The sequence below is a fragment of the Clinocottus analis genome, unplaced genomic scaffold (genome assembly GCF_023055335.1).
Source record: "Clinocottus analis isolate CAN_PGR_092001 unplaced genomic scaffold, fCliAna1.0.p SCAF_1, whole genome shotgun sequence".
Taxonomy (NCBI): Eukaryota; Metazoa; Chordata; class Actinopteri; order Perciformes; family Cottidae; genus Clinocottus; species Clinocottus analis.
In genome coordinates this window covers 21617245-21689333 of record NW_027175820.1, presented here as the reverse complement: position 1 = coordinate 21689333, position 72089 = coordinate 21617245, and the positions used below count along the sequence as shown (strand labels likewise).

General features: G+C 45.5%; 1 protein-coding gene across 3 annotated transcripts; it reads right to left on the bottom strand.

Annotated features, from left to right (window-relative positions):
* Positions 1 to 29619: 29619 nt before the first annotated feature.
* tle3b (TLE family member 3, transcriptional corepressor b) lies at positions 29620 to 60310 on the bottom strand. Of its 3 annotated transcripts, XM_068571097.1 has the most exons (22): positions 59849 to 60310; positions 59039 to 59262; positions 58348 to 58448; positions 58109 to 58172; positions 56303 to 56347; positions 50097 to 50159; positions 49317 to 49421; positions 45294 to 45332; positions 42720 to 42924; positions 41927 to 41943; positions 39173 to 39295; positions 38444 to 38494; positions 37875 to 38030; positions 36899 to 37034; positions 36375 to 36547; positions 35679 to 35755; positions 35304 to 35553; positions 34203 to 34450; positions 33569 to 33716; positions 33324 to 33474; positions 31829 to 31905; positions 29620 to 31094 (listed from the first exon to the last, which is right to left on the bottom strand). In XM_068571097.1, the coding sequence occupies exons 2-22, from the start codon at positions 59060 to 59062 to the stop codon at positions 30987 to 30989; spliced, it is 2361 nt and encodes a 786-aa protein (XP_068427198.1). In that variant the 5' UTR covers positions 59063 to 59262; positions 59849 to 60310; the 3' UTR covers positions 29620 to 30986. The 3 variants fall into 3 exon arrangements, with proteins under 3 accessions (XP_068427198.1, XP_068427207.1, XP_068427215.1); XM_068571106.1 differs by lacking the exon at positions 45294 to 45332; XM_068571114.1 differs by lacking the exon at positions 45294 to 45332 and having other exon boundaries at positions 42720 to 42921.
* Between the last annotated feature and the right edge of the window lie 11779 nt (positions 60311 to 72089).

Below are 72089 nucleotides of genomic sequence, written 5' to 3'. Positions count from 1 at the left end.
CGTCACAAAATGCTCAAATGACTGCACATTATGGCCGTTTTGGCTTTAAATATGATGTTTGTGTGTATGTATACATGTGTGTGTACGTGTATGTATTTGTATGTATATTTATGAGTGTGTCAGCAGATTATTCATCCTTAACAATCGTTCCTCTTTATTTGTCTCTGGACTCCTTTCTCACACAAACACAGCAATGCAGAACCTGTTGAGTATTTGCCCATCAATACAAGCAGATTACCACATTTTTTTGTTGTTGTAAGCTCCTCAAGCTCACATATAAATCATTAATGCACTTCTAAACCACGTGTAAACCCATCAGATGCAGCCACGGAACATATCTGAATCAGTGTGAAAAAGAGAAGGCATCAATTATTCACTTTTCTCCCCATAATAGCGTTTCAATATGTCAGCTGTTTGCTGTTTTTTTTTTTTTTGTTGTTGCATGAAGTGAATTCATTGATCCATTTTTCCTTGATAACTCATTCTCTTTATTCTTTAGAAATGGTGCCGCTGTCACTCGCTTCACCCACTCTTTCTCTCTATCCGCTGGCAGTCTTTTCTCTCTCTCTCTCTCTCTCTCTCTCTCTCTCTCTCTCTCTCTCTCTCTCTCTCTCTCTTTCTCTCCCTCTCTCCTTCTCCAAAAGATCAGAGGAAAAAGATAAAACAGGCATCCCCAACACCAGCATCTTGTCATGCTTTCCCGTTCAGTTTACATCAAAAGCATAAGTGTACTACATCATATTACGGATGATCTCCTACAGATTTTGGATGTGCTTTTTATCTGTGGAGGGGAAAAAAAAAGAAGCACATCCAGAAATGGCAAACACAACACCGCCGAATATATCAAAAAAGCAAACTCAGAAACAGTTTAACTTTATTCTTTGCGGTTTGACACTCGGATGTTGATTGCTCTCGGAGTAAAAACAGGTTCTAGCTCTGATGAAAAAAAAAAGTGTATTTAAATATTGATGTGGAGCCAAGACGGCGTTCGCTGCCAAGGCTTTGTCTTCTTCTCTGCTCCCGGAGGCCGAAGGGGAGCGGCTCACACCTCGGGAGGAAACGTCAGCCTGCGGTCGGAGTTAGCGGCAGAGAGACTCTGTGAATGTGGATAGTCGGGTTTGACGTCTAACCACTGAGGGATTCATCTACTCTTCAGTCTATATGCAGAGCTCTGGCTTTCGCTTGTGTCACCATCCGACCCGTAATCATTATTTACCCAGAAGACTTTCGGAGCAGATACTGAACCGTTAATTGTAGCCGAGGAGGACGTGGTCGCCTCAGGCCGACCTCTCCCTGCAGCGCTCTGCGGACGTTTCACCCCGCTGTGTGTCTGCGCCCTGTCGGTGCCGCTCTGTGTCCGTGTGCAGTTCAGCTCCAGGGGAAGAGGAAGAAAATCCAACGAGGTATAAGTGTTTGTGTTTGTTTCAAAATACAAATATGAACCAGGAAGATAAGTCATGTGACGCGTCACCAAGACATCTAACGGCAACGCGCACTTCTCAACACATTCAAACGTAAGAGTTCAAACTCCTGAGAACAGACTCAAACACAACCGTCTGCACCAGTCGTGCGACAAAAACAACTCAAAGGTCAACTTCACTAGCATGTTGAGCACTTTCACACACACATGATGATGCGGTCGTTGCTGAAATGCATATTTACAAAAACAAGACTGGCGACATGTTGTGTTATACACCACACGGCCAGATTATTTGATATACATTTTATTACTTTTTTATTTAAAAAAATGTGGCAAGATGCTGACCTAATGAGCGTTATTGGATATAATATAATAACAATAATGCAAAAATAATAATAATGAACAAACACATAAAAAAAAAAACATAAAAATCGATCAAATTTGAAAAATAATTACATTTTGATGCTGAGACCTAGATTTATGCTCAAATGAATTATGTGTGTGTGTGTGTGTGTGTGTGTGTGTGTGTGTGTGTGTGTGTGTGTGTGTGTGTGTGTGTATGTGTGTACCAGTATGTAGTCTTTTGAACCAGTTAACAGACGGGGTTTACTGAGACAATAACATGTAATAAAGTTTCTCGTGATGGTCACATGATTTGATGAATTTTCTTCATGTTCCAACTCTAAAAAGAAGGGAAACACTGTTCATTAGTGACACAACAGTTGAAGGAAGAAATATGATAACATGTAAGTCTGACTCATCATCTTCACTTCTGCTACAAAATGCACAACATCCAAGCGAACACAACAGACACCAACACAAACTGAGCAAAGCCCCTCGAGGCAAATTTGTGATTTGTGATATTGGGCTCTATAAATCAAATCGCCTCAACTTGACATGTAAAGCCTGATGTGCTGCTGAATTCCCACAAAGCCTCTTAAACCTTAAGTGTCGGTTTTAACTCGAGCTGAATGGATTGATCCACACTTTCACACCGAAGACCCCGAACAACGTGAACCTGCCGGGTTCCTCGGGCTGAAGACGCCAACGTGCCGCTGAGTGGAAGCCCAACGACCCGGATCGGAAGGATGTCGTTGCATTTTTGTCGCGTTTACGTATCGAAGCTAAAAAGAGACCATTTGAGGAAATCCATTAACCCGTTCCAGCCTCGACGCCTCAGAGAAATCACGAATAACTAGAATACCTTCCACGCCGTCTTCACTACGAGGACGAAAGAGACTCACATTATTAATAGAGACTCACATTATTAATAGAGAGAAGACATTATTAATAGAGAGAAGACACTATTAGTGCTTCAGTGACACTGAATGGCAAACTGTAGACCGCCTGTACTCTGGCTGCTATACAAATAGAGCATTTGCATTATTTCTTTTAAACTACGTGGTAATACATATTATATTTAGAGTTCAATAGATGATCAGTGCTTCTTCTACTTCAAATTGAATTAGTTTCCCTGAAACCACACGTTTCTATAAAAGTAATATCCATAAACACTCGCCTGTTACCTGGTGATGAAGGAAGGCCTCAGAGGGAAGATAAGCTCGACGCTACGCTATTAATCCTGGCCCCGCTTTTTTTTTTCTCTTTTTTTTTCTCCTCCTGTTGTCAAAGCTCCCATGTTTGAACAATGCTGTTGTCTTCTCTGTGTTTGCTCATTTAGGAACAAACATTTGCCCGAGCGCACTGCTGCCGCCGCAAACAAGCTCTCCCAGGAAGTGTTATTAATAGGATAATTAAGCAGACGGTAATGAGCTGGATTATGCCTAATTATGACAAGATTTGTTTTGGCATTCTGTCTTGTGAGGAGCCAGTGAAGTGGTGAAGTCTACCTTGGAGTTCATTACGCTGATGTGAGCGCACCTGAGTGCACAGGACAGGCATCGGGGGCCAGGTAGTGGGGGAGGGAGGAGAGGGGGGGGCAGCGGACAGGCCGCCTCCCTCGTTGGCAGGGCAACAAGGTTTGACACCCCCCCCACCCCCTTTCCGCGGTGCAGCCGGGCCGAGAGAGACGTAGCGCCGCGCGCCAAGTGCTGACCTGCAGCTGTCAGGGAGCTTCCTCAAGGCCGCGAGGAGGCAGGAAGCGTTCAGGAAGCAGTGCGACCTCTTCACACCTCCTCCCCCAAGACACAGACGCTCATATTGATATTATATCTAGAAGGATGTCTGAGAGGTTTTGTGTCTCTCACACACACACGCACGCACGCACACAAACACACAAACACGCACACACACGCACATTCCCAGAATGTCTCCTTGATACAAGTCGCCTGAGTTTAGGAAGATATGTATCTCTCTCACTCACTCACACACAGACACACACAGACACACACACACACACACACACACACTTTCTCACTCACTCTCTCCTACACACTGGCACACACACACTCCATCTCTCTCTCTCACACACGCACACACACACACCATACACACTCCCTCTCTCTTACACACACACACACACCACACACACCACACACACTCCCTCTCTCTTACACACACACACGCACACAACATACGCACACACACACCACACACACACTCCCTCTCTCTTACACACACACCACACACACACACACACACACACACACACACACACACACACACACACACACACACACACACACTCCCTCCCTCTTCACACCCATCTCCACTGCTGACGCTTGTGTTGTTGTGAAATTCATGAACAAAGTTTGAATTGTTATGTTCCAGTTTTTTTAGCGTGTTCGTTATCACCGTGGTAATTAACTCCAGTGAGGACTCTGCAGCAATCAGTGTGTGACATTAACGAGTTGATTATTCTTGTTTTGTTTGCAGGGAATGTAAATACAAAGTAAAAACCCACCGCGCGCTGACGATGAACCGGACTCGATCCTCTTCCTCCTGTGCGTCATACGCGGCGAGTCCGTCACTCTGGAGAAAGATTGACAGCCGCCCATGCACAGCTGTTGTGCGACAGTACGTTGTCCCTCACACCTAAATACCTCCAGCTCCATGTGGATCTGGATAAGCAGCGTGTTAATCTGACAATCTTCCTGATGCACCAGATGTGTTGAAAGCAGCCAGTTGGTTACAGACAACCACTGAGAGAAAGCTCCGCTTGTGAACGTACACTTTTTTTTTTTTTTTTTTACAGTTTACACTCTATTTTTCAGCCATATTTTGGATTAATTCAAAGCAGATGTGTACTGATTACTGAGCTAGGATATCGTTAGCCTTCCCTGCTTTGGGGTTGTCACTTCTTATCAACAGATTGTGGTGAAACGATTAAAAATTCCAAAAGTAACGTTGGACTTCACGGCATGAAGGTAAGTGGTGCCGTGTTGATCACATTTGATTGACAGTGGACCTCCACACGTGGCTTTTATGGCGTTATCACAACTGGAAGCTATATTTCCACATTTGACGTGAGGACGGTCATTCGTTGCGCCACCACAAGTGGTCGAGGTGCAGCGAGGACGGTCTGACTGAACTGTAATCTCTCGGCGTGAGCCCAAACCCCTTCAGGCCTTGTCTTCGTATAAAGCTGCTGAAAAACTGCAGCGACATCACAACAGATCCACCGCAGAGCTCGACGTTGCAAGCGATACACGCGGCGCCAACGTCAATCTTTGTGCGATGGAGTTCTGCCTCCTGAAACACCGGCGCCTGGCAGCAGGATGACGGCGCATCGTCAATCACATTTATTAGAGCCGAGTGTCTTCATCCTTTAGAGAAGGGTTTAGGCTTTATGCGGCGCTTATGAAACGCTGCCCGTGTGGAGGGGAAAAAAGGAGTGTTAATGCATTTGCATTTACAACCCAGACAACACACTCTATCACACGCACACACGCGCGCGCGCTCACACACACGCACACACATCTTCTATTAAAGCGCTCCATTCGCTCCTGCAGCTTTCGATAAGAAAGCTAAGTCTGGGATTTAGAGCTTTAGCTTATCATCATCTTTACGAAGCTTTCTCTGCAAAGTGCAGTAAGCACGGGCCGGCAATCTGCATAGAATTTACAGGGAATGAAGGAGGGAGCGGAGCGAGGTGTCGGAGGGGGACACACACACACACACACACACACACACACACAATAAATACATTTGTCTGAAAAAAACGACGGCTCTGAAACAGGTGGATTTACGTTTATCAGAAATCAAAGCCGGCTCGGTGGGTAAAAGCTGGTACTGCTGAGGAATTTCTGAACTGGCGAGCATGTTGTGTGTCTGTGTGTGTGTCTGAGTGTAGAGGGAGAGGGGGGGGGGTACACATTCATACTGCACACAGTACAGTGTTAATTCTTCAACACACACCCTCGTAGAGCGCTCCGTTCTGTAACGGGGGACTTTTCATTTACTCAGGGTAAAAAAAAAAAAGAAGAAAAAAAAAGATGAGATTATGGAGAAAGCTCATTTCCTGCTAAACTTGGACTCTGGTTTCCCAAATAAAATTGCTTTTATTCTTCACAACATGTGTTCCCGGAGATTAAGGCCCTGTAATCTTGCAAAGGCTTAATAAGACTCAGTATGCGGAGTGCAGGCTGAAACAGAAAATGTGGAACGAGCCTCGCTTAGCTCTGTTCTACCCAATGACTTTAATCCTGTTTATTAAATTATAAAGAACCTTAAAGGATAAAGATAAAGAATATTGAGTCGAGGATTTAAATGATTCAGGGTTATCCCCCCCCGCCGCCCCTCCCCCTCCTGTCTTAGTGCAAGTTATTTGATAGCACTGGATCATGTTTAAAGATGGCAGAAGGCAAGAGCTGTGACAGACTTTGTTTTTTTTTTCTTCCACTCTCCTCCAGAACAAACCAGCATTAATAATGGTGGACTCAACCTTTTGCTGGGTTCTGTTTCTTGGGTATTAAAGTGTTTCCCACGTGCCGGAGTGATCCCGAGTGTCACTGATCCCTGTGACATCGCACAGAGGGTGACGTAAGAAGAGAGGAAGAAGCCGTGCGCGCTGAGACGTTCCTGCGTCGAGCTGAAACGAGGCGGCGCTGACCCGCCGCGCGGCGTCATCCACCGACTTGTTTGCTATATCCTCACGAGATGTATGCGGGAAAAAAAAAACACACACTGTCGCAGCCAGATATAAGCAGATTACCTTTAAGCCGTGGGAGTTAATGGCCAACGAGAGGGAGTCTATGCAAGCTATGTGGACTTGTGAACTTGTCACTGAGAAGTTCTCCTGAGCTACCGGGCTAAGAGGATTGCAGCCCGCTAATCCAAATCAAAAGACATACCATGTGAATTATTACATTCTGAGGCAGATTATTTTACCCTCAGATTAAGGATTCATGCCGGCCAAATCTTCTCATGTCTCGCACGCCCGACGAGGAGAGGAATGCGCACGTTTTGGGGAGGGATCGGCCTCTCCGAGTGTTGTTGTTGCTGTCGCCGATGCGACGCTTTGATCCCCAAAACGTCAGAATGATGCAAGTCGCCTGAGTTTAAGAAGATGTGTCACTTTCACTCACTCACTCGCTCACTCACTCAGTCACTCGCTCACTCACTCACTCACTCACTCACTCAGTCACTCACTCACTCACTCACTCACTCACTCACTCACTCACTCATTTACAAACTCACTCACTCACTCACTCTTTCTGTCTCTTTCTCTCTCTCTCTCTCACTCACTCACTCACTCACTCACTCACTCACAAACTCACTCACTCTTTCTCTCTCTTTCTCTCTCTCTCTCACTCACTCACTCACTCTTTCTCTCTCTTTCTCTCTCTCACTCACTCACTCACTCACTCACTCACTCACTCACTCACTCACTCACTCAGTCAGTCACTTGCTCACTCACGCACTCACTCTCACAAACTCACTCACTCACTCTTTCTCTCCCTTTCTCTCTCTCTCTCTCTCTCTCTCTCTCTCTCTCTCTCTCTCTCTCTCTCTCTCTCTCTTTCTCACTCACACACACACACACTTTCTCACTCACTCTCACAAACTCACTTACTCACTCTTTCTCACTCTCTCTCACACACTTTCTCACTCACTCTCACTTTCACACTCACTCACTCTTTTTCTCTCTCTTTCTCTCTCTCTCTCTCTCTCACTCTCTCTCACTCTCTCTCTCTCTCTCTCTCTCTCTCACTCACACACACACACACATTTGACCACATATTCATAGTTGTATCTAATCCATCTGTAAAAGCGGTTTCAGACTAATCACACAGTGTTTATATTAATAACACACTTCCTCAGCCCGTGGTCCTTTACATCGTGACTAAAGGGCTAACATGTGTTGTAACAAATCGCCGCTGACGTTCCTCATGTCTTCACTTCAGTTGAGTGAAACCGCACACGCTGGTCATCATTTAATCCCCCGCTGTATAATCTGAATAATGCAAAAGAAAATGCTGCTGCTCTGACAACTATGGAGATGTGAGGCAGCATCATAGTCACATGAATGATGCAGCATACAAAAGAAGTGAATATTTCTGGCGCTTGGTGGAGAGGGAAGTAATCCCCCCGGATGATTCATTCTGTCTCTCACTTTGCAGACAAGAGGAGTCGGCAGACGCTTGAGAGAACAGATGCGCTGCAGGAAGAGACGGAGTGCTCTCACCGAACGCTGGATGTCCGTCCGGCGTCCGGACGGAGCGTTGGTCACGTAGAGCGAGCAGCTCGTCGCCTCTTTGCTCCCAGTCGACCCCTCGGCAGCGGCGTCCTGCAATGTGGATGAAAGCGCCGACCGACGTGCAGCCTGTCTGCGAGCGCTCAGTGGCCGAGAGGATTTTGCTGAACCTGCGGCGGCACAATGCGAGGTCCTCCGAGCGTACCGTCCCAAACCTAGCCTTTGTTCACAGGATGTCAGGTCAGCCAGTCTTTACCTAGTGCAGTGGTTCTCAACCTTTTTTTAGCCACGGGATCGGTTTCATGCCAGACGATATTTTTACGGACCGGCCTTCACGGTGTGGGCGATAAACACGACGTTATGTTAATGATACGACCGGCAGGAAGCAATTCTAAAGTGCACGAAGACACAACTCACCATTACGGCGAAGAGGCGGGAGCCCTGAGCCGCTCTCATCTCGGTGTGACGGGAGAAAACGTCACCCGACGTGTGTTTACGTCCCGTCAACTCCGTGGAATTAGACCTTCATGTCCAGCCTACTGCTTGATTTAAACCCGCTTCACAAAGACAGGATGTTGGAAATGGAGGCAGGGTTTCCACAGCTTTTTTTTGTGGTGATCTCAAGGATGCTCTGCCTTGATTTTAATCCAGAACACCAAGTTGAAACGGACTTTTGAGTTTCATTTTTGGGGTAACTATTGCGTAACGTGTCAAGAGGTTAGTCGGAGGTTACGTGCAGACAGATGTATCCGGTCTTTTTTCAAAATAAAAGTTTTTTTTCTTCTTTCATTCATTCTTTCTCTGCGGCCCGGTAGCAAGGGACCTACGGACCGGTGGTTGGAGACCACTGATTTAGTGTGCGCTGCTCTTTTCCTGTTGCTCATAGAGCGCCGCAGAGGCGTCCTCACACATGTTACCGAGCTCTCACAGATTTATGCAGACGCGCACACGAATGCGCTGGCTTGAAGCAGTCTCCAGCAACGAGGTGGAGGTTGAGTGACAGTTCAATTCTTTTCCTTTCTGCGAAAAAAGAAGAAGAAGAAAAAAAAGAAGCCCTGCACTCACACTGAGCCATCATACTTAATATAACAAGAGCAGCGAGTGGAAAAAAAAAAAAAAAAGTAGAGGATATTTTTGAAGATGCCAAAAAAGGGAGAATCAAGGGAAAAAAATGTCTGACCCGGGATTGGAGTAATACCGCTTGATGAATGGAAGTTAAATTGAACGTGATCTTTGTGTGTACCCGAACCACGAGACGCGATGAGAGGACGTGTTATTACGGCTTTAAAAGCAAGTGGTTTTGGGATTTTCTTGTCACCTTGAGATGTAAGGCATACACGCGGCAGAATAACCTCCGCCAAACCCCGGAGAAATACCAAAAGAACTCAGGAGAGGCAAAGTGCTCCGTCTTTGTCAGTTTTAATGCCCGGTTGTATTCGCCATTTGAGTGTGTGTATTTTTTTCTGAAAGTGAAGAGGAATTAAAATGGTGGCTTGAGCCCGTGTTCTTCGCCAAGTGTTCGAGATGAAGTGCTCCCATAGCCATCCCTCGTGGAAATATACAAGACACCTCTTTTTTTCCTCCCGCTTCTGCATGTCAAACACAATTTATGACACATGAGGTCCACTTACAATCTCGACTATTAACGACAGAATCAATTATATCCGTGGGAGTTCTTTGCGACTCTGGAAATAATAAACACCCTGCGTGACCTCGCTGTCAGTCACCTGAGAGTGATTTCCCCACGTGGGTCCACGTCCAACCCGTCAGCTCATATGACTTCATGTCTTCACTTCCTGGTTTGTTTGTAATAAGTCAGTTTCAACCAAATGGACCCGAAATGAAAAGGGTTTCTCCTTTTGGGTAACTGATCAAACTAAACCACCTGCGTTTGACGCATCTGCTATCAGTTAAAAAAAAAAAAAGACAAATTATGTATTGTCCTCGTTGTCTAAAGGAGAACAGATGGTGGATTTCACTAACTGGCAGACGTGAGTAGTATAATAGCAATAAACTAGTTGAATGGCATCAAACGGGTGAATAAATATGATATTCAAATCGAGTCAAACTTCCCTATTTCAACTTCTCTGGCACCTGCTGTTGGGGAAATAAACATGGAGGCGATAAAGACATTGCTCTTTCCCGGCTTATCTTATCGTCTCGGTGCTTTTTCCATGAACACATTCCCACCACACACACACACACACGCACACACACACACACACACACACGCACGTGATCGCTTGCTGCTTCACCTGTTCAACCACAAACTACACGATCAACAGCTCTCCGGCTCTGAGCTGTTGTGTTGGAATCCTCCACAGTCGCACATCCTGAACTCGGTGTTGCCTTTCATGAAGCTAAACAACAACCGATTCAAGCGTCGGCAGGACGCCGTGCTATTTGAGCTTTCCGAACATCATTTGCATCCTCTACTTTAACACCGGCAGTTACAACCGGTCCAACAGTCACTCTCTCTCTCTCTCTCACACACACACACACACACACACACATATATTTGCACACGCCACCCCGACACCAACAAGCACGGACTCGCCTACCATATTATCTAGTGCCGTCTGTTTCTATAAGAGGAACTCAAACATGCTTATCTAAATCCATTGTGTGTGTGTGTGTGTGTGTGTGTGTGTGTGTGTGTGTGTGTGTGTGTGTGTGTGTGTGTGCGTGTGTGTGTGTGTGCGTGCTGTGCCTGTGGGCTGATTCAAGCCCGTTGTTGTTTTTAGACCCCCATGATATGGGATGTTCAGTTATGACGTCATATACTTGTTTGATCACCGACGGGGAAAATGCAAACAAAAAGTGCTTTGAATGCAAAATGAAAAAAAGAAAAAAAAAAAAAAAAGGTGCTGCCGGCTTCTGGCTGCAGAGAGAGCAGGTGACAGATGGCTGCTCGTAGATTTTCACATAAACGGCCACTAAATACAGCAGGATATAGCTGACACTGTTACAGGAACAGACGGGGAGTATTGAAAATAAACATTTCACAGCTACAGGCTCTCTCTCTCTCTCTCTCTCTCTCACACACACACACACACACACACACACACACACACACGCACACAACCCCAGGTTTTGAAAGCACACTGACAAGTGCAGTGTCTCTCCCCGTGAACACAGACCTACACGTCGCCCCCACCAGCAGTCACTCATGTCAGCAATTTTTCTTACTGGATCCATTTTTTTCCTCTTTGGTTTCCATGGTACCCACATAGGCCTGTCAATCACGGACAATTTCCTCAGTGGGTGCTCGCTGGCAGAACTGCTTTCTAACGCTCTGCGCGCTCTGTGTGGATGTGACTGTGTGTGTGTGTGTGTGTGTGTGTGTGTGTGAGTCATATAAGAAAGCTCACAGGCTGTGACCAGAGTCGGTACTAAGGTACGTAGAGACACCGGACTCATCGTGACATCATTGCTGAGGTCAAATAGAATATTGAACACAGGAAATTGATGCATTGCTGCCGTGATTTGATGAACATGTGCATCTCAGGCAGGTCGGCTGGTACGATGGGCAGCAGTAGCTTCAATGTCGGAATAAATCTGAATCAACTCCCTTTATTCCCGCCACCGATACGTGAGCGACGCTCTCGCACAGAGCCGTGCACCGGCCTACACATCTGACTGTGCTTGGTTTGTTATATGTGTATCTATGGCTTATTATTTTAATATACTATATTGCAAAAAGCTTTTGCCTCAAAATCCATTTTCCTTTATTGCGGAAAGTCAAACAGTATTTACGAAGTAGAAAATTCCACACGTGTTAATGTGAAGCTGGTGTTTGAAGACGTGAATGCTTATATTTAAACCAGAGAGGAACGCTGACGTTGAGGATGTTCACACAGCCGTGAGGTTCTTGTTTAAGGGATGTCTGAGTTATTTTAGTCGAGGGTTTGCCTTCACGACAAGCCGTCGCAGAAAGAGTGAGACGGTGGCTTTGACTGACAGGAGTGTCGAGTCAGCATTGTCGCAGAGGCTCCTCACTGCAGTGAGCTGATGCAGGCTGGCATGCAGGCCGGCTTTGACCCGACTGTGCAGGTGTTCAAGGGATGTGAACACAGTGCACAGTGGATCCTGATAATATTTGTTCTCCGGGAAACCGCTGATCATTTTTTTCCTGGTATGTTTAATAGGCCTCGTTTTGAATGACATCACACTTGTTATTAACACACTGTCGCGGTCAGCTAATTAAATCTGAGTTCAATAATAAAAATTGCAATTTGCATCAGAATATATTCCAGTATTAAGGGTAAAAACAACAACATCACATTACAATATGAATACGTTTTAACCTTGAATTAGAATCTGGTGCACCGCCGACATCTTCAGGAGACACACATTCTCTTTATTTGTTTATACTGTATTTTCAATGCCACAGCACAAGAGATGCTTTTCACTTTGAAAGCCTTTTGTGACCTGTTGCCTTTTTGGTAAAGTCTGTGTTCAGTGTGTGAAATAAACCAGCGTTGAACATAGTTTACCTGAGTTAACGGAGACAAAATGCGTCCTCAGTCCTCAGAAGGAGGCTCATGTCAGTTTTACACATTCGTATATCATCACCGTGCAGGTCAGAAGCAGAGACTTTCAAAATGTCCCCTTTTCTATTTGCGTGGTGGTTTGAAACGGGAAACGAACAGCAGTTCAAGTTTGATGTTTTGCTGATGGACCGTCCACCACGTTGCCCTATAAAGACATCACCTGACTCTTTATTGAGTGTGTAAGAAGCAGGACAGGCAGTGTCAGAGTGTCCTCAACACACGTATATAATATACATATGACATAACCTGCGGTTTGAGGTGACGTCTGATCCACCGACGGCTCTGACCAACACGTTGTGCGGCGGCCTCGCTCCGGTCTCTGGCGTCACTCAGTTTAATCATGGCGGCCGTCTGCGCCGCTTAATTACCAGCGCCAGCGTGGCGTCCACAAGGTGCCCGAGGTGAAACCGGCATGGAGCGGTGGTCGCGGGCCAGGCAAAGGGATTTGGCCTCCGACGCGTTCCCTGTTTCATTCCAAAGTCTTTGTTTATGTAAAAACAGTAGTGAGCCCTCTACCCCGAGATAACTCCCTGCTGGGGGGGATGAAGATACACACACACAGCCTGGGAACGGGCTGTGGGCCAGGGCCAGCTCAGTCCAGGGATAAAGAGATTGAGGCACAGAGACAAGAGGCTTGACTACAATCCGTCTAACCTTTGCCAGAAGGTCGGCACTTGTTTGCTCGCAATTTGAATACCGGGGGATGAAAGTGTGTACCGCAAATCCACAATATCATCCAGAATGGATGGAGACAGCTGCAAACAAAAAAAATGAAACTATTCAAAGTTATTCAAACCTGGAGAGATGAGATGAGACGAGAATGGCCAGAATGCTTCAATGCAGAAGAAGAAAGGAGTGAAATTGAGTCGTGTTTTCACTCTCAAATATTTTTTTTTTAATTATAACTGCTCTTTTTTTTACCCTCACTTTAATGAAACTATGTTTGTTCAGTTGTGGTGTAAAGGGCAGCGCAACATCACATAATAAAAAAAAAAAAGGGCATCGATGACAAAGGCAACTGTTTGAGGAATACTTCACGTCACACAATTCTCCTTCTTCTGCACTCTGAACAATAGCTTTGTACTAAAGAAGACGTTGTTAACGTGCTTTTTGGAGTAATTTAGAGCCAAAATACCTGAGTGTGTGTGTGTGTGTGTGTGTGTGTGGACTGTATATCAGGGATACACGTTGAAAGCGTTACTGCTTAAGCGCAGCGGCTGCGTTCAGCACCTTGGACAGTGCCGCGCTGCAGAGCGGCTGCACCAGTTTCTCGTGGCTCTCTTCATCTGAAGAACCAATAAAACCTGAAAGGCAAACTGAAACTATACGTTGTAAATGTTGTGCATGTTGCGTGTCAGAATCGTTGGTATGGAAGCAGCTGTTGCAAACATGTGCTCAACAACTCTTAAGGGAATTGTGCGACAATGTTTTTCTGGCCTATTAGATGGATTATTCATTTGTACCAGCATGAGATTACCAAAAGTGTCACTGACTTCCTCCCTGGTAACCTGTCAATACCAGACAGTGACATGGACTGATTGGTATTGAGGAGTTTATCTTTTTGTGGATATTACATGTCCAAATAATGGATGTAAGTTTGACAGTTGATAGCAACACATTGCTGGTGGTGGCAGATCATCACGCAGTCAATTGATTGATTTGTTCTCCCTTTGGGATAAGAACAAGCATTTGTTCAACCAGGAAGATGGACATTTTCCCTGATTGATTAAAAGTGTATTTTCTTAACTGCAGTTATATCTGTATTACACATGTCACGGCCCAATAAAACATCCTTAAGTCTTAAATTACTGTCATTACTGTACACACATACATACACATACATAGCATAAATGAGTCTGTAAATGGCACATTGAGGTCAGAGACCAACAAAAGTGTCCGCTCACCAACATCACGGTTTGAATAATGAGTGACGGGGCTGCAATGAACTGAACAGATATTGATTGTGCGGAAAAACAAGTCATCAAAACGCCGTGTATGCATTATTTAGTTCTCGACCGCTTTCAACATCGTGGATCCTGACGTACCGTTACTTACACACCAGCCTCCCTTTGGCTAGAAAAGTATATGAGCCCCTAGTGAGAGATACGTCTCTGTGCATCTCTTTAACACGCACCCATGCATTGAAATGATATCAGCAGGTAGATTTACGCAGGCCGTGATAATTCACTTTCATTTCTCTTGCACTTGTGTGTGTGAATGATTAATGAGAGATCCACGATGACTTTTCTGCTTACTGGGGTTTTTGTGGCAGTTGTGAAGGGAAACAAATGAGCCGCATTAGCATCTTTAGAGGATTTAACTAATTGATGTAAACACACTGAAGCCTCGGCCTTCAGTGCTCAATAAAGAACAACGTGCTCCATCTCCATTCTGCTGAGCATTTACATCAAAGCATACACATATCACAAAAGGAGCGAGAGTCAGCAAAGGGCCATAATGGACGCCGTGGCTGCACTGTAGGATGCTGCCGTCACCACTAATATGTCTCAAGCAGAGCTGTACTGCGTCTTAGGAGTCTGATTCAGCAAATACATACGTTTGTTAATTAATATACTGGTATATGTTTGCACCAAAGAGATGTCACTCTGAGTTGTTGTCGTGGGGTTTGGACTTTTTTGGTGTACATTCCTATAACTTTAGTTGATTATTTCCCCCCTAAAGGACCTTTCCCTGACAGCGTTTGTTACATTCACATCTGTTGGCAGTTTGAGTTCGAGGTAAAGTGTATTAAGAGTTTTTCTGTCAAGATAAATAAAGTCGTGCCCTTTTGCAAAACCCTTCGTCAGCCCGCATTGAGTTATTGAGACGACTGTCGGGGCAGAAAGTCCGATCTCTGTCTCTTCGGGATGGATCGGTTTGTAACAGTACAGGAAGAACTAAGAAGAAGTTGTTGCTGTACTTAGTACACTGCAGATGTTGCTGGTAACTGATCCACAATACAGTTTGTCTTTGTTTAATTCACCTAGTAGTTTGTTGAAATGATATAAATTGAAATAAGAGAAGAGGCTAACCCCGTCGGGGTCATCAACAATGCATGTTGTCCACACCAACAACCAACCGGTCACATTTAGTTATAACAAAACCGCCGCAGTGCACATTGGCGCAGGTAGAGGCTGCAGGTAGAGCCACCAGCAGCGCTGTGGCTTGTTCATGATTAAATACCACTGCAAATGTATAAAACAGTGACATCATCAGAGTTTCACTCACCATACACCTCTGTGGGAAAGAGGTCATCAGTAAATCCTGAGATTCTAGCTTCTCGGTTTGAGGCGGGAGCTTGAATGAATGTTTATTTAGAGCCAGCACAATATGTCAGCGGACATTAGCTTGACTGCAGATATACATATCGGCATCCCCATATGATAATAAATAAGAATAATAAACGTATGCTTTTCAAAACAAAGTTACTAAGCGCTTTACATGATTCAACCAGGATTAAATCATTGTTACATCCTCCATATTTATCAGCTTGCCCCCGTTACGTTACATCTTTTTAAAGCTCACGTCTCCCTGTGACTCTGGTCTTGACCCTTTCTTCACCTCCTCATCTCCCACCTGGTTACACTAAACCCAGCCGACGTGGAGCCGACGCTTCGGCCTCCAGTCCTCCGTGTAACAGCGTCTGGTTTGATACCCGAGGGACTCGCAGCACAACTGGACCTCCCCTGCTTCTCACACATGACAAAAGCGAGTCCATGTCGACCCCCTAATCTCCCGATATAATTACAAATACCTCCCCTCTCTGACGCCGAAGTGGTCTTCCAGCAAATACGCGTACCCGGCTGGATGGAGGCGGTCGGTGGCAGGAAGCAGATCGGGAGACCTTTCAAGTGTTTCCTTATCGGAGACTGAAGACACTTGAACGGTGCTGGGGGTCACGCGCACGTCCACCAAAGTACATTCCTTCTCCCAGATCGATTAAAACAGACAAACACAATTCCAACACCCGAAACAAAGGATGAAGAAGGAGGAGAAACAGTTCAAATAAATGCATAATTCCATTCCACGGCACACCGAGACTTTTGACGATGATTGCCGGCGGTGCTGATTGACCGATAAATTCATGCAAATCAAAACCCTTTTTTTTTCCCCGACTACCATTTGAATTGCTGTTTATCTCTCCCACTGGGATGGAGTGATGGAAGGAGGGCTCCCAATCACCCACCCATCCATGCTTGAAGCCTCTGGAGGGAAGAGAGAGAAAAAGAGGGGGAGGCTTAAGTAAACAGAAGAGAACAAATGAGCTCTGTGACGGCTCAGCGAGCACTGCCTCCCTCCTCGCCTGTCTGAATGCCCGTCCTTTGTTGATGGCTGAATAGGGGGCTAAATATCCCTTGAAATCAGAGCCAGAGCCTCCTCTCTGGATGCTACGCGCTGAGGCTAAAGCCTTTCATATGCAAATAGTAACTGGGTTAGGATTGGTTCTACCCCAATGGTTGGCGTGCTATAATGGGCATCCCATTTGGGGTCAGAGGATCAGTAATGGGGCAATATTTGGGCTTCTCATCTGGCTTTTGGAGTCTTTGGGTTTTCAGCGTTGTGTGCTTATTCACGCTGCTCTGACAAGATCTCTCTCCTTCTTCTTCTTCTTTTCTTTTTTCTTTTTTCTTCCTTGAAGCGAGGACACCAGATGGTGCTCCATGAACTGGTGTTTAGCATGGCACAAAGAAGGGTTTGGGGTGGGAGCGATGTTTAGTTACATTGTTCGTTGAAGGATTAGTGTGTGTGTGTGTGTGTGTGTGTGTGTGTGTGTGTGTGTGTGTGTGTGTGTGTGTGTGTGTGTGTGTGTGTGTGTGTAGCTGTGGCTTGGCAACCCATCCATTAGGACCTAAATCACCAACTAATACCCTCTGAATTCCCTAAATGGGTTGGGTCCTCACAGCACAAGCGCACAATCTGGGATGACTTTGGTCTTGACATTGTTGAAAGCCAGCGGTCCTTTACACTGAACACACACACACACACACACACACACACGCTTAAATACACCCTCTTAAAAGCTGCAGTTACACCTACTGTAGCATTGTCAGGTTGTTTTCATAAAGCCAAGCGGTTGGTGATAAATTAAATCTTAGGTCGTCGTTCATGAATGCCACTTGTTGACCTCACAAAATGAGCCTTCACGGAGAGATCGACAGGTCGGGACGATTGTTTCTTCACATTCCTGCTGCACAAACCAACCAATATCTGTTAGCATCTGTTCATCATCATGTTGGTGATGATGTCCGCCCTCCCTTCTTCCACACTGCAACCCAACACTGGTGTTTGTTTCTGATTCCTCAACTCTGGAGAAAATGAGAGAAAAGCAACGTCTTGTGGCTGTAGAAGAAAAACTCTCTATCTGCTTGTGTGTTGACACAAAGACACACAACAATGTCAAACATGTCGGCATACAATCCCTACTACGTTCACTGCCACATGTGTGGACCATCCAGCTGCTGACACTCGGTGCTGCTGCTCTCATAACGTCCCAAAAGCCCCGCCTCCCCCACTTTATCCACCTATGGGGACAATAGCAGCATCTCTGCCCCGCCCTGCTGGGCGGGACCTGGTGCTTCTTCTTTGGGCGGCGTGGAGAAGTCAGAGCGGAGGACGCGGCGTGGGACTGAGTGTCGTAGAAAGTTGTGTTTGTGTGCAGCGCTCCACCTGGACCGACAATCCTCGATCCAAATTCCTCTTCATTCCGCGCACGTTGATTTACTTATTATAAATTATTATTATTATTGTTTGTTTTTTACCTACTTATTTTTATACTTTCATTTTGTATTGTTTTTTTTTTTACATAGTTAGATGTTCATTGTTGTTGTAGTTGTTAAATGTTGTGCACCTTCCGCCAGGACAAATTCCTTGTTCGTGCAAACTCGCTTGATTCTGATCCTGAAATACAAATATGAATTGTATATTTATGAATGAAACCCTTTAGAAGAGATCAAAGAGGAGGATTTGTTACGGGCTTAAACCTGATTATTTTTGCACAAGAAACAAAACATTTTGTATTTAACTTAAAGTTCAAATTTGACTGCTGGACATATTCTACATTGCCATCACACTCTCTTCCACTTGGCTGACTTCATTGACTTCATCCACTACTTCGACACGAGCACGCTGACCCCTCATACGTACGTGTGATGCTCAGGAAAGATGATTCTCCCCGAAGCCAAAGTGATCATCACGTAATCAAACTGTCAGCTGCGTGAACTCACATCTCTTGAGCTGCAGCTGCAAATGTTCTAAAAGCAACACATCCGTCACACGAGGAATAATGAATAAAACAGAAAGAAAAGGAAGCAAAATGATGTCCAACATCCAGCCAGAAATCCTCAATTCAGCCGTCTCTGAAAGAAGAGAAGACACACACAAAAAAAAACATGTTTTTTTCATTTACTGGATTAAAATTGCAGCAATCTGTCAAGACAAGGGTTTTTTTTGTTAATGGGGGGGACGTATAATATCTTCAGATCGGTAGTAGTCATGGGGATAAGAAGACCCTTAAAGTATTCTGCAGCCTTGAAGAATCCTTGACTGACACTCAACAGTTTACTTAAGAGCAGCCAGAACATTAGCTTTTGTCTGAGGCAGAAATGAGGGCAATTACTTGTGCCTCTCGTGTTGCTCGCTGCCTTCTGTCGTCTCCACGCGGGGAAGCTGAAAGGAAGCGAGGAGAGGTTGCGTAAGTACATCTGCGCCTTCCGCCGAGATGTAAAGCAGAGTTCTGTTGTTTGGTCATGGGAGGATAATGGGGGTCGCCAGGTGAAGGTGTTCCTCCCCTGAGACACGGAGACGCTCATCTCTCCGTGGTGCACTTTGTATGAAAGCTTCTCTGCAGTCTGGCGTCGTCTGAATGTAATGCGCGAGGGTGCAACAGAATGTTTTTATGGTTGACATCAATGGGAACTGCACCTGGAACTGGATATCTATAATGGAATATCTGCATGTGTTGAGCGGCACCGCGTGCCGTCAGACTTTCAGTTTGATTTATTTAAGCTTTATTTAAGCACGTCGGTCCCGTTGGAGATACAATGACCTCTTTTCCAAGGGAAGCCTGGCCAGGACAGCAGCATAGAAAGGTTTCAACGGTCACAAGACACACATCGCGTAACACAGGAAGAGTAATTTAAGAGATAAGGCAACAGGACTAAAGCTCCGGATTCGCACCAAAACAAGGTTTGAAGCCGCTCCAACTTTTTTCAAGGTTTCAAGGTTGATGAGCTCCTTTAACTTTAGAGTTTTTTGCAGTGCTTTCCAAGCAGCGAACTTAAAACAGTGCTGACCAAATTCAGAGTGAACTTTTGGGCATATTTCATACTGTCGCCATCGTGTTAGGAACGTAATTTGTCAGTGACGCTATCGGGGCGACTGCCGCTCAGCGGTGGAGTCCTCCTCAGCGTGACCCCCTCAGCGTGACCTCCTCAGCGTGACCTCCTCAGCGTGACCTCCTCAGCGTGACCTCCCGTTAGGGAGCCAAGAGCCGAGTCAAACCCACCAATAGAAACCTCTGGCTCATTCAGCGGCGTAAGCCCCGCCCACTACGTCCAAACTCAACCCATAGCCAAACATTCCAGTTTTATAAGCAAAAAAAAAACCAATTGTGTATTCTTAGTTTCTCTGTTTTTACATGCAAACGAGAAATTTGCCTTTCAAAACATTTGTTTTTGTTTGCGTAATAAAGACACACATATACCTTCAAAGCTTACCTACTAACAAACAATCAAATAATATAAAAATACCTTGAAAGACGCTCAACCATCTTGTGCAGAACAATAAGTCCAGTAGAAATGACCGCGTCCCTCTTAATTAATGTGAGGACTCGTTTCTATAATATTCTTAATATGGAGACTAATTCTCCATAACATAGATGTCTTAACAGTTGCTTGTGTGAATCATTATTATAATCCCAGACGCATGCAACATTTATAAACAAAACATCTCAGCTTGTTGCTATTCCTGATACCTCTTCTTAACTAGAGCTGAGTGGCAGATACAATTGCAATTTATTTGCATGTTGAGTGAAGGGAAAAGGGCTCAGGGACAAAAACGTGTGAACGTGAAACGACACACGCACTTTACTGTTGAATGCAATTGAATTTGTTCTTTGATTTAACTGTAAACGTGCTGTAAATACTGAGTCATCAGTGTCAGGGTTACAAACAGCCTGTTATATATACGCGTCGCTTTAACGCTGTTACAGTTACTACGTCGATACAGTGACGACCGGCTGCACCGACAGCACGAGCAAAACCACACACGCACCAAACGTTGGACGGAAAGTTATTCCACTGCGACGCCAGTGCATGAAATGTGAATGAATTCAATATTTAACATGCATACTGTACGGCTCATTATTATTAATGTACGAGTTGTACTCTAGTTCATCTCACTAATTAAACTACAGCGTCCGATCATCCAGTCACGTCTCTAAACGTCAGCCTTCAGCTGGTTTGTCCTCGCTTACCTCACGGTATTTATATTCTGGGGTTTGTTTTCTTTCTACACACGTTTCAGAACACAATAACCGCAGTGGAGCAAGTTAGCTGCTTTTTTTTTTTTAGCTATAATTAATTAGCATCTATGTGTTTAGAAGACTTATTAACCTTTTGGAAACCGTGCGCGTAAATCCTCCCGCTCCCATTTTATGTCCCAGCATGCCCCATTCAGATAATCTTTTGGCATAAAATACATAATTTTTCCATTTTTGAACTGAACGACACAGTTTTTTGATTGAAACTCCTTCCTCACAGGCCAAGGTTTTATTTTATTGTGATTTTTGTTGCAGATTCCGATTCTTTAGGTCCTAATCTTTCCAAAAAGGTGTCTTATTGACCACTCCAGGTGGCATTTTTGGGAATCTGGCTCATATCATGCTGGATGTTTATAGTCAAAATATCTTTTCAAAGTGTTTTTTTTTTGCAGCTATACATTGTTTTTTTTCAAAGATTTTGCTGAACAAATACATACAACAAACACAAGTATTGGAATGAATTATTTGCGACGACTCAAACACAAGGAAAAGGAGGTTTGGAGCCAACGGGTTTTCAACGGGTTAAGTCCATGAATCCATTTCACTGCATTGCTCTGTACTTTTCCATGGTTTGAAAGAGGCCCTTCACGTCTAATGAAGGAAACCTTGAAGGAAACGGCATGAAAGCTATGTCTTCAACAGTCCACTTTGCGGCAACAGTCGGGAGAAAACCGACCACCTGCGGTCTCAACACGTGAACGTCCTCGCTCACAGCATCACTCAGAAATGTCTGCTGGCAAATATTGCAAACGCAAAGTCCACTTACTGAGCACACCCATGTGATAAATACGCTTTTTTGGCCACATCGTGACGCCAGAATTACCGTCACGCCTGGACCGGGGAAGTGTTGTGATGACAGAAATGTGTCTTATTGTCTCATTAGAACGCCAATGATGTGATGCATGGTTGTGGCAATCACAGAGAAAGGTTTAAAGGTCTGACAAGTGATTTGTGTGTGTTAAGTATTTGAACCCAAACCCACACAGACACACACACACACACACACACATCCTCACACAACCTCTTTTTCAGTCATCCTGAGGACAAAAGCGGTGCAGTGAGGTGAGACTGCAAGAGGAAAAGCATTTATCCGAGCGGAGGAGTGCTGATGACCCTCCCTGCTGGCTCTCTTTCTCCCTCAGGGATAACACAGGAAGCTTTTGTGTCAGCCGGACGGATCGGAGGGGTGGATGAGGGTTTGCCGGGTTAGCGGCAGGCGGACCGCTGTCACACCACACACAGCTTTTTCAGGACACAGGCTGTACTTTTGACATGTGTCTACTGACATTACCCATGATGCCGCACCACCTCCCACCCCCCCCCCCTCCTCTCCCCCGGCTAGGGTTGTCTCCTCGCCTCACGGGGGTAATGGTGTGTGAGACAGGTCGAGAGAGGGAGAGGGAATATGCTGTGTTTGTGTCTGTCTGTGTGTGTGTGTCTGTGTGTGTGTGTGTGTGTGTGACAAAGAGAGAAACTCAGACTGAGAAAAAGGGAAGATAGAGAGAGAAGAAGAGCTCGTCCCTCGACTGTGTTTCAGTGATTATGAATGCATTAATGCACAGATGTATCGGAGCAGCATCATGTCCGTGTGTGAAGGGTCGTTTCCCTCACGTCTCTTTCATTTCTAACGATAATTCAAATGAAATAAGGGTCCCTGCTATAGCTACGAGTCACATCATCGGACCACTTCAAACATCCTGGTTGAACATTTACCTTGAACACGGACGGAAGGCGTCAGTATTTTAGTCGTTCTTCCGTAATACGGAGCGTCAAGAGCGATTAAACCTCAGCTTTCAGGAACCAAACAAACAGAGCATGTCGTAGTTACAACTCGGCCACTGCTAATTACCGTGACTTTTAATACAACCTGAATGCAGCGTGACTCGAGCTCCTTCCTGGTTCGTGTCGCCTCCGCTCGGCCGGGCCGTGCCCCTGACTCTGATGATCACGGGCAGTATCTTGAGGCCAGTAGTGTCCCGTTTGTGCGCTCTCCTTTTTTGACCGCGTGTCTGCCGGCTAGTCAGACAGCAACAGGCTTCTTTGCTAGTTCACAGCTGAGTGGATGACGGTCAGAGTGCCGCTTCTTCTTTGTGTCAGAAGCGTCCGGCTGCAGTTTGTTGAAGCGTCCGATCGTGACGTCTCTGGGCATTCGGGGCACGGCCGACATGTCTGCGCCCGGGGCTTACATGTGTTTTTGTGTGTTTGCGTACACCAACACACCTTTCAGTCAAGCTCTCCGAGTGAATGCTAACTCGAAGCTCAAAATACAAAACCTCAACAGAGGGTTTGTACTCGTCTTCAAAAGTTGTATTTCTGTGTCCTTCATCGCTCACCAGGGCTGGGCCACACAACTCTGTGCAGGTATTTGCGTTAGCTCGAGAGCTAGCAGCTGATTCGCTGATTATTTGCTTGGCTTCGCCGACTAAACACACTTTTTTCTATCGGCACCAGTCAGTGAACGTGTGCTGGTTGGAGTCTCCCTCCTCCGCTCTGCCGCCACACTGAATGGCCGGTTCCCCCGTCGCCTCTCGCTTTGCATAAAGCCCTTAGAAATCCCAGAAACAGGCTCACACTCATTTGCCTGTCACATTAACTTGGCACCTTGCTTTCCTCTGGCTCTTTTAGCCGCTGTGACCCACCCAAACAAATGAGCTGTTCATGCTGCACAAAGCCCCGTCAGGCTTCCGGCTTCATTTCACCTCTCCTCCATGACCTCTCGTGACCTTCCCTTCCTCTGGTGCTTTACTTCAGCGCCGCCACTTCAAAATCACTTCTTATGTTCCAAGTATTGATGGAAGGAACTTACACGGCCTGTTTTTAAAACAGACAACCAATATCATTCATATATTTTTATATATATTTATATATATACATATATATATATATATATATATATATATATATATATATATATATATATATGTGTGTGTGTGTTTTCAACACATCAGAGCCATCCTTGACATTTAAATAGATGCATAATATAATAAAATAAATGGTAAATAATCAAAACTGTAGTATTCAATAGTTTAAATGTGAGTATAAATGCTAACCTTTACACACATGAACATCTACACCACCAAATGTTTATACATAAATACAACCATATCCAGCCACATACACACCCACATAGCTTACCGTATGTTTGTACTTTTACACTGAGGACCGAATAGCTAAATTAAGTACAATTAAATGGAATTAAATGATATATGCGGTAAATATATAAAATAAATAATATTAAAGAGAATTCTAACAATGGATTTGTCATTTGCTGACTCTTGAACACTGCTACAGGAGATATAACGTGTACTGCTGATACTAGTGTGTGAGTTAAAACAAAACCTTTCACACATATTAAACACATTACTGGGAAACCTTTCAGGCACCGCTAATAATTCCTATTACACAATTATATTCATACTATAACTTTTTGACATTTGGGTTACATACTGTTCTAAATGATGACATTCTGACTGTCTGACAAGCAGTATAGCGTTAGCAAACAATTACACAGTTAAACAAACACTGAGAAATATCTATATCTATATCTATATATATATATCTTGTGTTTCAGGACTCATGATGAATGTAAAGGATCTCAAAAGGATCTGCGTTTAATCTGCTGTGGAATAAACGGTGAGATTGACGACAGTGGTGACACAGAACATACATCACATTATGTAAATATAATGTTCACAGTGTGAATGGAACGAGTGTGAATACAAAACATATTCTGTTATAAAACTCAGTCCGAGTCGAACGGGGAAGAAACGGAAACCATCACAAGGAACGTGTGAAATTGACGTGTGTGAACTCTTTGTTTCTCCGAGCTGCTCTCAAGTGGCACTTTTGATCCGTGATCCTAATTATCTCTGAGGACCTCCTCGTTACAGCTCCGGCTGACGCAGGAAAAGGGAAGGAAGTTTATAATTATGTTCAATTAGTGCTCCTTCACATTTTATCTGAGCCTTTCTACGGCGCTAATGACTTATTTGTACCAATTATTTGCTTTGCTGAGCTTGTTAACCCCCGTGTTCACCTTGGCAGTTAAAGCGACTGCTGTGAGGAATGTTTCACGCTTTCCCTTTTCACAGTCCCGCCAAATCAAAGTCTTTGTGTGTGTCTGTGAGCGTTTACCTGCAGTCTGTCACTCATCAATGTCTGTGTATCGCGGATGCGTTTTAACCCGTTGAAAGCTGGCTCCAGACCTCCTTTTCTCCTGCGTTTCAGTCGTCGTAGGAATGCCAAAATTAATTCCGATACTTGTGTTTATTGTATGTGTTTGTTCGGCAAAGTATTGGGAAAAAAATGTATATCTGCAAAAAAAAAAACACTTTTAAAAGATATTTTGATCGTTCAGAATCAGCATGATATGAGCCAGAATCCCCCAAAAAAGCATCTTTGAGCGGTGAAGAAGACACCTTTTTGGAAAGATTAGGACCTAAAGAATCAAAATCTGCAACAACAAACAAGCCCTGGTCTGTTACGAAGGAGTTTCAGTCAAAAAAACTGTGTCGTTCAGGGTCAAAAATGGAAAAATTTTGTATTATAAGCCAAAAGATTGTCTGAATGGGGCATGCTGGGACTTAAAATTGGAGCGGGAGGATTTTCCAAAAGGTTAAACGAGTTTTACTGTGTAGTCCAGACCGCATTATAAACATCCAATCAATCTTTTCATCGAAGTCTCGGCAACAGAGCAAATACGTGCATTTACCCAAATGTTGAATTAATCACTTCATCCGGTTAGACGTCAACGTGCGAACAACATTTCAATGTGGCAGCGTTGGCAGCGAACAAGGAAATCCTGATGAAGTCTGAAGGTTTCGAGATCTATCCTTCATCAAGTCACAGGCCCGATGTTTACTTTGGAGAAGCATTCAACGTCAAATGTTACCCGTGTTCAATGTTCCACCAAATCAAATGCACACGTACTGGTCTCAATGGCGTGACTTGTATTTAAACGCTGCTTTTGTGCAGCTTTTACAGTATTGTTCTGTCATATTCTGTATAGGCCTCCTCCACTGTTTTATTTACTTGTTTATTTATTTACCTGAAGTCTTTCAAATCCCTCTCCAGTTCCTCCTGGAAAAAATCATTTAGAGTGTGAAGGCATTGTTCTCCCCAGTCTGCGTGATCAAAGAACAAGGGGCAGGCTTTTCTAGCTGTAAAAGCATGGAATTATACACAACTATGAAAACTCAAGACACACACACACACACACACACTCTCTCTCTCTCTCTCTCGCCCTCTCTCTCTCTCTCTCTCTCTCCCACAAAGCCCTTCTCTAATTTGAGTCCCTCATTCTGAGTGGGCTCTTGTGTCCGGCAGAGACTGATGAAAGCGTCTCATCTTGAGGACGGGTCAGAAGACGGAGCGAGGCCTGAGCGCTATCAAAGGCACCACAATGACCTCTGGGAGCTGAAGCACCAGAGCTCTCAGCCTCGATACGAGCTCCCTTTAATCTCGCGCCGCTCTCCGCGAGCACTTGGTTATCCAGTGAGTGAAAGGAAAAAGAAAAAGAGCTTCTCATTTTCTTTTTTCATCTCTTTATAAGACAGAATATTGCACCCCTGGTACGCTCCTCTCCGTTTTCTTCGGGCTACTTGCCTGAACAGGGATGGAGGAGAGGAGTCAGTATAGAAGATGGAAACATAAAAGGTCTGTCTGGATGAGGAAGAGGGGAGAAAAGGCTCATCATTTTTGCCGTCCTCTTCTTCTCTCGGCGCTATGAAAGAGAGATGAAATCTGACGTCTGTCAGGTAGAAAGGAGAGTGAAACATTTGCCTCCCTGCTGAAAACGGAGCGAGCAGAGAAAATGGAGGAGGAGGAGGAGGAGGAGGAGGAAGGTAGAGCGCCTCGCATCGCTTCTCCTTCACGGCAAAAGCTCTTGACTGTCAAAAGAACAAAAAAAAACATTTTGCATCCGGATTTTTTCATGTGGAAGCTTCTGGAAGCGTTTCACGGCGGCGCAGTCAGCTTTTAGCGGATAAGAGAACATGCTTTTTTTTTTTATGAATCGATAGCTCTTTGATTGACAATGAAGAACATTCATATACTTTTTTGGAATATCTCAAATTTAGCCAAATATAAAAAGACACACATCTGGACGATCAGTTTTCATGTTCAAGGTGTTGACACGCCCCGAGATGTACACAGAAACATCCTGTTTATACTGTGATGAGGTCTCTTTCAATGCTATTTATAGAGCCACACAGCTTTCTTCCTACATCTCAAAATGTTACTGAAAGTAATTTGCGGCTCCAGCAGTTGTTCTTACTCTCATTCAGTGAAGACGTCGTCTGAGGAGACAGAGAAAAAAAGGAATTTTGCACTAAAATGACCAAATTCAGACCTGGTGAGCCCGTTATCAGACCAGGAAGTGTTTCCTACAGGAACTCCAGACCCACAACGTTGATTAACTTCATTTCAATTATTAAAATACAGTAAAGACTTGTGGGAAGAGTTCTACCCGAACAGAAAAATAAATGACCTGATACGTTTATGTAATTACATAAACCCTGTGACCTCAAAAACCTTCCTGTCACTTCTTTGTGCAACGTAACTTTTCACCTTTCTGTTAATACTCTGCTTAGATCTGCTCTGCTTTGCTTAGATCATGCTGGGTGTTCATTGTAATGATCGAAATATGGTACAACTTTCAATCTTTCTTTTTTCATTTCACAAATAAATTCTGAAATTTTTTTTAATATAAAATAACACAAGTATTAAAACTCCTTTGGGGTTCATATCACGACTTGAACAGACCGGCTTACGCCCATAGGGGGTTAATGGGGGTCAAAAGGTTAAGGTATGGCCTTTCATTGGGAGTAATATGCGTAGTGTAGTGTAGTATTCCATAAATATATCATCTACGATTATTCCATAAATATATATATATATATATATATATATATATATATATATATATATATATATATATATATATATATTTATATATATATATATATATTTATATATATATATTTATATAGTATGCTATGAAAAAGTCAAAGTAATAAAAATAAAAAGTAATACAAAATTTAATAAAAATGTCGTAGTTTTCCATTCAAAATCGAATTTAAAAGTCACAGAATAGCATGCCATGAAAACATGCTACTGAAACGAGACGAGTTCACGTCTCCACGTGTCTCAGGATTTCTAATTATTGAACAAGTCTTTCCTTAACTTCAGCGTCCCTGTTTTCCTAAATTGAACCCCATGTGATCCTCTAGAACACACTGATGGATTCACCTGGTTTTGACTTGTTTTTGCTCTCGCACGGTGAGACCGCGTGCCCGGCGAAGCACATCGCCCCATTTTGCATCCCTAACCACCCCGTCTCCACACCAGACATCACAGCCCGACAGCAGCACCCCCACAGACACTCACATGAATATCGTCCATCATGAGTAATCTTATGGAAGTCTGTGTTTGGCAAAAGTCACCACAGAAGAAGAAAAAAAAAGCCCCAAAAGTTGCAGTTTCAATATCTCGTGCTGGTTCGTTGTTGGCATGCTTTGAATTTATTTTTTATTTCCCAAATCTTGTTTCACAATCGGCACTGAAATCAGCACAAAGTCCCAAATTCCCAAAGTAGTTTGTCATTTTGCGAGGTGTGTGTGTGTGTGTGTGTGTGTGTGTGTGTGTGTGAGTGTGTGTGTGGGAGTGTGTGGAATGTGAGCGCTGACTGAATGTGTCTGGACTGGTTCTGTGATTCAGAGGGAGAGTGTGTGAGTGTGTGAATGTGTGTGAGTGTGTGAATGTGTGTGTGTGTGTGTGTGGTTTGGCAAGCCACTCAGATCCTTCGCCGTGTCTCATCCCTCCCTCCATCGCTCTTGTCAGCAGTCCCGAAAACCACAAACCATCCCGTCTGGAGACAAAGCCATTACCTCGCACCTTTTCACTTCACTTTAACCGTCTCCTCTTTCAGATCAGTGTGTGCGCGCTGACACACACACACACACATTAGTCTTTGTGTCAGAACCAGAACATGTAACAGCCCCCCCCCCCACAAAAAAAATGACACCTACAAAAACAACTTGATTTCTCTCATCCGCGGCAGTTGGAGCCTGCTTTTTGTTTCCCATTATAACGTGTGAACTTACAGGCTGAACATGAATCTAGTGTTCAAGGATCTTCTATTGTTATTGAATGTATTGTTTCAATCCAGCATATTTACACATAAACACTTTGGATTAGACATCCACGTGAACTTCTGGTTGGCAGTGAAGATGCTCCGTTGTTGCCATCACATGAACTTCACGAAGTAAATTATAATGTGTTTATTTTTAGTCTAAACTCCTTCATATCTGGAAAACCCCATTATGCTCTTTTAAAAGAGCAACACGACTTCTAGTCGCCAAAAAAAACAAAAAACGAAGCCGCTCGGGATTGTTGTGTTCATACCTCGTCTCTTCTTCCGTTTGCGAATAAGAAAAACTAACATTTGTCTCAGAAGCTCCAAACGGCTGGACTCTGGAGGTCAATCTCAAGGAAATGGGTCCATTCTACAAAAACTGTTTTATTGATTTATTAACAACTGTACATTTCTTTTCAGTGCCGACAGCATTTGCTACATACTTTGGTGTGATTCAGAGGGCCATAGCGCTTATCGCCCCTTTCCATTTTTTTCTTTTCTTTTCTTCTCCATTTCGTGGGGGAAATGCCGACCGCATCGGGAGCACAGTGCACAAACCAGAGTGAGTCACTGTTTCTTACCGTCTACATTGGAGACACTCGACTTTGTCAATTTTGCCTTTACATTTAAGTGCCGTGCCCTCCGTCCGTCCGTCCGTCCGTCCTCACGAGCGGGTTTTACACATCTCCGCCAACCGAAAAAAAAAAACAGATTCCAGGAATATTGATAAGATACAAAAGGAGGGCAGAAGGATTCAAATCGAGACGATTGAACCGTTTGAAATCAACGGTGCGATTCAACATCCGTATTGCGTCAAGTTAGCAACAAAAAAAAAGAAAAAGAAGCACATTTTCATCCAGTTTGTGCCTGCTGCAGCGCTTTCTGCTGCCAACTGAGGTCCAAAGGGTTAGGCTAAACATTAAACGTTCCCCCGTATCCCATAATCCAACAGGGTAAAACAAACAGGGAGAACGCTAGCACAGACAGAGCAGTACACTTTAAAAAACAAAAAAAAGGTCTTTTGTTATATATATGAATTAAATTTACATCCATTTCTTTTTTCCTGAATCTCCGTGTCCTGTCTCCATCCCACAGTGGTCCAAACCAGCCGAGTCTCTGCCGGAGTCAGAGGACTCCACGTGTCCATCGTCCGGTAAGAGCACTGTGACAAAAAGGCCTTTTTTTAAAAAAAAAATCTCCACAAAAAAAACAAAAACGTCCTACTTACAAGTGTCATGCTCCTCGGTTTGATTTCAGCCCCGGAGAATGTGCTTTAAGAAAATCAAGAAAATTGATAAAAAGCTCTAATCTATCTGCTTTCCCACTTAAATAGCATAAGACAGTGGGCCCAAAAAAAAAAAAAATCATCACAAGTACACCCAGGACATGAAAATATATATATTTTATAATATATATAAAGTGTCTTTTATTTAATCCGATATGTACACTTTTCACAAGACGTCTGGGGGGACGAGGTTCTCAGAAATGAAGCGCCGCTTCATCGGGTTGCACCCAAATATTCTCAAGGGGGGAAAGAAAGTCACCAAAAAAAAAATGGGTCACCAAAAAAAAAAAAACCTTCCAAAAAACAAGTACGGAAAACCTTCTTTTCCAGCGCAAGCGTCCTTCGGCCGACGGCTCCCTCGATCGCCGCCTGGTTTCCGTTTTTTTTTTTGGCGCGTTGTAGTCCACGGACGGCGGAGTCGGGAGGAGGAAAGAGTCAAAGTCAGCAGCCTCCGCCCTCTCTAGTAGATGACCTCGTAGACGGTGGCCTTCTTGTCGCCGGATCCCGTCACGATGTATTTGTCGTCGGCGGAGATGTCGCAGCTCAGGACGGAGGACGACTCCTTCGACTGGAAGGAACGGAGTTCGAGACGTTAAAGGTTTTCATTCAGATGCCGTTGCTTTTTAACTTGATCTTGTCATCAGTTTTATATAAAAGATGCTTAATAATTCTTTTATATTTTTATCTTTATGATCTATTGTGTCGATTTTTTTGTCCCCGTGGTTTTGTTTGTATATTTGATATATTTGTTTGTTTTCGACTCTTCTTTTTGGCTATTTGTTTGGTGTGCTTGTGTTCAATGCTTTCATGGTATGGTCTTTTATGTTTGCCGCCGTTTGGGTCGTGTTTATGCTTTACAAATCTGCAAAGGCACTTTGTGAACTCTGTTTTTAAAACTGCTTTATAAATAAAGTTATTATATTCATTATTACTAAATAGCCTTGTGAATAGTGGGGAACCTGTATGTGTTAACGTCGAGCGAGCACAACTAACCGCCGCCTTTCTGAAAGCATTGTGCTTGGTTCATGCTTTGACGACATTTTATTCAACAATAAATACATTTGTCTCATATTATTTTTCTGTGAATTGATTATTTATGTAACAGCATTAAAGTTGGAGATCCCAACATGTGCTGCTACTCATAAACCACCAAAGCAGTGATGCGTGTTTACATTATCTACATGTAAGACAGCTTTTTTTTTTTTTAGAATATGACTGTGGATGTTAAGCTTCTGCTTTGTATGATTTATTAAAACGGAGGAACCTTTTTCTCCTTTGTGTGCACGTGGTTGTTGTAGTTACCTGGAATATGCTGGCACCATAAGGAGTCCTCCAAGCATTCAGCAGATTGTCCTTCCCTGTGCTCACAAACCATTTCCCTGCAAACAGAAAGCCGACATCTTGAGAATATCATCTGAAAAAACATGTGTGCTGAGCGTGAGGCTGAAGATGCACGATCAGCTAAATTGCCATAACTAAAGACATGTATATGATGGAAGAGTGGCATCATAAAGTGCCAGGGGCCATTTTGAAACATTTATTTTTCCATACTTCACATCAAACCTTCAACCCACCACATCAGCTGACTCGTGACTCTGTAATAACCTTATCAATAAACATAAAAAGCTTATTGGGAGGAATATACCCTTCCATTATGAATCCTAATGGAGACGACTCGCGCCACTTCCACTCTGACAATTATTTAAATCACCTTCGGATTAATTACCCAACTGACTAGTGGGGTAATAATTGAATTAGTGGCAGCCAGAGCTCTGAAGCGGCGAGCGTCACGTGAATGAACCGGCTCTGCTGCGGGGGTCTCGCGAGGAGGAATGAATACTGAGAGGGGCGACGGTGAAACCTCATTTTGTCGGAGCCTTTAAACTTGACACCAGCTGGTGTGCCCAGCGGGCACAATGACGGCGACTGAAAAGCCAGTGACACATTTTAATGAGCATATTGTTCCGCGCGATTCAGGCCGTACAGAAGCGAGCGTCCATCTGCGCTTCTTAAAAACACGTTCTTGCGACTGAACAACACTTTGCACGTGACTGAATCCCAGTTACTGACGGGGGGTTTCGAATCGTTTCAACATCTCCAGAAGCGGTTGCTCCCTCAGTTCTCGGTGCAGACAAGTTGACTCCCAACGCTACCAGGAAGCGACCGGAGCAGCTACGTGTGTGTGTGTGTGTGTGTGTGTGGCTGGATGCCGATATCACAGATGATATTCATCTAGACCGTGAAGGATCACACGCGGCTCCAGGAACTGGGTCCTGCCGAGATGCCGAGATTCATTTTGCGGGAGAAATCCATGTTTTCCCCGCATTCACCACGAGGGCAGTAGCTAAGATTTCAACTGACAAACGATGATGACAGACTCGTCACCGACTGACTAACAAGTCCACAGTTCTGTGTTCAAGTACGTCCGGTTGGTTTACGTTTGAAATTCTGGAGGGAAACACAACATTTTGAGTATATTTAAATACCCGAATGCAATATGAAATGTACATTTCTCCTCATGTCTTTAAGTATCTCATGACCTCAACACTTGTCCGATGGGCAAGTCGAGCGAAATCAAGATTCAAACACTGGTGCTAAGATGATGTCACCGAAACAATTAAAACAACTATGAATATCAACACCTGCTGGTTTAAATAGAAATATCCATAACAAGGCGAGAAAAAAAAAATGAATCACACTAAAAATGAAACCTTTAAATCTCCTTTAATTCAGCTGAACGCCAAACTATTGGCGTATCATCCCCCACAGGTTTGTGCCGAGGAGCCGGTTTCCTTACCACAGTAGGCGAACTTGAGTGACAGGACGCAGCTTTCGTGCAGGTGCAGCTGGTACTTGTCGGGCTTGGTGTGGTGGAGCACCTCCACGTTGCTGCTCTCCATGCCCACAGCCAGCCACTCTCCAGTGGGACAGTAGCCCAACGAGAAGATCTGCAACGAGGAGACAGCGTTTCAACCGAGGGGTTCGCTCGCGGACGCTCGGGACGCGAGTTGCGAGGTTGTTGGGTTTTTTTCGGTGCTCTACCTGCGAGGTGAAGTCGTGTTGCTGGAGCTGCCGTCCCTCCCTCAGGTCCCAGGAGCGCACCGTGTTGTCCAGCCCTCCGGTCCACAGCTTGGTCCCGTCGTGGGAGATGTCGATGCAGCTGGCTCCGTCTGTGTGGCCCTGGAACTGCCTGGAAGACCCCGAGACCCCGAGCACAGCGTCAGAAACAGAGGACAAAGACGTCCAATCTTGTGTCTTAAAGAATCCCCCCCCCCCCACCCCCGTGAGTCAATTCTCGATTTTACATCATTTCTTAAATTCGCTTTTTATAGGCACTTGCATATGAGATATATACCCATGTGTTACATCAAAAAGTGCAGAACAATCTGAGCTCTCTATACAATGAGGCACCATTGTCCCAAGGCACACGTGTAGAGGGATAATCTGGCCCTAAAGCTGAAAAATTGAAGTTTGATATTTAAAATTCTTCATATCTCTTGCGGGCGAACGGTTTTGTTTTTGGAAATTGGTTTACCGAAAGGTTTTAGGTTCACAAAACAGTGGAACATGTGAACACAATGGTAGTTACATGCCTAAGCGTGGGACCCCGGAGGGTTAAGCCTTTCAGTGGGTGCTTGAAGCGAGCCCGTGTTGGTAATAAAACACTCGTACTGACCTGACGAGGGTCTGGTTGTGGAGATCCCACACGGCGATGTTTCCGTCCGAGCAGCAGGAGAAGCAGACCTTGGCGTCGGGGCTGATGGCCAGCGCGTAGCAGGCGGGAGCGGAGGACGTGAGCTCGGCCTTGATGCGGGGCGTCTGCGAGGCCAGGTCCCAGATGGTCAGCGTGCTGGCCTCGCCGCCCACGATCAGGGTGCGGCCGTCAGGCAAGAGCTTGCAGGAGCGGATGTAATTGTCCCGGTTCTGGAAGAGAAACGGGAAATCCTCACGATCTTGATGTCATTTAAAAAAAGAAAAAAAAAAAAGAAGTGAAACATCCACTCGAATAGGACAATGAGGTTAAGAACAAACTGAATTACAGTTGTGTTGAGGACGAAAAAAAGAGATTAGCAGCACACATCAGTGTGTGCCTCTGTCTCTACTTCAACTTCAGAGCAGCTTCTCTTTGACAAGTGGAGTTTTTAGGCTGCCGTCTGTTTTATTTTGTGTGTGTTACAGTGAAGATGTGGATGTCGGCTTTAACAAGCGACGCGGGGGAGCGAGCGGGGCTTCGGCTGCTGGCCGGGCTCCAAGAGAGCAGGAAGACAGATCAATAAGAGCGTGGAAGCTCTCGGTCGGATTAAAACGGCACCCCGATGGCTTTATAAGACCCAATTGCACTCTGGACGCACCTTAAGGGTGTTGGGGGGGGGGGGGGGGGGCGTATGAGGCTGGCACCAAGCCACAGTATCAAAATGAGAAATGGGAGGCAGTTGGGAGGAAGTAATGAGCTGGGTAATGGCAGACAGGGTCAGCCAATCAGAACATCATTACTCAGCAGGCTTCTTTTTTTTTTCCCCCCCCTCACCAAGGATTATTTCAGCACAGCAGTGAGACACTTTGCTGAATTATTCACATCTCTGTCTGTTCCGGATCCGGGAGTCAGGCTGCATTTGATGCGCCAAAAAAAAAATCTTAATGAAGGACGCCGATTGCAGCGATCTGGGCGAAATGAGTACATTATGTTTCTGTTCGGGACGGCCGGCGTTGAGACATCCACATTGACGGTGACACAGCTCTGAAAGCTCTTTGTCAAACAAAAGGAGACGCCGGTTACCAGGCAGTCGAGCTGGGACACCGGGCTCTTGCTGCCCGGTTGGCTGATGTCCCAGATCTTGACACAGCCCTTGCCGCCGGTGTAGACGTGACGCGTGGGGTTGCTGATGGTGACGGCGCACACCACTTCCCCGTGGCTCAGGGTGTTGATCTGGCGAGCGTGGCGCGGGATGCCCGGGCCAATCAGTGCGTCTGGAGGGAAGGGCACGGGCTGCATCTGACCATCTGCGCTCACGTGAAAAGAATACGCTCTGCAGGAGGAAGGGGGGGGGGGACAACAACAAATGAGGGGAAATATGGTCAGTCTGAGCCCGGATGCATATGCTCTCCTGTTTCGACGGCAAAATCCACAAGGAAAAAAAGTCCGTCTACTCACGGTTTTCCTCCAGAAAGGGATGTGAGGCTGGCCGGCAGGCCCGGAGCTCTCATGTGAGAATGAGGGTCGAACCCTGCCTGCGTGACCAAGAACAGCCAGGAGTTAGCAAACAACTAACCCACAGATAAATGAGTCCAAGCTAACGTTCAAATTAAAGTGTATGCCTCGATTTAACCGCGGAGGACCCCCCTCCCCCCTCCCAACTCCCGAGGAACTCTCGTACCATCTTTTCCAGGCAAATCCCTTGAAAAAAAAAAAGGCGCAGACTCAGCTTCCTTGCATACAGAGAAGCTTTACACAAGGCTACAGCGTCCCACTTGCTAATGCTAATGAAAGCCTGGGAGATCTTCAAACACGGAGAGGCATTTTATTTAAAAGCCTTTAGAATGCTAACTAACTAACATCAAAGTAAAGGAGCGAGGCCGCCTTTGTGCTACCTCATTATACACACACACACACACACACACACACACACACACACACACAACAAGCTGCAGCCAGCCAAGCAGAATTATTCACAATGGGTTGTGGAAATAATGCTTTAAGTTTTTCTCAAAGTCAGATTCCACAACCTACAGCCGTGGAGGATAATTCACACAGACGCCCGGTTGAAGCTGATGGAATACATGAATGAATATAAGTGGAGAGGAGCCTCATCGGATCCATTCATTTCGATGTAGAAGCTGAAATAGTTACAATCGGGGAGCGTCCGTAGGCGGCGGCGGCTGCGGCGCTCATCTGCGGCGAGATGAGACCCGGATAGACGCCCGGGCTGGTCAGGGACCCGTTCATCTCGTGGTGACCCATCATGGCAAACGGGGAGGCGTAGGAACCGGCGATGGACAGCGGCGTACGCAGGGCCGGGGCCGCTGGAGCAGAGAGAGAGAGAAGAGCACTTTAATGGAAGACAGACAATAATACGGTTAAAAAAAACACAACGTCGGTTCATTACAGATCGTGTGATACGATCAAAAGCGCCAGAGCTACTGCTAATAGATTTCCAAGGTCGTGGATCAACAGATCAATCTAATCTGTAGATTACTTTCTTCATTCATCGTCCGGTCCACAAAACAAATCGCTAAAGCCAATTTCACGTCATTGAAATGTTTATTTTGTCCGACCAGCATCCTAAAACTAGAAGAAGAAGCACATGTTGTGCATGTTTGGAGACGAATGACTCCATTTGAACTCATTTTCAAGCAGAGACGGTGTTCACATACCCAACGCCTCCATGCCGGGGGGTTTTCCCATGGTGAGAGGCCGGAGGCCCGGAGTGGTGCTGGTTCCTGCCGTTGGTGCCTCATTCCTTGGAGTAGGTGTGTTGGACTTCAGGCTGGGTGTGGACGACTTGTCGTTCTAAGAAAAAACAGAAATAGTCTTAAATCTCTGGGCGAAATTCTTATTTTTAATTTTTTTATCCGCTTACTGAAAGTTATAAGTTCATTTACTCTAAAAAAAACACCCCCTTTTTCAAAAAAATCCAGACTGACAATCTGAGCGGACGACTCGAGGTAATCCAATCTAACACTGACACTTCATTACAGGAGAGTGTGTGTGTGTGTGTGTCAGGCTTGTTAAGAGTGACTAGACAAACAACATGGTGGCCTCAAACACTTCCCTCATAATGAATCCATCTTTCTCCCTTCGCAGGCGGAGGGAGAGGAGTGGAGGGGTTTAGTTCAGCGACACGCACTAATGAGGGATGGAGAGCGGCCGGGTGTCATCGATGTGGACTTTAAGTCGATCCTAATCCTCAGAGAAATGGTTTATGTAAAACTGATGATTGAGGATTGTTCTAGCTTGGTTAGGTATGAAGAGGAAATGGCGGTGAGCGAGGAGGAGGAGGAGGAGGAGACGACGCAAGAAAAGAGGGAGACAGCAGTTCCCTCGCTGCCGTGTCTCTGGGTTATTTACAGCCTCGAGCCGAGGAAGAAATGACCATTTATTGGGTAAGCCATAAAGGAGATTGAGAGGAGTGAGCCACAGGGTTTGATTTCCTGAGAGTGCATCTCTGCCCCTTCAAGCCCCTCATAGCAGCCAACTGCTAAGCCTCCCCGCGTATTAGTCCTGCACACAGACACCCACTTCACTTGACAAATGCCCTTTAGTCTGTCAGTTTCACCCTCCGCCGAAACTGCCTCCTTTCTTCTTTTTTTCCATCTTCCGTCTCTAAGTCTTTTCCCGCGTGTCACTCACGTGGGCGTGGTCCTTCGCTTTGGAGGACGGCGTGCTGCCCGAGGAGGCGACGGAGGCGGGGCTGTTGGGGGCGGCGTCCTTCTTCAGGACCCGCGATTTATCCAGGCCGTTTTCGGGAGGAGAGTGAGCCGGGCTGACTCGGGGGGTGGCTGGATCCTGCGGAGTCAAAGCGAGACGGACAGAGAGAGCGAGACTGAGCAAACAAGACCGGAGGAAAGCCACTGGCATGTACATGTAGGTCAAACAAACTGGGGCCTCGTGTGCAAACACAGATAAATATACTTGCTCATACTCTCCCTCACACACACACACTTTTCATTCACCTGTCACTCCCTTTTTTTTCTCTTTGTATTACTTTCTGCTTGAATGGCAAAAGAAATACAGAAAGCGAGCACGCACTCACACACACACACACACACACACACACACACAGCCAATATTATGACAGACTTTTTGGCAGCGCTGTGAGAAGGTGTCGAGGCTTCGACACAGACAAATGACAAAAGAGCGCAGTGTTTAGTTCACGCCGAGGAATGCGGCGGAGCAGCTCGGTTCAAACGAAGTCTTACTTCGTTGGAAACGTCCACCACCAAGTCGTCACTTTTGTCCCCGTCACTGTCCTGGAAAGACAAAAGAGGGATGTGCTTAACATTACTGGGAAATCGCACGCATACTTAAGAATAGATCAACAGCAAAGAACAGATTTATGACCGTTGTAACCTTTTTCATTTCATTTGAGACACGATGTACACACAAAATGTGACTTCATAACATTTGATTTTACAGTTCTATCATTTCCTCATCATCCCAAAGCCTTGAAAGTTTCCTGGTTGCGTAGCACGGTTGTAATTAGAGGGACTTTCAGTTTGTATGTTGAATTGTATAACCACCTCTTATGCACTGATTAAAAGACTCAAGGAGCCACTAGCTTAGCATTCAATTGGAGTTAATTAATTAGAAATGTACCAATTGAACACTGTCTGCATGTTCTCTTTAATTAGAGCCAAATTACTGCGGACGCTGCCTTCAAGGACACTTACTATATGACATTATTAGGAATGCGGAGGCCCATTAAATAAAGCACCGCCAAAACGGTGTTGGTCACATCATTCAATAAAAGGGTCGCGAATTAGTTTTCCCTGCTATATTTTGGTTTGCTCACCTTATGTGCTGAAGTGTGACTCGTTTTCAAGAGCGGCCCGATATAGTAAACATGCGATCCCTCCCACGGCGAGAGAGTGGGAGAGTTCAAACTCGTCGGCCGGGAAAAAAAACAATTCGGAGCAATAAACACTCACATATCGGCTCATGCTGTCTTTGTCGTCCACTTTGCGTTTCTTGGAGTCCAGGCTGTAATCCGAAGAGCCGCGGTGCTTCTCGCTCGCCGCCCGCAGGCTGTCCGACGGCGACACCGAGTTATTCTGCCAACGACAACAACGACATGGAGCCAGACCCCGTCAGTTTCCGCCCTGAGCGAGTTACACCTTTTGCGTCTTAGCGTCCTCGAACATGCCAACATCGTAAACGCCGTCGTGCTCTATTTGAACCCATCTGGACCACGACACGCGGTAACAAACAAGTGTGACTCAATATTCAGGGACTGAAATATAAGAGTGAGCATATGCCCCTCGTTCAAAGTGAATATGTGGGAACTTCAATGCAGCAAGTCCCTCGAAAAACCAGAAGAGCCGGAAACCAAACGGTGCGTTTAAGTCCAGGCATGGCTCCGGAGCCTTTTTCTTCCTTTGTCAGAAGCAGCGACAATATTGACTGTAAAGCTAAAACACACAATGCTCCTGGACTGATTTGGGACCGGAGGTGCAGGAGAGGATTCTGGGACAGCTTAGTCCTGCTGTTGCTCGAGCTGCCAAGGCAGCGGAGCAAGAAGGGAACAGACGAGGCAGCTGAGCAAACCCACAAAAAACGCCTCTGGAAGACAAAGAACTCGCAAAGCACGGTGATAACGCGGGACAGATAGAGGAGGAGAGGTGCAGGGAAGATGTGAGGAGGTACACACACACACACACACACACACACACACCTAATCCTCTTGTAACCCCTCATAGTGACCTGGTCGGGGTCACGCTTGAAGCTGCATTAACAATTCAAACCAAACAACGCTTCCATTCCTGACTTGAAAGTACAAGCAAATACAAACAAAAGTGACCAAAATGTCTCACAATGTAACTGTAAAGCCTACAGTTACGACTGCTTAAGAGTCCATGAGTGTGAGTGTGTGCGTGTGCTGGGGCAGATCAGTGACTAAATGGCAGAAAATGACAGCAAAGTTCATGAAAATCAACCCGAATAAAGAAGAGGAAGGAAAGAAAGAGGCCATTGAGGGAACCTGGACAAGAGTGCAATGTGGAGACACAAAGAGGGTGTTTCCAGCAGAGAAAAGACCCATGAAAGAGGCAAAGTGAGAAAATAAGAAGAGGGGGAGGTGGGGGTGGAGGGGGGGAGAAAGGGAAGAAAAAAAAAAGAGGAAGAAAGACAAGCGAAAAACAGGAAAGGAACTTGGCAAGCAATGAGAGCGTAGCAGTGTGGCAATGAGTTCTCCCCGCTAGTGGGAATGCCTGGACAGGCTGGCACTCTCTCAGAAGCTGCAAACGGGGTTTTTGTAGTCTGGGCACTGGTGGGTGGGGGGGGTGGGGGAGGGCGGCACTGCCAAACAGGCCCGACCCGCAAGGAGGGAGCGAGGGGAGGAAGAGGAGGGGTGAAGGCGAGCAATCCCTGAGGCTAGCCGACGCTGGCAGGCAGCTCAACAAATCCCTGCCTTCATCAGAAAGAGACAGAGACGAGGAGTGGGGAGGGGGGGTGTCTGACTTCTTGACTGCAAACGACGGGAAGAGAAAGACGGGCAGCAGAGAAAGGTAACCGCTGGAGTGGTAAGAAAAAAAACAACCTCCTGAGCCGAGGAGAGGAGAGTGTGACGACAAGAAAACACCGAGGTCGGACAGTTAATGGCACACTTTCTGCCAATTCCACGTCCGCTCTCGTCAGGTCAGAATATGGAAATGTGTTTCGGCTACTGCTGGGGGAACAGAAAGCCACACACAGAGATGGAGTCTTGGCTTGGTGTGAAGATGCCGTCTTGACAGGCGAAAAGGAAGAAGAAGAAGAAGAAGAAGAAAAAAATCTCCTCCAGCGTTACAGCCCCGTCTGTGCATCTGAGCCGGTGACCTTTAAAGGATTGCTTAGACTCAATAACCCTGCAGTTGCCTCCAACTCTGGTATCAGATGACCTGAGACAACATTACAGGAAGACGCTCTGTGTGTGTGTGTGTGTGTGTGTGTGTGTGTGTGGACTGGAAAGAGGAGATGGGGGAGGGTGGCGAGGAGATCAGGTAAGGCAGTATTGGCAGCCGCTCGTCACCATACGAGATGTGTGGGGGGGGGGCGAGTTTGGGTTCCCTTCAGACATGAGTGGTCCCATTCAGGGTGGCCAGTCGATGGGAACTCAATCTGGCCGAGCAGATCCAACAGAGCGCTCCGCTCCAGCTAACTGAGAGCTTTAAGCCAGTCCAATAAACAAGGACTTTAACATGAGAAGGAGGAGAGAGATAGCGAGAGGCAGACTGGGAGTGGGGGGGGGAGAGTAAATGAGAGATAAGAAGAAAATAAAATATATGTGGAAAGTAAAAGAGAGAGAGAGGTAGATAAAGTACAAGAGACACGCAACAGTGAATCCTCTAAAGTGGCGAGCGAAGAATAGAAGGAGAGTCAAAGTCGCTTTTAATTGTGCAGAAATTAAAGGAGCGAGCTGACCACTAATCCTCGCCCAGTGATTGGAGTCATTTTCCACCTGGATTAGATGGCACTGGCTTATTTGGCTAGACTTCATTATAACCCCCGCACACACACACACACACACACGCACGTACACGCCCGCCCACACCGAGTACAAAACTGTGTGTCTTCCTGCACAGAGAGCACGATTTTCTATTGAACAGTGGGGCTTAAGTCCACGTAAAGCACACCTAATCACCAGACACAGCGAGCCGGAGAGCGGCGGCGGCGGCGGCACAAAGGTAGAAGGAGAGTCAACGTACCGTGCTCGACTCGCGCTCTTTCAGAGAGTTGGCCAGAGGCAAGTGAAAAGATGAGGGGCCAGGAGAGAGACAAGCAAAAACACAAATTAGTATGGGTGTCACCACGACTCAGCGCTCGTATCAGACAACAGTTATTCAATTATTATTCAGCGAAAAAGATTACTCTCATGTCTGCGACGCCGAAATTTCTGTGACACTTTCTAATGAGCTGCTTTCAATAAAAAGGGTGCATGAGTTGTAACTAATAGCTTCTTTTTTTTTACGCTTCAATTATTTATTGGTGCTCTGTGAATGAATTATAAGTCGTTATTTAGCATTTTAGGCTTTAGTTTGTGCAAAAAAAAAAAACCCTCACGGGCTGTTTATTAGTTTTCAAGTAGACAGAATGTTTGACCTCTGACCTTCTGGAAAAGATTTTGGGGACATCAGGATCAAAAACGTTCGTTATATAACGTTAAAGTTCATTTAGCTGACACTTTTATCCAAAGCAACTTCCATGTTTGCTCTATGCAACGGGAAGGAATTCAGGGTTAAGTGTCTTGCTCAAGGGCACATCGGCATGGGTTAGCAGAGCGGGGATTTGAACCACCGACCCTCTTATTGAAAGACTGGAATGCTAACCACTGATCCACAGTCAACCCCGTACACAACATTTACAACTGCAGTTAGACTAGAAAACATCTTTCACCCATGAATATTGGCCAAAACAATCAGCCGTCAGCGCTAAAATGCTGCAGGCTTTGTGTGCGCGTGTGTGCGTCTGTGTGTGTGTGTGTCAGGCGGTGATGCTCACCTCGGTGCTCCAGGTCGTGGTGGTTCTTCTCATCCTTCACGGGCAGGTGGGCCTGGCTGCCGAGAGCGCCCAGCGCCAGCAGGCCGGAGCCGGCGCCCGTCACGGGCGGCATGCCGGGCGGCTGCAGGCCGGACGGGTGGGGGGGCAGCTGCACCGGGGGGCCGTGCGCCGCGTGAGAGAGGTGCTGGGCCTGGAGCTGCTGCTGCTGTGAACAAACGCAGGGAGACAAGACAGAGGACAAGTGGGTCGGCTGGGGAGCGCAACCAGGAATGACCGCACTCTACTCATGCATTAGAGCTGGCTTTGACAACATTTAGTTCAAGGCCAAACCATTTATGCATAATAGCAGACTGACGGCGACTGCCAGCATGCGGATCCAGCTGGTTCGCTGTGTGAGGAGAGGGGTCGGGGGGGGACGGATTCCGGTCGTAGCGGCAGATGTACCGCACGGTTACGTCTGGGCTGTGCTTTCGGCGAACCGAAACCGAATGCATTTTACTCGTTTTACCCCAAAGTGGACCGCGGCTTTCGTGGCGAGGTCCCGTTTCAAAACTCTTATCTGATCTATCAACGCGGTGCGAAGCAGGGCTGCAGACTACCAGTGACTTTCATCCGTCATGTAGCTTTTCTGTGCATCAATTAATTGGTTAGTTCCACAGGCAAAAGCGATGCATTATAAAAGATTTTTCTGACAAAAAAACAAAGAAAAGCGGTAAATCATGAGCAGCTGGAACGGGAGGATATCTGACGTGATGCTTGACAAATCAATCAGAGTTGCTGTTGATTCATTTTCTGCACAGGTTTGAACGCCTCCAGGTGCGTCTTACAGACCTGGGACTCTTCGCACCACGAACTTCCTGTATTACAACACTGCTGCGGCGTTTTTTGAAAAGGGGCTTCGGATTTCTTATTTACGGTACGAGACCTTTATGTGACATCTAAGTTCGACTCCATCACGTCACCTCTGGTCGTCAGCGATGATACGGAGTGTTTTTTGTGTGTCTTTTTTTTTCTTCTTTTTTTTTGCCCAAACCAGCGCGCTTCAATCATAGTTGGGTTGCTTCAAAATCAATAGGTCTACACTTGAAAACCTCAAAACCTTTCAACGCTCTGACAAAAAAAAAGAAAAAACGAAGCAAACATGGCTGCTCCTCCAGCGAAATGCTGTTAAACACAGACGCAGTGGCGAACACACACACACACACACACACACACACACACACACACTTCCCAAGAGGCCGTGGAGGTCTGTGTGAGAGCGGCAGCCAGAGAGGAGCGAGTAGATAGACAGGAGTTAAAGAGCCACTCAGGCAAGAGGGAAGCAAGTGCTTTAAAACAAGGTTAAATAACACTTAGCACATCCATCAACTGCCTCTCCAAAGAAGAAAAAAAAAACAACACATGATTGCTATTCTGCTTGCTGGGTAGAACTTCAATAGCCTCATCCATACATTCATTACATAAAATGGAGAAACTAGACGAGGGTATATCTAGTGGCTCGCCACATTTAAAGCTTTATTTAGCAGCTGGCCATTATTCAGTCAGCTCATTATGTCGCGCTGGACCTGAAAAATCGCACGATGGAAAGAAGCAACTGAAGGGCGGCATTGTTAATCGATATTGTATTGGTGTGCCGGGCAGCCTATTTGTTGAGGAAAAAGAAAAAGCGGGTATGAAAAAAGAGAGAGAGAGAGAGAGTGTGGGTGAGGAGAGAGGAGGAGGGGGGGGGAGCAGAACAAGAAAAGGGAGGGAAAGGCAGAATCAGAAAATAACAAGAGAATGAAAGAGAGCGAGGGATTGAGTCAGGGACGTCCCTATTGAGTGTGCCTAATGAGGAAAAGCGTGCAGGGATCATTATCAAGAAGCCTCATTAACGAGCTATGGCTGAGGAGAGGAGGGAGGGAGGGTAGAGAGAGAGAGAGAGAGAGAGAGAGAGAGAGAGAGAGAGAGAGAGAGAGAGAGAGAGCGAGCGAGAAACAATTCAGGAAATAAATTGCTTCCAATTCAATATTCATGGTTAAAAAGAGCCGGCTTCCCTTTCACACTTATCTTTTTTCATTATGTGTAAATGCCGCCACAGCTCAGGCAACTTCCACAGGAAACAGGCAATTAAAGTTAACTAGGCGAAGCTGGCTCCCTGCAGAACGGTACTGTCAGGTGGAACAAGCGTCAACAGCACCAGCACAAACCAGCTGGCAGGCGGGCTTAATAAGTCTGGCAATGAGCGCCACATTACCTACTTATCCTGTGCTTTACGACAGCTTCCGCGGATCATCATATTCTCTTCCTAAAAATATCGGGCTGCATCCTTCGCTAAAGGATGGAGATACTGGAAAATGGTTGGGGTTTTTTTTAGGCTAGTAATAAGGTTAAATCTGAGGCACCTGAGAGAGGTGGACAAAAGGACAGGATGCCAAAAAAATATCCAAAACACACCCAAAGACATGCGTCGTCTCCAAAAAAAAATAAAAATAAGACACCAGCCCCCCTTCACAAAGACACATGTTAGACTGCCAGCAAGCAATTGAAAACACTTGGTAGAAACAGATTGTGTCTCTATGTTTGGTAACTGACCATGAAGGCTGGGTAGACACTATGAGGCGGCTGCTGCTGCTGAGTCAAAGGAGAGAGGAAGAGGAGAGGTTCAGCCAGAAATGGTACAAGCAACAAAACTGAAGAGGACAATAAAAAGTCAAAACGTTCCACAGTGAAAAGGGGACGTCTTCAAGTTGCTTGTTTTGTGCAATCAACAGTCCAAAATGCCCAAATAGTAACAAAAAACCATCAAATATTCACATTCAGATGACACGTCGAGACATTTTGACTTTAGACAGATTGAATCAACCCATTATCAAAATGATGAATATATGATTGAAGATGCAGAGGAAGATACAAAGCTGGCAATTTCAATCCAAAATAATATTTAAACATTTGGAACAACTTACTTATGTATACACTTATTATACAGTGATTTATTTCCATCACGGAGCTAACAGGCTAACGGCTGACTGGTACTGTGGTGCGTTCAAGCTCTACACAGTAAGCCGAGTATTGGCTGAAGTTAAATTCATGGTATTGATCAAGAAATATTGATCATGAAATGTAGGTTTTGGCGAGGAACTTGAATGAATATTTGTTTTGAAGCAGATGGTTTTACAGTAATATTAGAAATGAATACAGGTTTTATGCAAATGTCTACTGTAGATGATAAAAAACTAACATTTAGAATTGTTGACAGTTCAGTCTCCCTTCGGGGCAGTTGATAGTTTTTTATGGTGATGGTGAATAAAGTTAGTCTGGAGCTTTGCTGTCAGTTATAGTTCTTTGAAAAGGCCTGAATCAGCAGATAAAGACACAGATATTGGAAACAACCAAGAAAAATACACAACATTAGTGCATCTCTACCATCTATTAATTAATTAATGAACTAAGTGTTTCCTCCAGTTGAAAACAATACTTTAATATAACAGTAAGCTTTATTCATTGTTTAATGCCCCTTATAATAAGGCAGGTGATGCCAGACTATTGTCTTATTATTAAATAACATTAAAGATGAATAAATAAGGGCCAGCTTATAGAAAACCCAATATGATGGCTCCGTGGAACAAACCTTAGTGTGTAGATGCTGAAAAGTCACACCATGTGTACGTGTGCCTCTTGAGGCGTGTGACTCTTACTTTACAAAAAGCCTACACACTCAAACTGGATGAAAATATGACCGTTTTTAATAAAGTAAATATACACATGCAAATAAAACATGCAAACTTGTGACAGAGGAGATCACTGTTAGCAAAACAAAAAAAAAGAAGATAAGAAACCAGGCAGAGTAACTTTACATTGGGTGTTCCACAGCATTTGAATAAGGGTTGGCGATAAGCTGCACGCCACCTGGAGCTGACTCGTTAAACAGTATCAAAGTACAATCTTGCCTCGGTTTACATCCCGGAGAGGAGAGGAGGGCGACGGCGTCGACGTGACAAAGCACCTCCGTTAAATCACACGTCGCCTCGGGCTGAACTTATGCAAAACATACTGCAGGACGTGCGGGACTAGTTCTGCGTCTTTGTCTTCACACAGTTCTGCCCACTCGAGTCGAAGGGGACTTTAAAAATGATGGCAGCAATTAACAGTTACAAAAAAAGCATCATAGTAGACTGAACATTACCTGCTAGTTTACTTTGAGCAGAGGTTACAGGTTTCATTTTTATTTTTTTTTACACGCCAGCAGTCAAACAGCCATCACATGATCGGGGGAATCGACTTTCACTTTGGTGATTTTAAATCGAATGAAGCACATGATCAAAACAAATATAAAGGATTAGGGCTGTGCCAAATAATGATCTAATGAGTTTCAATCCTTCCAGTCTACTCAAAATTTTGAAAATGGTGAAGAGCGTCCATCTTGTTTTCCTAGAAGTCCCCTTTGGGTTCATGCGTTAACTCCAGCTGGGTGAGCAGACTGTTGAGTGTTTGTGGGACTTCAATACAATGTGTAGATGTCCTGCATCACAACCGCTTATCGCGCGTGTTCGTGTTTGCAAGTCTGGACTCAAACCCAAGTAACAGGAAGCTGCAGCTCTCTGAATATCACTTTAATGACGAGAACACGAGAGCAGCACCGCCCCGCTCACGCTGAGGGGACATGGAGATTGATCACCTGCCATGTGTCTTTGCCCTATAATTAAAGTGTGTTTTCCTGTGTGTGTTTTCCTGTGTGTGTGTGTGGCCCTGCCCACCCTTAATGATGGCAGGGTCACTCCTGTTGTTTCACTGAGCTGGTTGGGATTGGGAGAAGGAAAAAAAAAAAGAAAAAAGAAAGGAAACAGGAAGTAATTACCTTGAAAACTGGAGGTTGTGCTCCTGGCTCATTTACCTTAATCGAATTTCGATATCTGCCTCTCATTAGACTTGACCCCCCGACCAGTGGGACTAGCTAACCGCTGACTAACCTCCAACTACAGAGGGCTAATCAAAAGGGTCAGCTATCCATCTGCGTCCAAGCTGGCCATCATAAAGCAGCGAGGCTGATAGTTTTTAAATTAAAGCAGATGGAAGCCCAAATCGCTTAAAAGTACATTTGGCCAGAGTGGATTTAGTGCATTTAGGGTTGTGGCTGCAATTAAAAGATCAATTACATATTTTTGAAGTGCTTTACTTTCCTCCATTAAAGTTTAGAGCGCTGCAGATGCTCTCAATTGAATCAAACATAAGAAAATGTAATTTAAATAACGCTAAGGGGGGGAAAAAACAACCGAGTGAAAAAGCCAAAAGTACCCAAAATATACTGAGAGAACACATTGTTACTGGACATAATGCTGTGTACACTTCATGCTGTTCAGACCTTTATTACAAGCAGCCAAGTGGGAAAATAACGTTAAACTCTTTCGGAGATATCCAGGAGTTTTAACAGCTACGACTTCTCCCACTTGGCTGCAAAATACTGGTGACAAAACCAACATCACTGGAAGTTACACAGAAATAAAAGACAATGTCATCACAATCACACCAACCGAATCTATTTGGCTGAATGCATTCGTCTCATGTCAAAGTAAACTTAACCATTGGACTGTTGGTCGGACAAAATAACCAATTTAAAGACGGCACCCGGGATCTGATCGGCATTTGTGGGTTATTTTCTGACATTTTAGAGACTAAATGATTAATTTATGAATCAAGAAGATAATTGGCAGATCAATCAATAAATATAATGGTTGTTTACAGTCATAGAGACAACAATATTAGCTGATTTCGGCCGTTTAACGGTGTGACTACAAAGCTAGCAGTGTGTGAATACTCCCATAAGTCAGCAGTTCTTCCTTTTTCTGCCAACATTGTTTGGCTGCAGCCTAAATCCATCCCCCTCTACACCTTACAAAATGTTCAGTACCGGCTACGTCCACACTGCTGTAATCTTACAATCACAAAGCGTGTCCCAACCTGACCACTCTAATTCCTCCTGCTGCTGGGTCAGAGGTAAAGGTAAGCCCGTTAGCCGAAACCTTTTAAGTGCAGCCAAAGTGAAATCAGAGAAACACCATAATCTGATCTCAGCCTGGACCGTGTTACTGTATATCAGATGTTCTTTGACTCTGCCTGAGGAGAAGGAAATCAGAGCACAGCTGCTGTTATGAACTGCACGCAGCGTGCCGACAGGTCATGGTTAACCAACAATCAGAGACATTACACCGGTGAAGACCATATTGACAGCATCATTGCAAACTTAAATAAAAACACAATAAACCTCTGGAGACAGGGGGCAAAGCTGCACAAGTGAGGAGGACGCCGTGTGCTGGTTTGTATTCAGTCTGAACGTTCAAAAGCCACAGAAGAGAACGGTGGCAGATTAATACACTAAGCTACTCCTTTTCCCCTTTTCACCCCTATTTCTCTGCTGAATCTATTACCCTTTCCCAAGTTATCCTTGACACGCGGGCTTCAGCTGAGGCGCATAAAAAAAAGGTGGAATAAACCCTGTGAGCTTAATGTAGCACAGCTAAATAGTAGATTTGTCCGTACTGGAGCGGCGGCCCTCCTCTATGCGTGCAGTTTTGCCCCCGGCCTCGGGTCAAATGAAGTAAGAAAAGGGGGTATACACACAGTGAGAGGCAGATTGGGAAGTCCACGTACCCCGATGATCGCATTCAGCTCAGTCATCGTGACCTGCTTGGCCCGTTCAACAGCCTGAGCCACCTGCTGTTGGTGCTGCAGGACACAAAAAAAACAGATTAGATCCCTAATGAAGAATTCATTTGCACATATCCAGGCACGCACTGACGGTTTACCTAGAAAAAGTCTGCCAACAGGCTCTTTTAGCTGAGATAATAATGCACAACAGTAATTTAATCCTGATCAAAGCAGAACCACAAAAAAAAGACTCTGCGTGGGTTCACTGGGATGTAAAATGGATGTTAAAGATGAACCAAGGCTCCGTCAATCTCTGGGAAGAATTTAATCAAGAATACATCAACCAATAAAGCGCACATTTGGCGCAACAGTGTTTGTGTATCCCTGAGGTGTGATTTCCCTCCATGTGTGTGTTTTCAGCAGCTGGACTCATTTCTCAGAGACACGGTGAGGATAAGTATTCTTTACCTTATCGTGAGATTAACTGTTCAACTGACAACATTTTAGTTCCCCGCATGTTCAGCCTCACATTGCAGAGCAAGACAAATAGTTGACTTGCTCTTATTTGATTCATGATTGCACTATTGCGTGGGTTTGTGCTGCTATGATCTCCAACTCAATGGACGTTTCATGATTCGCGTGATTGCTTAAAAGCGTCTCTGCCCAATCGTCGGACTCACAATTTCCTGTACAGTTGCTGTTCAATGAAATGACTCTCCCTCTTAAAATGCTGCGAGCGGGAGTGACACTCACCTCTTGCGATAAGAACGGCATGATCTGAGCCAGAATTGCATTGAGACGTTTGGCGATCTCAGTCTGTAGGGGGGGGAGAGAGAGAACATGATAGAGTGATGGTGTTTCTGCACAGGCAACACTACAATCAAGCACTTAGACTACCTATAAAACAAAAACATTGTTTTTGCACACGCGCGCACACACACACACACACAATTTCTTAACTAAATTGGGGCCGCCTTAGAACAAATGTACTTCCCTCTCTCTCTCCGGCCTCCATTAGGCTCGGGCCTTATTTCATTATGAGGCTGAAATATGCTAATAACATCTGGCTGGAGAGACCGTAATGAGATCCATACTTCATAATTACGGCCTATTGAGAAGGGCGGGGCAGACTGGTTAACTCTCCGGTTCTATCTATCAGAGGCATCTTTGGTATCGACCACAGAATATTAGCCGGGAGAGTAAGATGATACTGCAGGACTCGGCGCACAAAGAGCACTTTACAGCGCTACATTTGGACAAATGGATGCGCTGCGCTGCCCACCTACCGCACTCGAATGTCCCAAGACATTTTGCCCAAACCCATTTCCTTTTTTTTTTTTTTTTAAATCTGTACTTTCCCCAGAAAGACGAGGGGAAGCAGAGGAACACAAAAGTAGAAAGCATAATAAAAGGAGAAAAGGAGGGAGAGAGGAGGGGAGGGGGGATGAATAGTGAAGTGAAAGTCTGATTTGACACTACGGTAATATAGTTTGACTGAACCGGGGGAGGTGAACTAATTGATTCTTAGAGATTATGGGTGGAGGCCCAGCAGGTGTGTGTGTGTGTGTGTGTTGGAGGGGAGGCTGGAGGGGGGGTAAAGAGGTCCTTCCCGCCGTTTTATACACTGCTGCCTTCCGCTCATTTTCTCCCTTAACCTTGTTTGACTGTGAAAGGGTGAGGGAGGAGAGGGGCGGAGAAAGGGAAGAAAGTGGAAAAGGGGGACAGGAGGTGCCGGTGGCCTTTTGCACAGCTCTCTGCGTGTCACCCCTTTTCATTTTGGAGGAGGGTAGATGGAGGGAGTTGGGGGGGGGGGGGTGGACCTTTGCTGGCCTGTCAGGAATTATCTCACAACCTCCTGCGTGACCTTAGACGCACTGTGCTTTCTCTGTCCATCCAGACTCCCCCCAAACACTCCTTCACACCCCTCCCTACTAATCTCCACTACTCTCCTCTCGGTCCTCCCCCCACCCTCTTCTGTTGCCGGGGCAACGCTATCTGGCACGGCTGATCGTTATGTAAATTGGGCCGGGGCCCTGACCAGAACAGCCTGTAAAATCATATTAGGCACAGCAAAGAGGCAGGTCATTAAATTGAATTTTCGGCCTGTCGATCTGATCGGCACGGGAAATTAATGAGGGATAACTGGGAGTGGGGGCTGCACTGGGGGGGAGGAGGGGATGGAGGAAGAAGGGGGGGGGCTGACACAGAGAAAGAGGAAGCTCTATGGAGACTCATAAACCATCATCATTAGCGGGGGCTGGATACAATGACACACAGTAGGATTAGAGTGTTTCAGTATCACACCACTTCTCTGGAAATGGCTGCAAGGGGAGCAACACGGGGCCAGTAGGAAACAGCGGTATGCTGATACACTCGGCTATTAGAGCAGCAACATCACGAACCCTCACCGCAAACGGCTTCCCAAAGTAAGGCGTCCATTTGTTCGCAGAAAACCACCACCCCAGAGCCTCCATTGGAAGCCAAAAACATTCATGGGATTCAGGCGAACTCTGCTAGTTTTTATTTGTTCTACCGGCATTGTTTAGTGGGATGTGCTAAAAAAAACAAACCACCCAACAAACACAGGTTTCTGTTGTAGAAGTTCATTCTGAAATGCCAGCTGGAGCACCAAGATACTTTGCGAGCAGAGATCATGTCGAGATGTGTTCACGCTATTCATTTTTTTAAGGTTAAATGTCCCAGAACCCTTAACCTCCTCGGCTCAAAAAATATTACTTTGGAGCCAGAGAATAAAACTAATGGAACAGACTCACTTTGCGTCAAGTTTTTCTTTCCTAATTATTGCATGCCGTGCATTTTACAGCTACACTTTAAGAGGGCATGACGCGCACATCAACTGGAGAAGCAGCGAACCGAATCGCCTTTATCGGCTATGTTGTGCCACACGTGTTAGGGAGGGCGAACGGGCACATGGCGCATTCACGCAACTTTTTCACAGTCATTTGGCAGCGAGAGAGAGACAAACAAAATACTCATAACACATCAAACCCAATGACACCCGACACTTTTACATTACGCCCGCTTCACTTTGTTGGCACTATTTTCCACAGTGCTTTTAGTGGTGGAGACGGGCACTGGGAAGAGTTCATTATCACTTGAAGCCACTGAAAACAGAAGCCTTTGAGCCTGCAGAAGCTTTGCACTGCAGCTCCACAATCACAGGTACTCAGGGTTGTCTAGTAGCACCAGAGCCTGGAGAGGCGCTCTCTCTCTCTCTCTCTCTCTCTCTGATGCAGCCCTCCGTCAATGGTGCATTGAAAGCCATTTGGGTGTTTGTCCCTTCAGGCATTAGCCCACAAGTGGAGAGCAGAGTCTCTGACGAGGATTCAATTGGCGAAGTAACCAAGTGGCATATGATGATGATGATGGTGGTGGTGGTGGTGGGTGTGTGTGGGGTTGCGAATTATCTTCTCAGCCAGAGCAGAGGAAGAAAGAGGCACTTAGAGGTATCTTCTTCATTACAAATGCATGAAGAATATTTTGCATGTGCGTTCCAGTCTATTTCGAGCTCGTACGCACTAAACTGAAGTGACGTCCTTCTCCACAGGGAAGCATGTGGAAGGAAATGTGTTGTTTTCCAACAGGTTACACCGATTACAAAATCATCATGTGAACAATAATTTTTATCGGTTTTATTCTGACTTTGTGTGCGAACGCGTCTTTTCTTCTATTTAAAACACATCAAGACTAACAACTGGTTGAGTACACACACACACACACACCCAGACACTAATTGTGTAACAGTGTTCTACCAGCCTTCTAGTCTGGCTATCAAAATAAAGCATGTCTCACAGCCTCCAATAACCTCGTCAAGCTCCCTTGAGAGAGCGAGAGAGTGTGTGTGTGTGTGTGTGTGTGTGTGCGCTCGTAGTCAGTTTGTTTTGGCTTAGAGACAGGTCGGCCATCATCACCTTGGCAAACAATTCCAGGAATCCTCTATAAATTATTCATTTGCACAAGATCCTTTTCTCCCTCACTCTGCTCCTCCTTCCATGCTCTTCCTCCATCCAGGAAACTGACATGACACTCCTCGAGAAAGCACTTTCACCGCTTCCCTCAGTCACTCAACAAGTGAGGAAAAAGGATAAATACATACTACACAAAATGTCCACCTGCGGTGCCACTAAAGTCGGCACTCAAACGCACAATGGTATGGTGTAGAAACTGTCGATTCCTTTTGCTTCCCATTTACCAAAAAGAGAGAATTGAAATCAACATGGAGGTGCAACGCGGACCAAAACAGAACGGAAGTAGTGAAAAACAAACCAAACGCGCGGCACAGAGTCAGCGGGGCTTGTTGCTGAGGCAGCCTAATGAGCTGCGCTAATTAAAATCACTTATTGACAGCAAGCGAGGGTGATTACCTCCACCCTGCACTCTTTGCCATCATAAGAGACACTGTCAAAACAAATTACCCCCCAGCAACCGCACAGATCCCTCCGCTAGCAACCATCCAGCTCAGCATCAGAGACGGGGAAGCTGCGCGTCTGTTGGAACTTCAATTACAGTGTGTTTGTGCGTGTGTGAAAAGACACAACGACCGTTGCCAAGTAAGGGATAGGAGTATTATGTATACGTGTGTGTGGCTTGTGCCCATTCCCCTGCTTCTTTCCTTTCTCCTATCCAGCTTTGCAGCGATAACAACAACGAAGTGAGTTTATCATGTCTTCCTTTTTTTTCCACACTGCAATAAATCTTCTACACAAGCGGAGTAATGTGCCTGCCTGCATCCAATAATCCAGTCCCACTCCCTCTTTTCCTACCAATAACACGGACAGCTAAGAGGTGCCTGTTTAGCTCTCGCTGATGTCATCACAAACACTCACTCACCGGGGAGAAGGGAGCGATGGGGCGGGAGGTGGCAGGAATCATGCATTATTCAGAGTGCTCCGCCGACTCCACCGGGCTTATTGATAAACAAAGGAGATGCACAGGAGAGGACCAGTCGATTAACCCATTTATCCTGAAGCCTCTCACTCCTTTCCTGTCTCCACCCCCCCCCACCCTACCGCTTACCCCTCCTCTTTGTTTTGTCCACTGCCACCAGCATCCACCCACAACAACCAGCTCCACCCCCACCCTGCAACCTCCTTGTTGGTGATAAGTGCCTGACAGACAATACGCAAGAACAGGAGGGTGGGGGTGGCTCTAACAGCTAGTTAGCGCGCACACACACATACACGCACACACGCCTACAAGACACGTCTACACCTGATGAATTGTGCAGTGTGCTGCCGCTCCGACTGGGCTTCCCTCCCACTGATGCCATTAACCTTCTGGATCTGAGGGGCCATGAAGCCTCCGCCCCACCTCTCTCTTTCTCTCTCCCCCTCTGACAGACTCCCACTCTCATACATCATATCACACAGCTAATGACACAAGGGCCATCATTCACGTCACATGGTTGGGGTAGGGGTACAGACCGAGGAGCGGGAAGCGAAGAAAAGACACGAGGGCACGAGGAGGGGGTTGGAAAAAGGAGAATAGAGGAGGCGAAAGGTGACGGAGGGAAACAAGAAGGCGAGACAGAATCAGAGAAAATGGAAATGTAAGTATGAAAAGATTTTTTTTAAAAAGGGGGCATCTCGAGATCACAGTAATCTTTACTCCTCTTTTCAAGTGAACTGAATAAAAGATTATGCTAATGTCTGTTAATAGAAAAGAAAATGTAGGTTCCACGCGGCTGACTAAGAGGCCTCCGGTCAGATCTTTAGCTGAACACTGTCGTTTGGCAGCATTGTTTACAGGTGTAATCTGACTTTTATATCCAGGACTATGGCGTCTGCAGTAGCAGCTGTCTCATCCTAACGGCACCAAGACGCAACCAGCCAGACGGCACGCACCCTCCTTACCAAGTGGACGCGTCTTGAATCGCTTCACATGAAACGCTAAAACGCACACCTCCAGACTTTAGGAAAGAAACTATACCTGCTTTCAGATTCAAAGCAAACCGTGGGCCGCAACTCACAACATCACCAGTCCTTTATCGATTTCTGATTGATTCTTTAGTCCATAAAAAAAAATAAAAAAAATAAATAAAAAAAATCGCCAAAAGTCCAGAGAGATATCCAATTTACAATAAAAACACAGACTAGCAGCAAATATTTGAGCGAATAATTTTCCATCTATTTAGCCTTCCATAAATTGTTTGAGCAAAAAAAAAATATATTTTTTAAAAACTCAGTAAGAACACTTATCGAGCTCGATGCTCGAAGACATTAAGACGCTGATCACCGTGATGGTGGAGTCCTACAAACGCCTAAACATGACCCAAGATCAACTGGAAACAAACAGACAAAGAAGCCTGATGTGAGGCGGTCACTATTTATAAAATCGTATCTGCCCCCTCCTCCCTTCATGCCTCCAGACTACTGAATCAGCTCCTTGGGTGGCGTCGAGGAAACTGCAGAAATGTTTGCCCTATTCAATCTGTAACAGTCTTTCCACTGCAGCATGATGCCCAGCACCGGGGTGGCAGCTGAACTAATGAGCTTTTAGCCCGGCTGGCATTGGGGAGGCAGACACAGAATAATGCAGGCATATATGTGCGCACGCACACACACACACACACACACACACACACACACACACACACACACACACACACACACACACACTCTCACTCAGACCGTCTGCCAAATACTTCACTTCAATCTTATCAAGCCATCCCCATCAGGCAGCGTGCCCTTCATGTTGTTTAGCCTGTCAGCATTTTCACTACAGGAAGCCAGCATGTGTATGCCTCTTAAAGTCATTTAAGGATGTGGGTAGAGAGTACAGGTGTGTGTGTGTGTGTGTGTGTGTGTGTGTGTGTGTGTGTGTGTGTGTGTGTGTGTGTGTGTGTGTGTGTGTGTGTGTGTGTGTTCCATAATCACTATGGGGGGGAAAAACAGCAATGTTTTGGCTGCACACAGATCATTCCTGATATGGCTACATACCTGTTTGTGCATCTCAATGTTGAGCCCATAGGACATCTCATAGTACTGTGAAAGAGAAGAGAAAACATGAATACACAGTAACGCTGGCATAAAAACGCTCTTTCAAAAGAATTTTCAATGACGCATTTACTTTTGCACATTGGAGGCCAGACATGGTCCTCATTGTGTTCAACAAAATAGGAAACCCAAGCTACTTGTGACTTTTCTCTAATGAGGAACAGACAATTTGTTAGTGCAACAAGACTGTAAAAGAAAATGGCGTTTGACTGGTATGACACTTTTATCCTTCCTCTAGTACACAAACAATAAAATAGACTGTGAGTACTTGTTGCAGCTATTAAAAAAAAAAACACACCGACATTAAAACAAAGAGGTTGACAGCTTCATGTTCTGTGTGCAACCACAGCTACTGTTCTCATTTACTTCTACTGGGCCCTGCCAGTCTGTGGCTTCAGAAACACAGGAAAACGCCAATACTATCATTGAAAACGACATTATCTGCCGATGATTGCCAGAAGATTGTTAGACGACCAACAGATACAAACTAAAGCCGGGTAGTTTGTCCGTCTTGTTTATCAAACACACAGCAAACAGCTTTCATTTATTAAAAGCGACTCCCACCGCCTTCTGGTTCCTCACAGAAAATAATATTTAACAAAACGCACTGCTGCATTTAGTTAAAGTCGTTCCTTTCATGTACAGACGAGATAAGCTTGTGCATACACAAACTAAGAGTGAGGTCTGAGTTACAACACTATTCAGATAAAGATTGTTCTTTTTTTCCACACATACGATGCAGCCGTAGAAGGAACCTTTGAATCAGGTCGTCTTTGCGTGGGCACGCATTTCTTTTGTTTCCATTTGATCAGCAGGGAGCTCTCAACTGAAAGGAATAGGTTTTAACTGCAGTATTACAACGGTTTGAAATGTCACCTCTGCACAGTTCTTTGAAAGAAATCAAGCACTAATATTACCTTTAAAATTTACTTAAAGGTTTCAAAATAATGGCTGATTCAATTTTATTTGATTAATCAAAAGAAACGAGACGAAGATGTCACATCTTAGAAACGCTGTTGTCCAAATTAGTGATTCAAAGTTGTTTTGAGTTACTCAAGTACAGCGTGAAATGCAAAACAGTGGAACGTGTATAGTTCATTGCACTGAACTATTTAAATATCCCCTGTGAGATCCTGCATGCACTTCTCATATTGAGAGTAGTGGAAAAAACACACTTGTATATTTTGTGATGTTGGTCTCTCTGAAAATCCCCAGAGAAATATCCAATAGACAAGAAGTCTATTATCTTTACAGTTGTTCTCCCCAAAGGCGAGAAAACTCATGGGTGTGTCACAAGTGTCTGAATGACCCCGCGGTTTAACTTGGGTGAGTCAAGAAGTTAAAAAGAAAATACAGGAAACCCTCTGATTTACGCACAAAGCCAGCAGACCAGTCATTAACCCCCTAGTGGGTCACGTTGGGTGTGTTTGGGAGGGTTGGTGGGGGGTCGTAAAGAGGACCCCAGAGCCAAAAGAGGAGGGTCGTCACACCTCACAATCAATAGTTGGACATTTGACCCCTGCTCGAGCTTCAACACCCCTCCCCCTCCCTCTCCACACATCCCACCTGCACCGTCTTATCCAATGAAAAGAGAAAACCCAGACGCGAGTCAACAATACCGAGCTCGAGCAAATGCCAACATGGCCTCTGCAAAGCAGCAGGGCCGCAGCACCTGTGACCGTACACCTGAGGCTTAAGGGAGGATACGGCAGTAAATCAGATTCATGGCCTTGCGGCGACTGCTCTTACCATGACATAGTGGCGCTGCATCTCCGTCTTTTCATTGGCCAGCTTATCGTACTCCACTTTCAGACTTTAGGAAGAGAAGAGAGAAATTAAAAGTTGTCCTGTTTTTTTTTTTAGGAAGTTTGACATCCACTAAAGCACATTTTTGATTTGGGTTTATTAAGCAAAGTATAAAATACACACATGCAGACAGACATACATTTCCAGGAAGCCAACCCTGTTTACTGTAGGCTAGTCATTACCTGTGGTACTGAGCCTGCAGGAACTGAAATTCGTCTTTGATCCTATCACAAGACTCTGCTACAGTGAACTTGAAGCCAGGCTGCCCTGGCTGGTGAGGTGCCTGAAAAGTGCAAAGGGGGGAGATACCACAGGTGTAAATAACACCATCACAGTCGAAACAATGGGCTCATCCCTCCTCCTCTTTCTCGCTGAACTGTGGTTTGTTTTGTCTTCCTCTCTTGATGGTCTGTTATCACATTCCCCCTCCGACTGGCGGAGGAAAGAACTGCTTTCACACAACAACATGTGCAGCGACAAGAGGCGGGTTCATCTGTCCTCAAAGTAATGTTACATGGTGGGCAGAGGATAAAGAGAAACCACAATAAAATGTGGGATTTTAACCCTAAATTCACCTTTTTTGTTTAGCACTGGACGAATGTAACTAACAAACTGTAGTGAGACATGAAGTCGTATTGCAGGAGGTGGTAATCTACTTTTCCCGAGTTCAACCAAAACCTCTCATCTGCTCGCCAACAAGCACGAGCTCCCAGTTCCTCTGCTGCCAGAGGGAAGCAGCTCAGCGGCACCGATGCAGACCATAAATAGTAAGGTGTGGATCAGCAGCTCCACTCCGACGAGCTAATTAGGCTACTTTGAAGGGCGGCGGCATTTGAATCAATTTACTAAATTGTGACAAAGGCGGCTACTTACCGGATGCCGGCCTTGTGGATACATGTCGCGTCCTTTGCACGAATGAATTCGGCGTTGTTCCTCTCCTGTGCTTCCTTAATCCCGGTGAAGGTGCGGTAAATCACCGCCACCCCTCCCCTCTGTACGCAGGATGGCGGCGGACAAAGCACTGCTCCTCGGCTGCGAGGCGCACTCTCGGAGCCCGGCCGCTGGATGGATCCCCCTCGTCGGCCTCTCCTTTGTACCTACACACACGCACACACACGTACACACACACAAAACGAGGTACAGCTGAGGAGCTGAATCACTTTCGCAGCGAGCGACCGACCGCAGCCCCGCTCGGTTGTAAATCGGCAAGAGTTAAAAGCTACATTCTGAACTTAATGGACTGGTTGTAATCTAGTCCTTGAGAAAATGACAAACTGCTTTTAAAAATAAAATACTCTTTAAAATTATATTTATACATATTCCACGTTTTCTGTCAAAACATAAATGCGTCGCCTCAATTTGCATGAAAAACATGGAAACCTGCTAAATTCGACGCATCAAATAAATCCCAAAGTTCATACTTTTGATCACGACCTCGACATCACGAGGCTGTTTGCAATTCTCGTGAATGTAACGAGTTGACTTCCACAAAGGGAACAAGAACACACACACACACACACACACACACACACACGTACACACACATACACGTACACACACACCGGGGTTGTTCTGACGATCCGGGGGAGAAAACATAACCAGAAAACACAAGGCGCTGTTGCCTTGAAGCCACAACCCGTCTTGTTAGCGACTCTCCTCATGTCGCCCTTTTTTTTTTTTTACCTTTGTCTGGGCTGATTCCTCTCTCTCTCTCTCTCTTCTTCACAGGTAAGAAAAATAAAATAGTATCCAGACACAAAAAAAGCTTAATATCCTTCACGTGTAGTCGTCACTACAGAACGATAACGGCAGGAAATGTCCGTCGCCGTTTTGTATTTTTCTAACACTTCTTCTTCGCCCCTGGAGAGTCCTTTAAAACCCCGGTGAACCCGAGCCGGAGAGCGTCTCTCCGTCCGGTCGGACGTCGGAAACCCCTCGATCGGGACTAGTTGTCGCCCACATACGACCTCAAAGAGTGTTAGATCCAGTAGTAGCACGCGAGTATTCCAGTAAGTCCAAAGATTTCGTTTCTTCTTTTTTTGAGGGGTAGCGAATTAACGGGTTACTTCTTGTGAAAATGTCGGCCGTTGTGAAATCTACCACTAGCTTACTGGTGGGTATACCCAGTTCCTCCGCCGCGCGCTGTACCACACACAGACTGTGCACTGACACGAGGAACCGACTGCCGCGAGAGGGCCGTGCTCTGACCAATGGGGTTCTCCGAAGGAGTTTAGCACCGTCGGCCAATCACGGCCCAGTGTCCCCCACGTGGGGTTGTTCCGCGCGCGGGCGTTCTGATAGGGCCGGGAGAATGTGACCTCACCGCTGTCGCCATTTTGAATTTGTAGTGACATTCGGGTGCTTTCAACAACTTGTTCAAAACAAAAGGCAATGATTTATATATTAGTGCGTTTCAACCGGTGTTTCCCGCGTTTCACATTGTGAGCGTTTACCTACGAGGTTTATCATGAAGAAACCGATGCCGATTGGGAGTCTTTGTGCTGATGTAAACAGGAAATAACCCCACTAATCAAATACAGAAATGTATCCTCTTAAAAAAAAGCAGCAATGTGGGTTTGTGCGTATGAGATGTGAACAATTACACGTCTGACCCTGAACAACAGAAGTCTGGAACAAAAATATCACACGTTATGCTCTCAATATGAGGAGAGGAAGAGAAGCCATGCAGAAAGAAAAACGTCTTTTTTGTTTTATTGCAAGAAAAATAGAACCTCGTAGAATTTCATTCAAGAACCGAACTCTGTAGAATGCCGCTTAATCTACAGCAGTGTCCTTTGAGTGACTTCAATTGATCGACCTATTTCTAACGAGACCTCAAGCATCTACAAGCTTCCCTATCAGCAGCACTAGGTAGGCTACAACACGTCTGCGCGTGAGGGTATCAGCCTATCACGCGTCGCTCACTGTGCCCGGCCCCCACGTGGGTCCGCTTCCTACCTCCTCTCTGCTACGCAGCCAATGGGGTCGCAGCTGTCTCCCTGCGCGGCTTACGATTGGCCGAGGTGTGGAAAAGCTGTCAGTCAGGAGGCAGGGTTGTCAATTAAACCCACGTTGGGTACGGCGCTGACAAATGCCTGTGCTACTCTCCCTCCTGCCTGCGAATAGTGCCTGGAATGGCTGCTTAATTAGCTTCGAATGGCTTTTCCTTTCAGCTCAAACAATCTGTCACTACCATGTGGTAAAAAGAGCCTTGCATAAAACAAAAGCAGGAGAAAAAAAAGCCAGTAGGGGCTAAATATCAGTTTGATTCCCCCCTCCTCCTCTCCTCTTCTCCTCTTCAACCCCTCCTCCATGAAAACATTTGCTGCAAAACAAAGCTTTTACCTCGCTCAAACATGGCTCGTTTCTCTCGTCCGTTTCCGCACTTATTATCTTCTAAAATCATTAATAAAAAAAGTGTAATCTTTTGATGCGTGTGTATTGACGTCAACAGGTAAACTTCAGCTAAACTCTGTGAGGAATATGGTACAAAATGTTGAACACATATTTTACCAGTGACTCAATCTGGAAGAAATACATCAAATATCTGAAAATGTGAATCAATTGTCAATTTAAGTTTACAGTGCATAACTTGCACAATGGTGAAAATAAAAAATGCATCTCGGTCTGACTTCATTCTTTAATGCAGGGCGTTTTTAAACTCGGGCACTCGCTGTACGCCATGAGACCTCGACTACATTTTATACTTAAAAAGTGCCCAAAGCTTAAAAGTCCACCAAATTTTAAACATAACTGCAGCGAGCATACTGCGAGCTTTAGCTGTTGCTTAGCAACAAATGCATCCCTCCTGCAGATGCTCTGACACGAGTTGGGATAATAACTCATTGGCGGAGGGCATGTGAGTAAGCTACATATACTCACTGGGAGCCTTTAAAGAAGACGTTCCAGACAAAGCTTCCTTCATGATAATTTATCTGAGTAGTCCCGGTCGTAATCGTCGTTCTTTCCGCAGGAACAGACCGTGAACTGTGTGAGCGGCAGAACTTTTTACACTTCTCAAAATCCAAGCTTCCTGGGGGAACTTTATTAGTTCTCCTCTCTGCTCGTGACAAGCGCCAATTCACAATCACCAACAACACCGTGTTGTTGATTCCCACCAAGTGATTCTCAAAACACATATTTATATCAATTTATTTCATTTGACAAAGGGACCATGTTTGGTTTAAAACATACATGTGATGCCCAGTACCAGATAATAGCTTGAAAAATAACTTATGTTACATCTATACTACCTTGAAAAGGTCACCTACTTCTTAAGTGAAATAGTGAAATGCATGACTTTGTCAATTGACACCAAATAGACATTTTTGGAGAATTATCCGTCCTTAGAGGAAGATTTTCAATATGGCGGCCGGGTCACACACATGCTGGTTCCACAGATAAACAGCACACTTGAATATGTTGACATGTCGTCATTATATGAAGACATTTGACGGGAGAAAAAGGCAATACGGTAAAACAGAATCTCGATGCATATTTAATCAGCGCTGCCTAGTTGGACCGTTGTCAACACGTGACAGAGACTCCTCTGATCTGATTGGTTGTTTTTTTAGCACGCATTGGAGTCCTGCAAATGTTTCAGAGGCACTAAGAGGAGGCAGAGGGGCCGGATCTCATCACCGAATATCTTGTGTATGTCTCGTGTACAGTACTACTCTCAGGATAGAGTGACAGTTTGAGCAAATATAACACAAAGTTATTTCTATATTAAAGTCAGCAACTTTAGCTTTAACACATGCAGAGAATATATATATATATATATATATATACTTTACAAATGAGGCTTTTAGTATGATGCAGCCTCGCCCCCGCAATACTTTAATGTGGAATTAAACAAGCGAGGTTACACAAAAGTTCAAAATGTAACCCGAGCTATAATAGACTGATGTATTCCAATCTTTAATATGCTTGATATATTTTAATTAAAAAAAGTATGAAACATTCATGATTGAGTTCTGGAAGACATTCTGACTATCAACTCATCTTTTTGTTGAAGAAAAAAATAACCCCGGAAATTATTTCTTCTCTGTCTCTGCGTTGTCTGAACTTTGACCTTGAACACACACACTCACACACACACTTGCATGTGTAAGTAAGATGAGTACAGATACACAAATTCCGGCTCCGATTCTGCGTTCTTAACTCTGTGGCGCCTCCGATGTGAAGACCAGGGCCTCGTCGCCCAAAAGCTTCGGAGCTGAAGAGGCTCTCAGAACCAATCGTAGATGAACGAGTGCCTCCGCTCGAAGGAGGTGAAAGGCATTTTTTAAAACAGCCAACTTGTGGAAGGAACCACAAACAACACGTCCCATTCAAGTTGTTATAATGAAATGTACATTTTAAGCTCAATAACCCCAAAGTCCAAATACTGGCCAGCACAATTGATCCGCCAGCTTACGTGTTCCTCTTCCTCTTCTCACCTGGCTGAAATGTCACTTTCCTTTTTTCCGAGTTCTGTATATTCTCTATTGTCACGCACGGCGAGTCGAAATGCAGAAACCACGACAGAGCGGCGTTCGCGCGTCACGACGAATGGACGCGCTCGCTCGTGGAAAGCACAGGATACCATCGCCGTCTCCTTGTGGGTTCCATGGGAGTCGAAAGCGCGGCTCCGTCCTCGAGCCGCAAAACCAAATCAAAGTTGACTTTCTTGGACCGACGTCCACCATAAAGCCCAACGAGCTTTGGAACCGCTCGGAAAACCATTCCAGCTGAAAGACATCTCGCTTTGTGATGGATGTGTTTTTTAATGAATATACATGACCGGCAGTTGAGTGTGTAAAGTTCTGTGAAAGTGTATTCAGTACTTCAGAACCAGGCAGAGGCGACGTTTAGAGGTTGGTTTTTTGTGTTTTTTTTCAAGAGCGCACAAGTGGAGTTACCCTCAAAGTGCGAGAGCGCTCGTAGAAAACATTCATAACTGCATTGCAAATATTTTGTTTTGTTTCTGACGGCGGAACCACAGTGGGTCACTTCACCGTGTTTGTGTTTATTTCCACGGCCTGCTCCAGTTTCCTCCTCAGCATGCCAGCCAGGTGTTATTAGAGATCAACTTACCCAAAAGCTCTGAGTGTTACGGCGTCTCTCTTCGAATATGGCGACCTGCTCTCTACTGTGTGTACCTTTTTTTTTATTTTATTTTTTACGTGTTTTAGGGTTTCAAAAAAATCTGAATACATCATACATTTTTAATTTATTTTCCAGACTGAAGGGCCCAAGAAGAGTGGCAATGCTGGAAACCTCTTCCTCCACCTCAAACATGGGATGTCGCCACGTTTAAAAGAGGGAGTAAATTACTAAGTATTTTACGATCACTTGTAAGTCACTTGCCGAGGCGCTATGTCAACCCACTAATTATCGTGTCACGGTACACAAAAATGGCATTGAGATGGTTTTGGGATGTTTGTGTCAGTTTTAGAAACGATGAACGACTTCTCAGAGCGGCTCTTACTGCGCCGTGCTCTCTCTGGAGGTTTCAGATTCGCACGTTGTATCTGGCTTTCTGACATTTTGCGTCGTAACACTGAAAAAACATGCCTGTCTAGCTCGTCATTTTCAACATAACTGAATAAAAGTAGCGCAGAAGATCCTCTCATGACCTCAACTGAGCCACTACTCTTTACCCAAAGTCCAAAATGAACTCGTGGAAAGCTACTCGGCCGCTTTTATTGAAGAGACCAGATCTGAAAGGGACCCGAGAACAGACGGACCCAGTCCATAGAGATTTGGGCGTACAGATACCAGAACGACCCTCACAGAGAACAACACGGGCAGTGTGATGCGTCACCAGTCAGTCAGCTGCTGCCGGCCCGAACAACACGAGCACGACGTGTCATTTTTCCTCTAAATGTCACAGCTCGCACGCTCCAGCTCGCATCAAAACGCCACATTTTCCTCGGGTGACGTTATTGACATGTGATCACATGATCGGACAGTTCGCTCACTCCGACACATTTTGGTTATTCCAGAGATATTGACACGCAGACCCGAGACCCGCGGGTAGACCCAATGGAGACAGTGTCCGACAGATCTTTGTGGGTAAGACCTGTGACGAAAACTCTGTCGTGTGTTGTGTGCGTCCAGTGCGCCACCCGAGCCAAAATCAACCGCAGGCATTTCAACATCATCTCCTGTTCATCACATCTCAAGTGGGCGGGCACTGTGGATTCACGCCGCATTGCTGGTCAATTGTGCAGATGTTTGTCCGTTTGCTCTGGCGCTGAGGATCCTGGGATTGCTATGTGTCGGGGCAGTGTAAGGATGCGGGTTATCTGGGAACAGGCAAATACGGCGGCGGTCTTTGCGCCCCCTCCCACCCTTCACCCCCCCCCCCCCCCCCTTCCTCCGAGACTCTGATTCAAGAACCACATCCAAACACACATTATCATACAGCTTCATCTCACACATTGAGGACTGTGATTATGTTTCTCTCTCGCACACACACACACACACACAAAACACACACACACACAGATCCACTTTTCATCCCACTCAATAGAGAGTGGCCCAGATTAGGCAGCAACAAAGAAGGGGGCTTCACCTCTGGGATAAGGGGGGGGGCCGGTCCACCCTTGTAGACCTCTGCACTGTTTATTTGCACTGGAAACCCAGACGCTGTGAATCTCCCACTCTGAGGCACTACACAAATATTGGAGCTATTTGCAGAGGTGGTTTTAATTCTTTACCGAGCAACGGTTGGCTCTTTTCACTCCCATCTCGACGAGGGCTCGGCCAATGGATTCTTTCAACCGCTTTCAGCCGCACCCCCCCCTCCTCCCTCCCTCCCTCCCCCAAAATAAATATACCTGATGTATATTTTCAATGACTTTAGTGGCCACTGAAGACTCAAATCCCATTTATTCTGCTTACGGTATCGCATTCTGTGCTCAAACGGCTCCTTCGGCACCAAAAACCACAGCGTCCATACGTAGCGAAAGTGATTCTTGTTCCTGCTCCTTTCTGTATATAAGGCTCCTGATACTTCCTGAGTGGAGAAACCGTGTCCACTCGCCTCCTGGAGGCCCGCAGTGTGAAAACAAGGAGGGACTGTGCGGAGCAATAAAGCTGTTTTCAACATATTTGGGGTGGTGTGTGTGTGTGTGTGTGTGTGTGTGTGTGTGTGTGAGAGAGGGCTGTAAATGAAGAGGGATTGCATACCGCTTCAAAGGCTTAGCGTTGATTAGCCCCCCCCCTCTCTCCTCTTTCTCACGTAAGTAGTCTCACCTTTTGTGACGTTGTTTGATTATCAGCATCCATCAGATTAATTACTTCATCCATTCAACTGTCCGCTCTTTCAGCCATCCCAGTCATTTATTTTCTTCTTCTTCCCTTTCCTCGGAGGAGGAGTGCAAAATGGGGGGCCTGTTTCCACCGCGGTCCGGTTGGTGGGATGGTCGCGGCGGCATTGTGAAGCGCCCACAGCCTGGGGATTATTGACATGCTTTCACAGGCGGGTTCAGGCCATGAAAGGAGACATTCCTCGCCACAATGGACCCAGTGTGTGTCGCGGGGGCTGCAGACATGAATAGGGCCCTGAAGTGTATCACTGTGACTCGTCGGCCTGTAATCAATGCAAACAAGATGAAAGGCCTTTATCAAAAGAGACAAACAGACATGAGCGCTGTCGGAAACCAAAAAAAAAAAAAAGGTGAAGGCTTTTCTTGACTAAAGTCCATGCATTTGTTTGTCTTGTTCACTGGTGTATATACAGTACAGTGTGTGTGTTTGTGTGTGTGTGCAAAGGCCCACGCACATGCATGTTTGCAGAAGAAGTAGAGGAGCTGAACCCGAGCAGTTTCATCGCGCCTATTTGTAGCATCGTCAAAGCCGAACTGGTAATCCCGCAGAAAACAGGAGTACAAAATATTCTCCAAGTTGTATTTTATTCATTAAAAGGAGCGAGCCGAGTGACGCAGAGCCGAATATGAAATGCCGAGAGGATGTTGAGGAATTTCCTGTTTTCAATTCCCATCTGGTGATTTTCTGTAATCCCTCCTTGAAAGGGGGCTCGATCCTCTCGCAAAGGAAACCCTGTGACAAGTAAGCTTTTTAAACACACAGCTGTCTATCAGGGCAATGCGCTCCGCCGCGAAAAGGTAAACAAGAGTGAAACAGCGGGGAAAGACACGAGGCTCCTCCAAGTGCCTCGACAAATCTTCCTTTTGTTCCCGTCTTTTGCGAAGCTTGGAGATGTTAACACTCTAAGCAGAACGGCTGCCTTATTCCAGCTCATACATGGGGGGGGAGGGGGGGGGTAAAAGATGTTCAGATGTGTTGTTACCCTCAGTAACCACTCACAACTGGTGTTAGCATGTTAGCATTATTCAATAATTTAAAGGTTTACAAGCTAAATTAATGAAAATAATCAGGTTTGAATGGTTTGATTTGTCGTCGTAAAACCAGCTCACGTGGAGTGTTGTTGTATTGTGTGTCTCTACCGCCCCGGAACATCATAATAATCAGGACATTTTGAGTATTTGTTGTACACAAAGCGTCAATTTGGAGTTCACAGTTGTTGATACCAAATCCATGGTTGTTTTTTTTATTTTTTTTTGTTGGTGTTTTTCAGACTGCTCTGCCGAGCATTAATGACTTGAGGATAGCGCTGCCTCCGGTGCCGTCTGTGTGATTAATGAGCTCATTTAGTCGGCACTCATCGTGACCGGGTCCACAGGCCGGCCCGGCGTAACGCTCTTTAGTGCGTCGGTGTTATTTTTTGTGATTACCGTCCAAGTGGCTGCTGTAAGAAGCGGGTCAACCAAGTGACCTCATCCTGTCCTTCAGCTGGAGAGCCAGAGGGAGCCTGCTGATGACGGCGACGCCCACTTCGCCTTCACCAACTGAATGATGACACGTCTGAAATACACACACACACACACACACACACACACACACACACACACATACATATATATATATATATATATATATATATATATATATATATATATATATATATATATATATATATATATATATAGTGTATATATATATGTATATATGTATGTATGTGTATATATATCTATATATGTGTGTGTATGTATGTATATATGTGTGTATGTATATATGTGTGTATGTATATGTGTGTATGTGTGTGTGTGTGTGTGTGTGGATACTTTCTGTGGTAAACCAGAACACAATCTTTCCTCATAGTTTTGAGATCATCAAACTTTTAGTTAATACACTTGTATTATTGACCTTTATGGAAAGTCTAGTAAAGTATTAAAATGTCCATAGATTAAAACAATGATCACTTTGAATAATAATACATGATTGGATATATCGTCAAACATGTTGATATTCCTGCTGGATGTTAATTAGCAACATTTCCTCATTATGTTGACAGAAAACAAAACGTCCGGCTTCACATCTGGTTGCTCATGTTTCATGTGATATAAACCGGTACGCTACGGGTTCAGAGGGCTTTCAAATGATCGCTCTTCATATTGTGACCAAATTCTTTTCTCGAGATATGGCCGCTCAGAGTAAATTTGAGCACAATCTTTTTACAGTTTGATAATCGGTTTTCTTTGAAGCTTCGAAACTCTTCATTATTGGCGGGTTTGCGCTCAACGGCGTGCACTTCTTGTCCCAACGCAAAAAAACGATATTAGAAACAAGGGGGGCCTACAAGTATGTGAGAGCAGCCTGACATCTTGGTGACATTTCAAATGTCTTCTCTATGTAATGATCTTTTTTTCATCAGTCACTCGGCGGGCAACCAGAATCCATTATGGACCAGAGCAAAAAAGATGGTTTCCAAGGGAACAAGCCCCTCCACGCAGTGCCTCAGGACTGTGGGCAAGATGAGATTTTTGCACTCATAAATACTTCAAAAGGGAATTGTGTAGCATTTATGTATGCTTATTGAGAGCGCGCAACAGCGCGCGTGGCCTTGTGTGCTGTGTTTTTCCCCCCCGTGCGTGTGGACCCGCTCAGCCTTGTGAGATTAATGGAATGAGGTAAATCACCTGGGAGATTGCAGCCGGGCCATCGATTTCGCGGGTCATCAGATAACACCGGGGCTTGCTGAGCACATGCCCTTCAGCGCGCCGCGCAGGCAATCATTTAGCCAGATCAATAGCTCTAATTACCCGGCTCCGCCCACCGCGATACGTTCAGAACCCATCACATTGTCTTCAAGGAACTGGAACGGGGAAGCGCGGCGCCGCACCAAGGTGACGGGGACGGGTTTCTTGTCAAAAGAGACATTTTCTGCTAAATTCCAGGTTCATATTTCTCGACATCTACCGCATGTGCATGGTCTTTCCTGTTTCGAAAACTACATTTTTCTCATACTGTCTGACTGGATAGACCTGTGTTCACTCTCCTTCTGAAACAGAATTGTGTTGCGAGGTCACATTTTGTGTTTGCGTTTGCTTTCTCTCGGCCGAGGGCTTCTCCTCCACTGCGAGTGGAAATCTAGAGGAGCCGAAAAATGTAGAAGTACTGTTACTTTGCACACAAAAAAAAGGACACAAGTAAAAGTAAAAGTAGTGGACTTGAGAAGGAATTTAAAAACAAAAAAGCTCTAGAAATCAGAAAAGCAGTCAACATGACACCAGCTGTCACGTTACATTTCAGAAAACACTGTACGTTTATTGAACCAGATAGGCAGCATACAGGGGGAAAGGAAAAGGATGAGGATGACGAGAAGATGACCACAAAGCTAAAGAAGAGTCCGCGCCAAGTATCAGCCAGCCATCCTTCCAACATTATTTCGGGAACACCAGGCCTTTTGAGTCACCGTGTTCAAAATCTGAAATGTGTGAGATGATTCAGGGGTTTGCGATCTGAGAATCTGTCACTGAGTGTTTGCTAACGTGAGGATGCGAGCTGACAGGCAAACGCACCTACGAATGAAAAGCGCCACAACGGGGGAAGAGTCCAAACTCCGGCTCATCGAAACCAAACCGTGGTTTTTAAAGAAGCTGGCGTGGCGTCACGACTCAGAGCGCCAAGTAACCGTGAGAGAAAGCCGCCGCTCACCGACAACGCTGACCGACGGTTGCGAAGAAGTTTGTGTGTTGTTTTTTTTTTTTTTGAGAGACAGGATTTGAAACAAATATCGTTCACAGGGTACAACAACAACAACAACGACGACAACCAAAAAAAAGGAAAATATGTGAGAGTTACACCTTCGCTATAGCTGGTCTGGTTGGATCTCCTCCCGGCACCACTTGTGCTCGACGTGTCATTAACTCACACTCGCACATCGCAGCAGCGTCTCCGTGTTAATATCTTCAAGCTGTCCACTTAAAAGCAATGCTGTTGTCGGTGTTACGCCCTCCCTCCGTCTGTGCCTCACCTCCGGCGTGCTGAGTGCTGCCGTCCTGATATCAGGTTTCTCCACACTCGGAGGCTCTGCAGTGGTCCACTTATCGCAGAGGCGGGCACGCTGCCCACCGCCCATCACTCTCTGTCTTTCACTCTCTTGTCAGACAGAGGAATCGGCTCTCTCTCGATTCACGATATGGACTTTTTTTTTTTTCTCCCTAGGAGCTCAACATTCACCATTAGGGGATTCAGAATCACGAAAAACGATCAGGAGATTTTTGTGCCGCATGAAGAGCTTCATCAAATACATTTAACATATAGAAATGAACAAAAAGCCTAACAGAGTAAATCCTTAATAAATGAAACATAAAATCTTGACAGCTCTCAGATCTAATCGGCTCCATTCATCAGTTATCATCCTGCATGTTTGACCTATTGACCCCATGTCTTTTTGGTATTGTATATATATATATGTGTGTGTGTGTGTGTGTCTAACAGGTCCCCGGCTTCCCGGGGACGGGTCTAATTGCTGGTATTCGAGACATTGCTTGCTGTTATTAGTTGCTGGTGCTTCACGCGATACACTTTGTGATATTTTCCATCTTCCCGTCAGGTTTTTTTTTTTGGGCTGAGGTAATTGGTCCGGTGTCAGACGACACGTTGCCTCACCAGCAACGTGCAGTTCAATCTTTTTGGTGACTGCTGAGCTTTGTGTGTCGACACAAACGTTTATTTAGCTCGGGCAACCTCGCTGTGACTAATTTGGGAAAGAGGGGGCTGTCTCGCTGGGTCAGAAATAACTTTCCTTCCCTGTGATTGGGTGTTTCGACATTGTCAAGCAAAGTAACTCTGCAACTGTGACTAAAAAGTGTGGCTTCGCAGGAGCTCGCGTGCACATGTGTGGGTGCATTCGAGAGATGTGAAGTCGGGGGTGTCGAAAGAATAAACATTACAGTCTGGGCCTGCTGGGCACAGCGGTCTACGGTTTCATTTAACATGGCCGCCTCCTTTTCGGGAAAATCCGCTGTGAGCTGGACTCGCACCAAGTCCAGCTGTGTCCTTCTCAAGACTTGATTGAAAGAGTGCTATGAACGTCTCGAATGCGTCATGCGATCGGCGCTGGTGATCCGCGCTCAAAGAGTCGCGTTAACGACATGTGGCTGATCGACCGGGGCGCCGTGACCGTGACCGAAATGCGGCAACACACTTCGGCCCGGCCGACAGAAAGGAAAACCCCGATAGGGGCGCGGCCATTACCGACACACGTGGCATTTTGAATCGGGGGGGGAAGCGCTTTTGAAAAATGTTGACGCGCCTGCGTGTAAATGGGTGTTTGTTCGTCACAGGTCTATCGCGTTGCGCTGCCCCCGTGCTGGCAGGCCATCGCAATGCAGGGCAGATGTCCAAACACATCCCCAACATGCCCGGCAGCTGGCCTCAGGGCCAGTGTAGCCGTTTAGCCCATAATAGTGACTGATTAAAATACCAGCGGCGAGAACTGAACCCAAAGCAGTTGTTGACAAGGGATATTAAGCCAAGTGGGGAGTCTCGCCGAGGGGATTTGATGATGCCACCAGGGAAGCATGCGCCGGCCCACACAGGAGCGCTCTTTAACACCGTAGCATCC

Bases quoted from the DNA above. Each gene is read 5' to 3' on its own strand.
- tle3b (XM_068571097.1), bottom strand. From the start codon at position 59,062: ATGTATCCACAAGGCCGGCATCCG. The intron at 38,495-39,172 runs GTGAGTGTTTAT...TTGTCTTTCCAG, and splicing joins AAGACAGCATGAGCCGATAT to GACAGTGACGGGGACAAAAG. The intron at 36,548-36,898 runs GTATGTGAACAC...TCTCTGCTCCAG, and splicing joins CCCCGGCATGGAGGCGTTGG to CGGCCCCGGCCCTGCGTACG.